This window comes from Solanum lycopersicum, chromosome 9 (assembly GCF_036512215.1).
Source record: "Solanum lycopersicum chromosome 9, SLM_r2.1".
NCBI classification, from domain to species: domain Eukaryota; kingdom Viridiplantae; phylum Streptophyta; class Magnoliopsida; order Solanales; family Solanaceae; genus Solanum; species Solanum lycopersicum.
In genome coordinates, this window is record NC_090808.1 from 65624808 (window position 1) to 65696896 (window position 72089).

The 72089-nt window shown below is 31.5% G+C and overlaps 7 protein-coding genes across 8 annotated transcripts in view; 3 read left to right on the forward strand and 4 right to left on the reverse strand.

Annotated features, from left to right (window-relative positions):
* Window positions 1–5182: 5182 nt before the first annotated feature.
* On the reverse strand, window positions 5183–9222 carry LOC101252119 (protein XRI1). The gene is made up of 9 exons (XM_010328384.4): window positions 8912–9222; window positions 7969–8021; window positions 7771–7881; window positions 6912–7051; window positions 6463–6526; window positions 6277–6379; window positions 6155–6186; window positions 5958–6041; window positions 5183–5820 (listed from the first exon to the last, which is right to left on the reverse strand). The coding sequence occupies exons 1-9, from the start codon at window positions 8929–8931 to the stop codon at window positions 5546–5548; spliced, it is 882 nt and encodes a 293-aa protein (XP_010326686.2). The 5' UTR covers window positions 8932–9222; the 3' UTR covers window positions 5183–5545.
* A 12408-nt stretch (window positions 9223–21630) lies between these two features.
* On the forward strand, window positions 21631–28456 carry LOC101253425 (protein tesmin/TSO1-like CXC 2). Of its 2 annotated transcripts, none has more exons than XM_004247627.5 (10): window positions 21631–22162; window positions 23581–23741; window positions 23815–24514; window positions 25071–25546; window positions 25632–25703; window positions 26880–27060; window positions 27155–27250; window positions 27337–27403; window positions 27612–27771; window positions 27875–28456. In XM_004247627.5, exons 1-10 carry the CDS (start codon window positions 21962–21964, stop codon window positions 28245–28247), a joined length of 2487 nt encoding a protein of 828 aa, XP_004247675.3. In that variant the 5' UTR covers window positions 21631–21961; the 3' UTR covers window positions 28248–28456. The 2 variants fall into 2 exon arrangements, with proteins under 2 accessions (XP_004247675.3, XP_010326688.2); XM_010328386.4 differs by having other exon boundaries at window positions 27627–27771.
* An 11069-nt stretch (window positions 28457–39525) lies between these two features.
* Window positions 39526–48349, forward strand: SD1 (kinase interacting protein SD1). Its single transcript, XM_004247540.5, has 5 exons — window positions 39526–39991; window positions 40578–40660; window positions 40800–40987; window positions 42187–46445; window positions 46868–48349. The coding sequence occupies exons 3-5, from the start codon at window positions 40888–40890 to the stop codon at window positions 48089–48091; spliced, it is 5583 nt and encodes a 1860-aa protein (XP_004247588.4). The 5' UTR covers window positions 39526–39991; window positions 40578–40660; window positions 40800–40887; the 3' UTR covers window positions 48092–48349.
* Window positions 48350–49054: 705 nt separating this feature from the next.
* Window positions 49055–51862, reverse strand: LOC101252719 (small ribosomal subunit protein eS1). The gene is made up of 7 exons (XM_004247541.5): window positions 51552–51862; window positions 51385–51432; window positions 50966–51071; window positions 50157–50294; window positions 49891–50076; window positions 49454–49654; window positions 49055–49332 (listed from the first exon to the last, which is right to left on the reverse strand). The coding sequence occupies exons 1-7, from the start codon at window positions 51560–51562 to the stop codon at window positions 49240–49242; spliced, it is 783 nt and encodes a 260-aa protein (XP_004247589.2). The 5' UTR covers window positions 51563–51862; the 3' UTR covers window positions 49055–49239.
* Window positions 51863–52622: 760 nt separating this feature from the next.
* On the reverse strand, window positions 52623–54149 carry LOC101253023 (leucine-rich repeat extensin-like protein 6). The gene has a single exon (XM_004247542.5). The coding sequence runs from the start codon at window positions 54048–54050 to the stop codon at window positions 52881–52883; it is 1170 nt and encodes a 389-aa protein (XP_004247590.2). The 5' UTR covers window positions 54051–54149; the 3' UTR covers window positions 52623–52880.
* Window positions 54150–64031: 9882 nt separating this feature from the next.
* Window positions 64032–70479, forward strand: LOC101253624 (uncharacterized). The gene is made up of 8 exons (XM_004247544.5): window positions 64032–64644; window positions 66763–66856; window positions 66938–66988; window positions 67066–67239; window positions 67538–67717; window positions 67878–67997; window positions 69081–69214; window positions 70014–70479. The coding sequence occupies exons 1-8, from the start codon at window positions 64505–64507 to the stop codon at window positions 70075–70077; spliced, it is 957 nt and encodes a 318-aa protein (XP_004247592.2). The 5' UTR covers window positions 64032–64504; the 3' UTR covers window positions 70078–70479.
* A 654-nt stretch (window positions 70480–71133) lies between these two features.
* LOC101253320 (sulfate transporter 3.1-like) overlaps window positions 71134–72089 on the reverse strand; it is a 5990-nt gene continuing 5034 nt past the window's right edge. The window contains exons 9-12 of the mRNA XM_004247543.5: window positions 72031–72089; window positions 71783–71868; window positions 71594–71670; window positions 71134–71496 (exon numbers count right to left, since the gene is read on the reverse strand). The exon at window positions 72031–72089 is cut by the window's right edge and continues 132 nt beyond it. Of these exons, the coding sequence (XP_004247591.2) occupies window positions 71305–71496; window positions 71594–71670; window positions 71783–71868; window positions 72031–72089 (414 nt within the window). The 3' untranslated portion in view covers window positions 71134–71304. The remainder of the gene's footprint in view (window positions 71497–71593; window positions 71671–71782; window positions 71869–72030) is intronic.

A 72089-nucleotide genomic window follows, 5' to 3' on the forward strand; every position in this document is an offset into this window, starting at 1 on the left:
TTTTGTTAATAGTTAAATATTATTTTATCCTTAGACCAGCAAACCTTAATTGTATAACATTTTACAAATATAATTTTAATCTCAGTATTACTTAAACTTTAATTATTGTTTAATTGTGTAATTGCAAGCACACTTCTAACTTGAATGTGTCAATTGCCTAGATTTGCTAAAAAATAATTGTTACTTTCACACTTTTTCTTTTAAAAGTGTCTAGTGTCTAAACTTGCAACAAAAATGAATGTTACTTTATGATTTTTACTTTCATGCCAAATGCTGGAAAATCATATGGTTTATCAAAATTTCCTTATCGTATATATTAATATATTTGAGTATTTTTTTATTGATTAAATTGAAAATTGAACAATTAAGTATCATAAATTGATTATTTAAAAATCGATAAGAAATATGTTATTGATCAAATTATCAATTGACGTATTTATAAATTGAAAATCAATAAATCAAATCAATAATACATGAAACCAAGCTGACCGCTGCACATCACTATCTTATTAATACATGTATCAGATAAATAAGCTTAAACATATTACCATTAGTATTGTAACTAGCAGTGTTCATAGAAAACTGAAAATTGAATTAAACTAAAAAAATCAAACATCCAATCGATATAAAAATGATAATATTTTATTAAATTTGAGATTATTTTTTAATTCTTAATTTTACAATTTACAAGAAAATAGCATTATATCAAGAGTAATTATTTATCTCTAATCAAACATGCACCCTTCTTCATGATATTAGGGTCAATAACATGTAATTTAGTAAATAGTGTTAGATTATAAATATTTACTCAGTACTACTTATGCAACTTTTCCAAACGATAAGAAATGACATCCATCTATCTATCGTTGCGTTCACTTTTGGACTTCAATTATTTCATAAATAACTTGTCATCTCGTATTGTACGCATAGTCAAATATTCGCGCATCTCAACTATTTTTAAGTCTACTTATACTTGCACGAACTGATAACTTAATCCATCAAAAGCTTAAGCAATTGGAAGAAGCTAACTAGTGTTTGTTGTCACCCAGAGTTTCACTATAATCCCTCTTTTTAATAAAAGGAAAAAATGAATAGTTCCAATAGGACGATCATATACAATTTGAATTTGTATAAAATGAGAAAGTGAAAAAGAAAAAAGAGACCTGGGCAGGGAAATATTTATATTGTATAATCATAAATGTATAGGACGATCATATACAATTTGAATTTGTATAAAATGAGAAAGTGAGAAAGAAAAAAGAGACTTGGGCAGGGAATATGCAATTAAATCGAATTGTATAAAACGAGAAAGAAAGAAATCATATACAATATGAATTTGTATAAAACGAGAAAGAGAGAAAGGCAAAAGAAACTGGGCAGGGGAGATAGGGAAACGAAAATATATGAATTTATACAATTCCCTCTCGCTTTATACAAATAAAAACACATTTCATACATTTATGTTTGTATAAAAAAATTGAGAGAGGCGAGCGAGGCTGCCACCAAACGAGAGTGGCGAGCGAGTTAGTAGTGGTTATGAACAATGTTATAGATTAATGATAATTTAAGACAATTGATAACTATGAATAAGTTTAATATCAATAATTAAAGATAAGGGTGAAAGACGAAAGAATCTCATCATGATAGTCTAAATTTTACCATATTCATTTATCACATCTAAAATTCTATCCGGCCTCTCGAATTCGATAGTTGATTAGAGTATCACTAAGATTGAGAAGATCAAGAAATAAACTAATTATAACTCATCGATCGTTATATGTAAGAACATGTTAATGCTTATTTTTAAGGAAGTAATAATGTCAGTCGACTATTTTTCCTTGAGATTCAATAAGCAATTATGAACAAGCTTTTCAATTACTTTCGAGAAGATATATTGATTCAAACTCACACAAGATTATGCAACAAAATTAATAAGATAATACTATTTTGATTAAATAAGATAATGAACAAAGTTGCAATTTAATTAAAACTCTCATAACGATAACGAGTTCAAACATAAGAAAATCAAAATTCTAACACATTCATCAATACAACATGTTTGTCAAATATCCTCTATGAATCTATTCCTTGGAGGAGAATAAATTTACTAAGAACAAAGGTAAAAAAGAAGAAAGAGCACGAAACTCTAAATCTCAACTCCCATTTTGAATTGAGTAGTGTACCATGTGTTCCTTCTTCTTTCCATTATAACCTAGCATTGTCTTCGCTCTTTTCTTGATAACTTCATTCTAGGTAGGGGTGACAAATGTATGGATCGGATCGGATTTGGGTGGTTTAAATATATATTAAGTTAAAATGGATTGGATTATAATCCACCGATGTAAAATATGGATAAAAATAAATTTAGTCAAATATAATTTAGATAAAATTATTGTAACCCACTTTAATCTCCTAAAGCCAAAAAATATTAAATGAAAGCTAAGTTAATAATACCTCAACTCTCTAGTCCCTTACCATTCCACTCCACCACTGTACCCCAACCACCGCCCACCCACCACCACCACTCCCCCACTCCCAAAAAAAATTTAAAGACTTAAAAAAATGTTACCACTTTACCACAACCTTTATTGGTAATACAATTGTATTATATTTATATTATTGATAGATTATATATACATTACAAACATACAAACATTTTAATTTAAAAGAATTTCGATTAACGATACATTTATGTAAAGAGCCCCATTAAAACATTGAGTTAATATGTAGCCAAAATAACACATCTAAATTCAATTAATTTTAACCTGCATAAATTTAGCTCAATCCGCACACTTAAAATCCCTAATAATAACAACCTACATGATTTCCAACTAAAAAATATTTTTTTCCAAACAAATATTTTCAAGTAAAGTTCGAACTTTACAGTAAAGTTAATCCAAGGATTTTCATTCCCATGAGTTACATAACAATTTACGCACAACACAATTAGGGGTGACTTAACGGGGAAACTAATCAAAATTTGAGCCCCTAAATTATTTTAATTAATAGTGATTTTTTTAATGGCAATATTGAAATTTATTGGAAAAAAACTATTTACTTTTTTATAGTATAGATATTTTAAAATTTTAAATCAAATTTCTTTAATTTTAAAGAGTAAATAAAATTTTATATAAAAACATCAAAAGATATATATTATAAACACATGGATACTTGGATAATAATTTATTATGAATATAAAACTTATAGTTTCAGGTAATAATATATTATCGTTAGTTATACTAATAAATAAATAACAAGTTAAGTATAAAAAAAAGATTAATATATGTGTTTTTAAAAATTTTACTTTAAACTTTTGAGGTAAATCTTTATCAACATATAATTAGAAATTTTAAATTATTTGGTGCAATAAAGTTTTCTAAATATATCACCACATTTTCTCAATTAAATTAATTCTGTCTTTCATCTGAAAATTGAAACACTCATAATATTTTTGATATTAGATCATGTTTTAGTTAATCAATTTAATTTTTGTAATATTACTTTGTGATAAAAATAAATGACTTTGAAACAATAACAAAATAAAATTTTCAATTGATTTTTTAAAAACTCAAAATGATAATCCAACAATCTAGGATTTTAATTCAAAACCCAATAAATCTAATTAATTCCTAATCTTGAAATTTGAGCTCTTATGTAATGGTTACAGGGTTACTATTGATCTTGTTGTGTTCTTTCTAGGAAACATGAAAAGAGACCAATGAATTTTCATATAAAATATGTGTAATAAGTCATTCAATTATTAGTGTAAAAAAAAATAGTTCATTGTAAAATGAAGACGAGATACATTATTTATGCATTGCAAGAATTGTGAAGTTTTGAGCATCTCAACAATTACATTTCTTACAAAAATTATAACCTTGTTCATCTATAAATAAGGGTGTAAAAAAATTAATTTAATCAAAAAATTGAATTAAAAAAAACACTTTTGATTTATTGGTAATAGATTAATGGTTTCACAAAACTTTTTATTGAAATATTGATTTGGTTTCTGATTTTATGATTTTTGTTAATGGTTAAACATTATTTTATCCTTATTCAGATATATAATTTTAATCTCAGTATTACTTAAACCTTAATTATTGTTTCATTGTGTAATTGCAAGCGCACTTCTAATTTGAATGTGTCAATTGCCTAGATTTACTAAAAACGATTGTTACTTTCACACTTTTTATTTTGAATGTGTCTATTGTCTAAACTTGCAAAAAAAAAATGAATGTTTCTTTTTATGATTATTAATTTTTATCGTACATATTAATATATATGAGTATTTTTTTATTGATTAAATCAAAAATCAAACAGTTAAGTATCATAAATCGATTAACCAAAAATCAATAAGAAGTATGTTATTGAATTCACAAATTAAAAATCGATAAATCGAACCAATAACAAAGCTGACCGCGGCGCATCGCTGTCTATTAATACATGTTTCAGATAAATAAGCTTAAACATATTACCATTAGTATTGTAACTAGCTGTGTTCATAGAAAACTGAAAATTGAATTAAACTAAAAAAATCAAACATCCAATCGATATAAAAATGATAATATTTTATTAAATTTGAGATTAATTTTTAATTTTTAATTTTACAATCCACCTATATCAAGAGTAATTATTGATCTCTAATCAAACATGCACCCTTCTTCATGATATTAGGGTCAAAAACATGTAATTTAGTAAATAGTGTTAGATTATAAATATTTACTCGGTACTACTTATGCAACTTTTCCAAACGATAAGAAATGACATCCATCTATCTATCGTTGCGTTCACTTTTGGACTTCAATTATTTCATAAATAACTTGTCATCTCGTATTGTACGCATAGTCAAACATTCGCGCATCTCAACTATTTTTAAGTCTACTTATACTTGCACGAACACTGATAACTTAATCCATCAAAAGCTTAAGCAATTGGAAGAAGCTAACTAGTGTTTGTTGTCACCCAGAGTTTCACTATAATCCCTCTTTTTAATAAAAGGAAAAAACGAATAGTTCCAATATGAAACTCACGAGAAAATGATAAAAGTGATAATTAGGTGTATTTTTACCCACTAATCATCACAAGAGTTGCACATTATCATCACTACTCAAAAGAACAAAATGGTTGCAATTTGGTGATAGATATCAAAATTATAGTAGCAATTTGCCGCTATAAAGTGAACTCCTGCAACATAAATGTTCATTGAATAGCTTATAAGATGCCAGAGTAACAAAAGGTTTTTCTAAAATTAATAAAATAGCAACAGTAATGAAAGGTTTTGTACAGTCAAATTATAAGAGGATCTCCGCGGATAAACTACAATACTACAACTAGTACGTTGACCGTACCATGTCTAAAGCACAGTATACGGCAACAAGAGGGGGCACTCAAGTATGCATAAGTGACATCACGGTATGAGCTACAAGGATGATGCCAACCGGAAAGCATGTATACTCTCCAAGGCCCCTCGGAAAAGCTGAGGATATCCGACTCCAAAAGAAATGGAGCAAAACCTCGAAACAAAAGAGACTAATTGCTCAAACAATTATCCCTTTGTCCTCATTATGGTTATGCTGCCTTTTCCTCCTTCTGTTGGAATTGTGGTCTTTCCAACAACAGGCTTACCAGAGAAAGCAGACTTTGGGTATGCAACCGAGGGGTCTTCAACATTCTGTGGTGTCTTCAATTTTGGGGTGCGTATCCTCTGGTTTATGTCTTTCAGAGTCACGTCTCCTTGGGCGCCACACGGTTTAACAAAAGAAAATGGATAGACAACAGAGGAAGCAGCTTTTGTAGGAGCCCGCATATATGATCTCCTACCTAGTGAGGGTGAAGAAGTGAAACAAGTTTAGCTCACATATGAGACAAGGCTCCACGAGTTCTCTACGGTGGTGTCTAATACTGAGGCAAAATTCTGTAATGAAACATCATCCATGACAAAACAGGAAGAAAAATACCTTTGAAAACAACATTTTTACGAGTCTGTACAGGGCGCTCTTGAACCACATTAGATTCACATTCACGTGGGGTGTTGCAAATCTCTGCACAGAGAAACAGAAAGTTGAGGAAGAGATGGAGAGGATAATGAGCACCTTGTGGCACAAATCGATAAGGGAAAAAAGCTACTAAATTCTAGCAAAGATGTGTCACTAACCTGAAACATCGAACTGAATATCAGAGGCAGCGCTGTTTCCAAAAAATATTGTCAGATTGAAGTGGTTTTCTTAATACTTTCCGAAAAAGATAGAAGTTTTTAGGCAAAAGCTTAAAACATACATATCCTCAAGGCTGACATGCATCTGAGAATCGTTTAAACAACTAGCAACCCATCCTTCAGATGACTGATCGAGCCCCTCATTACCAGATGAAGATATGTCCTCTGAAAAAAAAAACATTTTATGTGAGCTTATAGATGCAATTGGTAGATATCCGTTGAAGAGCAGATATGAACAGGGAACAAACCTGAAAATACTGAAACCCACTGTGACATTTCAGAGATGAATTCATCAACAGAAGTGTCAGTCTCCTAAAACATGGAACAAATACAAAGATCATTTAATTTTTAAAAAGGTGCAGGATTTGGAATGACAGAAGTCCAAAATCAATCAGCTTGTTCAAATTTACAACAAATTTTACAAGGACTTTAAATTGGAGGCATCTTAAGTAACAAACCAGACACTAATTAATTGAGCAATTAAAACAGTCGAGGATACTAGTTCTAAAATCTGTTGTTTCATAACATGAATTGATAGGACAATCCTACAGTGAGAAATAGAGACTCGAATATGCTCTGGGTGAACCCCAAAAGGGCTATAACCAGAATTGTTCTACGATATAACACGAGAGACCAAGACAAATAAGAATATATCAAGTGGCGCAACCCAAAGATGTGACAGTACATGGGAGCCTACCTGTGAATTTAGAAATGATGATGATAGTTCCTCGTTGCTAAGTGGTGCATCTGCTGCTTCTGTATCAAACTGAAGCATTCTGCGCCTTTTCACTTGTGAGGATGACTCATTGTATCTCTGTGTCTCCTTGTCATTGTTTTCTGTAAGTACTAAAGTGAGATACGGAAAATAATTATAACTGTAAATAAAAATATAGCAACAACGTCATAAAGCACCCAAATTCAAGTGGACATATAGGCACTTAAAGTATCCTCTGGCCAGAAATATTTATGTAAATGCCTTCATGAAAAGCGGATTAAAAATACTCGTCATTGTTATCTCTCAATTTTAGTTTTCAACGCCATAAATAGTGCACTAGACACTCTTGATTAAGGCATAAATAGGCAATAGTTTGCTTAAGAGTTGAGGCACAAGGGGCCTTGCCACCTATGTAACTCGTCCTCGGGTGCGGCACCAAAAGTGAAGAGTCCAAGCAACTTAGCTTGTTACTTCCTCCTGTGAAGGTAATCTTTTTAGCAAATACGACTTAACAGACCAACTCAAATAGAGGTTAGCCAAGAAGCCATCACATTATGCACTCCCAAAAATACATAAAACCAAGTCTAATACGGAACGAAGTACACGCAGGTGCATGTTCATCCCATAAGCAACATTGATTCAAGTAACACAAACATAATATAAACTGGTTTTTAGATAGGCAAATGCAGATTAATTGATATGATTCTAGAGTGAATATAAGTTTGGCCAAATCATAATCAAACAAGCATATTTCATGAAAGCGGAAGTAAAATGCTGAATAGAACTGCAAAAGAGAAGCTGTGAGTACTTTATGAGAGTTGAGGATGCAGTATCGTCTTACCGTAGCTGCTACCATGGTAAGTCAACTCTCCACAAGACTTAACTGGAGTTCTTTCATCGTCAAACATAAAGGAAATATCTTCACCTTTGCTCAACAAGCAATCAGATATATCTATTCACATGGCCAAACACATTTCTCATCAGTAAGTTGGACATGGTATTATTCTTTACAGATCAGAACGAGGTAAACAGATCTTACCAATATCGGGATCATCTCCAAGAGAGTAACTGTCACGCCATTTCCACATGTCACTGTGTACAGCGAAACACGGAATCTATTCAGTGCATTCATTTCTAGGAAATAACATAAACCAAAGTAGCCTCACAAAATGTCGGAAAATCCACGAGGGATTTGCCACATTGTACTCATTAATTAGCTAAACGGTTTAATGACAGCAAAGTAGAACCCATCATTCATCGGTATTCACAGAAATGCACAAACCATTGTCACCAAGAAATGGCCTTAACGAAATCCGGAAATGAACCAGTAAATAATTCGCAAAGAAAATAGAGCAAAAGCACTTTGAGCCTAGGAAACAACCTCTCTACGTACACCCCACCAAATCATAACTCACTCGTGGGATTATACTAGCTAAATTGGTGTTATTGTATCAAGCATAAGTAGCCCTACAACATCAGATCTAATGATCAGTATCACAATCTAAGCAAGTAAAACCAATTCTAGAAAGACAGTAACAGCAACAACATCACATAAACCTATAGAAACTACACACAAACAATTGGGCACAGAATCAACATGATGTTCTTCACTAGAAAGAACTTCTAGAACAAATATTAAGCACTCAAAATCAATGTCCTTTCACTCAAAACACTAAGAAGTGTATCTATACCATCCATATACAGTAACAAATCAGGAAAAAATAAACAGATTGCAAAAAACATATAAACTAAAATGAGACCACCACCACCACCCCCAAAACTGATTCATCACTCTCAGTTAGAGCAAGAAAAGCAAAACCCATCTCCCATTTGACCATTTCTGTCCTAAAACATCAAACCCCCACCAAACCCTACCAAAATGGGTATCCAAAAATCCTAATCAACCATCAAAAAGTCCATAAAACAACAAAAACAGTTCAAGAACAAACCAACCCATGAGAAAACAAGTAAAAAGGAATCACCTTTCAGGATTAAAATTCATTTTCTCAGATAAGGGGTATGTTAGTTTGAAGAGATACTGAATGTTTTCTGCAACCTAGAGAGAAAAAAAAAATCAAAAGGGGCAGCAGAAAATGGTTTGACTGGTCGAAATCTCTCTTTCTTTTTATACTTTAAGACCAAAAAGAATAGCCGTTAAATACAGATCATACTGTAATAATAAAATAAAGTTGTCTTCTTTCTTCTTCTTTATATACACTAAACCATGGAAACTAGCAATAAAAACACTAGCAGTTTTGGCAGAACATTAAAAAGAAAAAAAAGAAAATGCTTTGACTACGTGTAAAACAAACCGGATATTAGTGGGTGGTGCGTGGAGTGTACAGAGGTCGGGTCGGGTCAGGTTGGATCAGAAATGAGCATTAATGGGCCTGTGCCATAGACATAAACTCGCGCATTTGAAAGGGATAATCATATAGAATGACAAACTGATAATATAAAATAAATATAATAATTATCGTTTGATTTATTTGTGTTTCATAGTAAACTGTCTGTCAGTCCCTCTCTTCCTCATATTCTCGCTCGTCTCTCTCGCTCTGTACAATAAAATTGTATAAATTGTGTTTCTAATTGTATAAAGCGAAAGAAAATTGTATACACACATATAAATACATATATTTTCGTCGTATACACTTATAATTATACAATAAAAGTATTTCCCTGCCCAAGACTCTTCTGTATTTCTCTCTTTCTAGTTTTATACAAATTTAAATTGTATATAATTTCTCTCTTTCTCGTTTTATACAATTCGATTCAATTGTATATCCTCTTTCCAAGTCTCTTTTGCCTTTCTCTCGTTCTCATTTTATACAAATTCAAATTGTATATAATCGTTCTAAACAATTTTAATTATACATTACAAATATTTCCCTGCTCGTGTCTCTTTTGCCTTTCTCTCTTTCTCGTTTTATATAAATTCAAATTGTATATAATTTCTCTCTTTCTCGTTTTATACACTTCGTTTTATATAATTCGTTTCAATTGTATATGTATAGCGAATTATACATATATATATTTGCTATAGAGCGCAATTATGCAAACTTTATTATAATATATAAATATAAATTTTGTATTTACTATACGTGAAAGTTATCCTTTCAAATAGATTGATTATTTATATTTATCTATTTTACATTTGCAAAGCAAAGTACTTATGTATGATGAAACTTTTTTTTTTTGTTGGCTTCAAGATGAAATAGTTAATTTTCCTAGTCTGTGACAATGATGATGATTTTGCTAATTAATTTGTACTAATCAGTAGTCAAATGATGCAATGAAAATGTGAATCTTTTTAACACAAGTCACATTTTAATCCATTTCAGATCAATAATTCATCGTATATTAACTTAACTCATTTTAAGCTGTCTAAATTTATCTCTATCCTGTCCATTTAACAACGTTGAAGGATAGAAATTTCTAGGCACTTATCATTTTGATGATAAAAACCTAATAAGTATTAACTTGTTAAATTTATATTTTAAATTCACCTAATTTTTTTAATATAATATTAACTATCTATACTAATGCAGAATTTTATACTTTATGCTAAACATTTTATAAAACAATATACTAGGATGAGTGTGGCCTAAACTTCAAAAGAAACTAAAGGTAGGTATTTGTTGGTGGAATATTGAGTTTGATCTTCCCCACATTTGAAAATATCTCAACAAATAAACAAACTCCAATATTTTAAATGAAATATCAACCATAGATATCCCTGGTTTCAAATTTATATATCTATAACTCTATCAAAAATAGTCGTAAGAAGTGATAAGTATTTTTTTATCAATTAAAAGTCTTGAATTTGAATTTTTCTGAATACGAAGTCACCTATCTTTGTTGGAGAGCATTTATCCCTTCAAATGAGATTTTCAACGTAAATTTAAATTTAATCAAACTTCAATATAAATATTTGACTATCGAGGTGTTTATATTTTATAAAATAAAATAAAGAAGTAGGATCCATGGAAGTAAGTTGCCTAATATTTCCCCACACTTCAATTTTTATTTTTATATTTTGGTCTTTCTTTTTTAATTTAATTTTAAGAAATTTGTGTCATTAATTGTTTAGAAATATTTTGACTTTATCTCAACAGTCCCTTAATCTTAGGTGGACTTAAAGTGACTATATGGAACCTTAGTCAATGTATTTCTTCACCCCCACTCACCCACCCCCACAACCACACAATATTTTTAAATTTTATTTATCCAATTTAATCTAATGTGCTATTAACTATTCAACAACTATATAGTATAGCTTATGAATTAGCATTTTGTTTGGCAAAGCTAAAAACAACAATAGAGTGGCTCCTTACCTAACATAACCACAAATGGGCCTTACACTATTCAAGTTTCAAGCTAAATAAGCAACTTTAAATGCCATCTACTTCTTCATTCTTTTCTTATAATCATTACCCTATCACATTCACTTTCCCGATTAATTCAGATTCTCGCTGTAACATTAAAAAGAAAATATAATAGTCCTACACCAACGGGTAGATTGACATTTTGTCTCCTTTTACGGTTTTAGATAATATACATACATTTATTATGATATCAAAGTCAAATACATGAGTTAATTCTTGTTTTACGACAGTTTTGTATTATCTTCTACATGAACTTGTTATCGAGCGAATGAAGCATTAAGCATGCATGAAAGTTGAGTTAGGTTAAAAAATGTTCGATTAAAGATTTCTATAAATATACATTCAGTGCTCGAATCCTATACCGATATACCATAATTAAGGGTAAATGAGTCCTCCTCCACATCCCAATCACACCCCCTTCCTTGAAGGTAAATGTCATATTCAATAACATTTATTTTGTGATGTCTTCATTTCTACATCATAAATACAACTAACAAAAAAGACAATCAAATATTACTACAAGTAATATTTCCAACTATATGAAATAAATATTTTTTATTTCTCTTTCCTTCCTCCCTCTTCTGTCCCTTTCCTACTTTAGAAACCAAACACTAATCAAAGAATGGGTGAAATTATGATACTATCAGAATATCTTATGATTCCTTTATGGAAATATGAGATTTGGAGCAATGTGATCTCTTGTGAACAAATGAAAGTGCTATACTGCATTTATGAAATACTAATACTTTACACTTAAATAAATTGTAATATTGCATGTAAAGAACAATAAATAGTATATTTTACTACCTACTATAAGCACAAATCTGACAGAAATGGACAAACCCCCAAAACCTTTTGTAAAAGGAAAAAGAAGTTTGGTCCAGAGATGTGAGATCAATGAGGAACAAAAGGGCATTAAAGAATTCTAGCTAACCTTATCCTAGAGTATAGGGTTGGTTTAATGCATTAGTTTAGTTCGATTTGATTTTATGTATTACGTTAATTTAATTTAATAATGTTTGGTCTCTACATTTGATATATTAATATAATTAAAATAATAAGATTTTTTTAATAGGTTCTTGATTTATAATCTTTGATTTTTAACAAATCTCAATTTACAATTTAATCAATAAGAAAGTATTCATAAAATAAATATATAATTTCTTCAATAATCTAACTTTACCAATGCTTATAAAATAGAAATATTATTGATTAACATGAAAAGAAAAACTATATAATAGTAACACAGATTTAAAAAAGAAACTAGAATAATATTATGAATTGAAGATTAAAAAGCAAAGAAACTACCAATAAGGTATTGATATTAATATTTAATATTTATATAAAGGTAGAAAATAAATGATTACAACCTTAATGAATTGTTAATTTATTCAATAACTCAATTTAAAAAAAAAATTAAAATCAAAACAATAACCCAATAATATAACACAAGTACCATTGAAGTATCAAAGTCGTCTTACATTTGTTATTCAATTTTTGTTTACTTTTCCACGAAAGTCCCCTACCGTTTTGTCTCATATTTGCCTCTCCTTCTACCAGCTTCTCACCTTAAGCAGTGGCGGATTCATGATTTTCTTTCGAGAGGTAAATAAATTGATATTATAAAGAAAATAAATAAATGTTGTTGCGGGGATTCAAAATTTGGGACGTGTAACATAATAATCAAGGGTCTTATCATTGAGCCATTTAATTTTATTTGTTATTGAGGGAGTCCAAAATATATCCATCTATAGAAATACAGAAAATTTAACTTTTATATATCGTGTATTATTTTTTTGTCGAAGGTGTTCGGGTGAACACCCTGGACCTAACGTGTCTCCGCCCCTGACCTTAAGTATGATATTTGTCACGGTGGAGGCACGTAAACACAAATAAAATACATTCAGATACATGTATATTTGTTATTAAATGTACAAAAATAAGGGAGAGAGACGAGTAAGATGGGTGAGAAGTGAGCAAGATTTGTATGCATCACAGATACATCTGAACCCCCCTAGATACGCTCTAGATATATGTATCCTGGATAAATGAGAAAGTGGTGAGCGAGATGAGAAAGAGACGATTGAGATGGGAAGAGAGGCGAGCGAGATTTGTATGCATTTCAGATACATGTAAATCGCCCTAGATACGCTCAATATCCCGGATACATACATGAAAGAGTGGCGAGTGAGATGAGAGAAAAGCGAAGGAGGCGAGCGAGATTCACTATGTATCTAGAACAAATTTCACATATTATTTTTGACCCTATATATATTTATCTGAATGTATCTGAACATATTTGAACATACTAAAATTTGATAAAAATACGTGATATTGCAAACTAAAATATATCTAAGTAATTAACTCGTAAAAAGAAATTCTTTCTGTTACTAATTCAAAAGTCCACGAGAGTAACCTAGACAACCAAAATACTAGACAAATCTTTGACTTATATATATATAGTTTCATACTGAGATATCGAACCATAGAGTTTGTATATATCTTAAATATTATTTCTAAAATATCTTCGTTTTAAGAACAATAAATTAAAACAAGTTATTAAAAAAAATGAAAGTACAATGTGAATAAACGATTATAATTAATTAAGTAGATTCGTTTACAATCATGTATATAGTCAACAACAAACAAAAAGAAAAAAGTTTTAGTATAAAATCTTATTATTAGACAAATGAAAGAGTTTACATGCTAGACAAATTTATGTGGTGATAATATCATCTTCTATTTGGACATTATTATAAACTTTTCTCAAAATTAATTGTTTCTTAGCCCCACTTCACATTGAAGAACAAAAGCCAGACAAAAAAACCCATTTTCCAATCCTTGTCAATAGGACCAAAAAAAAAAAATGCAAATAAATTGTCCTTGCTTGTTTTGGAGTAAACCATACCCTAGAACCTTGCACTAAACTAATATTAATATTTTGTATTAATAGTTAACTTTACCCTTTTAATTTGTCTATATGCAACTTGTACTTGGATCAAATATTCAAATCTAATCCTAAAGTTTGGAGTCTTATTCAATTAGTCAACTATTAATTAATAAGATTTAATTAATTGGACCTTTACCAAAAAAGTCATTGAAATGAAGATACAGCTCAGTAATAAATTAATACAAAATTAGACCTCAACATATCATATACTATACTAATATACTGTATATACGATATTATATACTAATAGAAAGTACAACTACTTGTCTGATTTCATCCAACTTTACAAGATTCTACTACATACATGCATACAATGATAATTAATTGGTAAAAAAAAGTTTGCACACATTTTGAAAGTCGAAATCAAAATTTAAATTTAATGAATTCATAAGATTCTTAACTTTACTTATTGAGTTCTGATCTAATATTTCTTAATATTTGAGTAGTTTTTTTTTTTACGTAGAATATATATATATATTCTTTCTCCTATAAGGGTGCACCATAGAGGATTGAAAACCCTATAGTGTCCACACCACGAGGCATTGTTTACGATTGTTTGGAAATACAATCTAAAATGAACATATGGCATTACAATCAAGGAAGCGGATGAAAATTAAGATTCTAATGTTATATACATCTATCTAAGGCTTGAACATAAGAACATTAGTATCGATCTCGATGAATAATTAACGTGCATGTAAATTGATATGAATAACATCGTTACGATTAAATAAAAAGAGAATTGAGTCACATGGGGAGACTACGCATGATGTGGACACAATGATAACAAAGGAAGTTGGAGTTACTAGAGAATGTGTGAAAGTACAAATGTCAATAGAGTTGGTATAACAATTTTTACAGACTTACTTACAAGTGTGACTTTTACTTTGTTACCAAGACTTTTAAGCCACTTGGAAAAATCACGTGATCAACACATGACTTTTTAATATTATAAAAAGAGGACCACATTCAATATTATTAAAAGCGGAGGAGATAATATTGACAAATTGAAAAGATAAAGGTGAAAACATATGGTTCTTGTGTTTTTCTACGGAGAAAAAAAAATACTAGAGTGATTTTTTCTATGTCTAAGTTTTGGTAGATAGAATTATCTAATATATGTTGCTGGTGAGAGATGAAAATATATCTAATAAAATTAATTAAAATGCACGAAAATCGATCCAAACAACATTGATGTGAAATGTCCCTTTGAAGACATTCGACTATTTATTTTTAAAATAAAATAAAATTTATGTGAAGTTCCCAACAAAATGTACTGTGTTGATTTTATATGTATAAAATGTGGAACCAAACTTTGATGAAGCATATATATGCTTTCATCATGACTAATGGTTCAGAAAAAAATTGTAACAATAAATAATAAAGTACGTTTAGTTTTTTTTTACTGACAATTACGAAGAAAACTAGAAAGTTTTATATTGTACACTACTTAATTAATATATGATTGATATAAGGTACATTGTGATATTATTACACTACGACTGATTAACATGTTGCATAGGGTAAAAGTTGTAGTATGGGACCTTTTACTTGACAAACTACGTGGTAAAAACTAGTGTATGAACTTTGGGAGGACTTGATTGGTTTTGATCACTCGAGATCGATCCCCTTCAATGCCTTCTAAGTTGAATTTGTCACATAGTGCTTGTCTGATGCCTGGTGCGGTTTATAGTGATTTGTTGGCTATTAAACAATGAAAAGTATATTCAGTGCGCACAAAGTGTTCACTCTGAGGATAGAGACTTTGACAGAGATTATAGTAATTGCGGATCATCTTGGAAGTTTGAAGGAAAAAAAGAACTAGTGTCTTGTTGGAACTGTTAGGATCGAATTCACACACACACTTGATGAATTAGAACACAAGAACTTTCAAGAGAAAGAGAGAGAAAGATAGAAACCAATATTTCGTGATAACACCCCGTGAGTAAACTTCCACGGCGGTGGGGTATATATATTAATAAATCAGAGTATTTTGGTTACAGAGAATAAATAGTAAAGCCAAAAATTTAGATCGGGGCGCTGCCCCGAACCCCTCCTTCGGATGGGGGCTCCTGCCCACCATAACCCCCTAGCAACCTCACTGCGGAGATTAAACCGCGTAAACAGTTATATGTATTAATCAAGCTCCACAACCTAACAGGAACTAAGATACTAGATATTAATATATAAAGGATATACTATCGAAGTGGTTATCCTAAGGACAAAGATTATATCAGTATCGAATTATCTTGAAATTTTGAAGAGAAAAAAAAATTACTATTGCTTTGAAATGTTTGCAACGAAAAGACTAGATATTTTTACATGTCTGGTGATAATACATAGATGATATGCGGTCACATTTCTATATAACAATATTATTTGTTAGAATTTTTATTTTATTAGTATAACAAAATATTGTTATAAAGAACATAGAATATATATATATATATATATATATATATATATATATTATACATAAAAAGATTGATTTCCATATAAATTATGATTATTTAACAAATTATATGTTTTGTATTACCAATAGTTATTATTAATCATAGATCCTTGAATCGAATTTTATTATCATCCGTTATCAAAAAAAAAACGAATTATGTATGAGCTTTGAAAATATTTTTTTTTATTAAATGATACTTATGCAACACAAATTTAAGCTAATCGCGATTAAAAGAATATGAAAATAATAAAATAAAAACCAGGTCAAAAGTTCGACAGAAATTCAAATGCCTAACCATAAGACCAGAAAATCATTTGTTGTGTGGATTAATTCTTGAATAGACAATGATTGGTCATTTTTATGATCATATATATAAGTTGGTATATTTGTACCATTTGACAGGTAATAATTCATTTCATTATTAAGTTTTTAGCTAAACAAATTATATAGAACTGTCATTACTTGCATGTCACAAAAATATTTTTATTTATAATTTTTTATAGTGACAAAATCTAACTACCAACTCAAAGAATCCCTTATACCAAGAGTCAAAGTTAAAATTATTGAATTCGAATGATACATGCGATTTTTTATCTGCCCTTCAAACATCGACTACCGCTTATTTATATCACTATAAAAATATATATGTATATGTATATGTATATATTTCATTTAATAAAATACAAAAAAAAAAAAAAAAGTTTCCCTCCTAAAAAGCATTTTGAAGTATATATATATATATATGTAATGGACCTACATGACTATTTTTGGTTCAATGATTAAGCAAGTTGTTAGCTTAGAACAGGTGAACTTTTCTTATTTGAAAATAAAATGGGCGCCAAAGTTTTATTTTTATTTTATTAATTTATGTAGTTTTCAATGAAGTCACGAGAGTATTTATTTATGACGTTTATCATTTTAATGCATTTTTTCGTGACTTTATTAATTATCATTTGGTAACTTCTCTTTCAAGGTAAGAATAAGAATAGTTCCTTTTTTTTTTAATAACAAGAAAAAAAAAAGTTAGTGGACAATACTTTTCTTTTGTATTTTTCCAAAGGAGGGAAATTATGTGTTAAAATGAGCTTATATTTTTTTAATTTATCATATTTTAATGAGTTGGAAAAGATTTCTCAAGTAGATAAAATTTTCTATTTGATCATTGGGAATACGGGTAAATGTGATTTTAAAAAATGAAAATTTAAGTCATTTTTTGTTGAATTGTACTTTGACGTCAAATATAATGAAGATATACATTAATGTGAAATATTTCTTGTAAATTATTATAAAATTATTGAAGTTCTCCCAGGAAATTGAACTCTGAAGTGGAGTATCATTTACTCTGATCGATTTTTTTACTATCGATTTCGTTAGTCAATTCACTTTTATCCATGTAAAATATAGGCACAATTAAATTATGATCCATTTTATTTGATATCATTGTTACAAGTTACAACACCTTGATTGCTTTCAATTGCTTTATTTTGATCAATAATTTAGTATTAAAAAGTTATATACGTGATAAACATTAATTATGACTCTAAAGTCTCAAGGACAAATGTAAATTAGAGTTATTAAACAAAGTTAGCCAAAAGAAAAAAAAAACTTATGAACAAGTTAAATATAAAGTTAGAGTTAAAAAATGTTTTAAAATGTGAATTTGCTCAATACGTAAATTACTTTCAACAGCTATTTTTGAGAAGTGGGAACATCCTAAAATTGGAATACACTAAAATTACACTAAATTGATATAGGTAAGATCAGGAAATATTATTTTGTAGATATTTATTTATCGATAAATTAATATTTATTAATTTGAATAATATATTGAGATTTAATAAAGGTTAATCCTTATTACATCAATATCAATGTATCTTACTAATTATGTATCATATTTATATAATTTAGATAAGAAAAATAATCATTATACAAAAAGTACAATGTATGTCTATGATTCGTTGTAATTTTTTTAATTAAATAATTCATTCTAAATTAAGTTCAAGAATTCAATGATTTACTGTAAAAATAAATCTATTATACGCCAAGTTCATTATTTCTTAATAATCAAATATTATTTATTTTGTTTTTACTATAAGCATTTAATGTATGATAATGAGAAAAATAAACTATATAAGCAACATAAGAATTTTCTTGAAAACATATCCAAAAAATGACTTCTAAATTTAAAAAATGTTGTAAAACATTATGTGAGGACAAAATGCGATCCATTTCATTATACATAATGTTCATTCTTTCTTAATAATCAAATATTATTTATTATATTTTTACCAAAAAAAAAAAATCAATGTATGATGATAAGAGAAAATATAAAAAAATGGGATCTCATTAAAATGTGTCACAAAATCGACAATGACGAACCACGTATGTAAAGCACTATATTCATTTCATATGCGTTTAAAAAGATTTGCGGTTATAATAACATGAATTTTTTTTAATACAATAAAAAAATTAGAGATGAATTTCAACTATATTTTAATTTTAATAAAAAATAAAATGCAATAGAAATATGTTTAGTAAAATTTAAAAAAATATATATACATAAATCTTAATTTTACATATTGTCTATAAAATAAGAGTATTTTTTATTTACCTTAATAGTCATTTTGCATGTTATAATTAAGTGGAATATTTAGGACTTTGCATTGTTGAGACAAGACTTTATGAACCCAAAATAGTCATTTTTCTTTAGGGCGATTTATGGCATTGTAATAAGTGCAATAAAGAGTCATAAAAAAAAAAATAGGAAATTATGTATTTAATCAACTAATTGAAGCAATATTAAAAATTAAATTTTGCCGCCCTCTCACTATAATTACCGGATTAAATAATAATAAAACTAACAGCAAAAATAGCCCACAAAAGTGCATAACTGAAATTTAAAACTTCATCCCTTCCTAAAATTCTTAGGCATTAAAATAGAAACTGATTTATATATAAATATATATATTTATTTTTCTAACAATCTTTGACTCATTCCTGCAGGTTTTATGATATTAAAGCAAAGCAAAATCAAATGCTACTTTTTTTTAATTACAACTATTAATAATATAAAATATTTTTAAAAGATTATTATCAAAGAAAACAACAAGTTACCACATTTTTACATAATTAATAATGAGGTAAAAAAATAAATCATTATAATCTTGAGGTAATTAATATAAAATTTATAATTTTTAAGATTAAAATTGTAAATTGCGACAATTAAACTATCTACACGAGAACAACACGGATGTCTCATAGCTAACATTACATTAGGACTCTCTCGCGATTTTTTTTATATCAGATCACGATGATGATAATAATAATAATTATAATAATAATAATAAAATAATAATAATAATAATAATAATTACACTTCAATCTCTAATATGTTAAACTTGAACATATTAGTCCTCAATTATGACATACTTCATTTAAAGTACCAGCGAGGATAACATAGATGTTTCTAAGAAAAAGTGACATTAAAATATGTACAATAGAATTCTCAAGCGTTTCTTATTTTTCCTACCCCAAACAATAATAACGACAAATAATAATTATTACGCTTTAATTTCTAATTAATATTAAAATTGATCGTATAAATTCTCATTTATCATACACTTCAAATTCCAACTTAACTATACCACGATAACAACACTAGTGTTTTATAAGCAAATAACTAGCACTAAAAGACATACAATAAGATTTTTTGAGTGTGATTCTTGTTTCTTCTATCCCAATCACCAACAAAAAAAATTAAATAATAATAATAATAATAATAATTACGCTTTAATGTCTAATTATATATTAATATTAACTAAATGAATTCTCATTAATCGTATACTCCAAATTCCAATTAAACTACCCTCGGAATCACAATAATGTTTCATAAGCAAATAGCTAGCCTTCAAAGATATTCTTGTGGGATTCAAAATAATAATAACCACGTTTCCATTCTTAATTAATTTAAAATTGATTATATAAATACTAGTTTGTCGTATACGTCAAATTCCAACTATACCCCTCGAGAACCACACTAATGTTTCATAAGCAAATAGCTGACATTAAAAGATATTCTTGTGAGATTTATGTTTTTCCTACTCCATACAGTAATAACAAAAATAATAAAAATCACGCTTCAATCCTTAATTATATTAAATTTGACTATGAATACTAATTTGTCGTATACTCCAAATTTCAACTATACTCCTCAAGAATCACACTAATGTTTCGTAAAGCAAATAACTGTCATTCAAAGATATTCTCATGGAATTCATGTTTTTCCTACTCCAGAGAACAACAACAAAAATAATAATTACCACGCTTCAATCCTTAATCATAGAACTAAAACTGACTATATGAATACTAATTTATCGTATGCTCTAAATTTCAACTATATCCCTCGAGAACAACACTAATGTACCATAAGCAAACAACTGTCATTCAAAGATATTCTCATGGAATTCATGTTTTTCCTACTCCAGAGAACAACACCAAAAATAATAATTACCACCCACTTCAATCCTTAATCATAAAACTAAAATTCACTATAAGAATACTAATTTATCGTATACTCTAAATTTCAACTATACCCCTTTAGAACAACACTAATGTATCATAAGCAAATAATTGTCATTAGAGAATATACACTAATATTTTCACATGTTTTTTACTTTTTCCGCACGACAACAACAAATAAATAATAATAATTACTCTTCAACCTAAAACATATCAAAATTAACTATATAAATTCTCATTTATCGTATACTCCGATTAACCCCATCCTAGCCTTAGGAGGACCACAAGAGGGGAAAAAAAAAAAAGTGGGAGAGTCATAAGTATTTTTACAAAGTAATAAAAGTAAAGGGGAAGATTTGGTCAATAAATTTGTATTTGTACGTTACTTTTTGGTACTTTATTTTTTTTTTCCCTCTTCCTCTTTTATATTTGTTGTTTTTTTTGTACTCTGCTTATTGTTTTTCACCCAATTCATCCAATTACATAGCTGTGGTGGCATCTTCTCTGGTTGTGGGGTTTTTTCTTGGGGGTGGTGGGGGCAGATGTCACCATTCTTTTATCAGCACGAGAAAATCCCACCTTTCTTTATCACCATTCTTCCCGCTCCTTATTGAATTTCGTCTGTTTCTTTATCTGAGAGGGAAACTGTGTGTATCTCTGTGTGTTTTCGTGTGTGAGTGTGTATAGAGAGAGAAAAAATCAAAGGGTCCATAGAAAAGTCAGATAGATGTCTAAAAAAGAAGGGGGAAATGAGAAAGTGAGTTTAGAGAGTGAAAATGTAGAGGTAGAAGTAGAAGCAGAAGGTAGAAAGAGTGAGGTGAGTGTAAAAGGGGAAGAAGGGGGAGGAGGAGGAGGAGGAGTGGTGGTGGTGATGGATACTCCAGAGAGGAACAAGAGCCAGATCGCAACACCCATTTCCAAATTCGAGGTAAGTTTACTGATTTGATATCAGAAAGTGGTCAAAGTTTCAATCTTTTGGTGATTTTTTGAATTTTGTTTTGGGGGGAAAGTGGATTTTGGGCTAATTCATTTGAGGGTTTTGGTTGTTAGTTACTGATTTGGTTTATTCTTGATTTTTTTTGGAATTTATGGTGTAGTTGTGTTGTGGGTTTTGATTGTTGATGTCTGATTTGTTTTGTTCTGGGTTTTTTGAGAAATGGGGTTGTGTTAATCTTGCTAAATAGTTCGATTTCATGTTTTTTTTTGTCTTTCTTCTCCTTTTCTGTCAGTTGTTGAGAGACACTGCTTCTGTAAAGGTTCTATTTTTGAGGTTAGATCAAAATTTGTAGGCACCAAAGCTTGCTGAAAATAACTTTTTTTGAAAAATGGAGATGGGATTGAAGTAAATTGAATGAAATTTGGTTTCTGCTTCTGTTAATCCATTGGAAATTACACTTTTTGGAGAATTGGGTCTCTTTTTCCTCTTTATTTCTGTGTTTAGATGTGTTTTCTGGTGGTGGTTTTCAGTGTTATTGTAACATGATTGACCTTATCCTTGAATTCTTAGATTTGCTATCTTCCTGGTGTGTTGAATGCTTCAAGACTTGGTTATGTTGTCTCTTTTTTTCATTTTCTAAGTTTGCATGTTTCACTAGTTTTTTGATTTGGATGCTTGCTGTAGGTGTTAGTTCATGTGTAAAATAGAATTTCTTTCTTATCTTTTCTCTAATTTCTAACTGTTTTTATCCTTTATCGCACAGTTAGCCTTTCCACTTCTCTTGTTTGGGATTCTTCATCTGTGCCTTATAGTGTCATAGTTCTCCTTGCTTTGTATTTGGAAACATTGTGATGTTTTACCTTGGTTGTTCTGTCTTGATTCTATGCGGAATCAACCATTTGGCTGCTGTCTAATCCCCAATTGAAGTTTGTCCACATTTTCATCTTGCTTGGATTGGGTTTCCATGATTTCTATTGAGCTATGTTGGATTCATTTCTTCAAGAAGGTTAAAAATAAAATGAAATGTGCAGTCATGTCTTTGCTGGAAATTGACTATTTTGCTTGGATTGCTCTTATATCTCATTAGGTGCTCTAATTAATTTCCAGGTATTGTTGGATAGCTTGCATGTGCCTCTAGTTAACTAACAAAGCAAATAAGCTGCTTTAGTATATGATTTAGGAAAGAGCAAGAACGAACCAAGTTCATTTTCTTTTGTGCACATTATTAACTTGAGGTCTTTTTTGTTCCTTTTGCATTAGGATCAGATAAAGGTAAATAACATATTTTTTCTGAAAAGGCCTAGATTGCTGCATGGTTGAAATTCTGAAATCCACATGTTCATGAAATTATCACTATCATTTAGTTTCCTCTCTTGCAATCTGAAGGTCTGTTTTTTCCCTCTATGCAGGAGTCCCCTTTTTCTAATTTCCTTAACAATCTTTCCCCCATCAAACCAGTTAAGGCCGCACATTTTCCCCAGACACTCAATACCCTTAGTTTTGGATCTATACCGTCTGTGTTCACCTCACCCCATGTCAGCTCCGCAAGGGAATCCAGATTTCTAAGAAGGTAACGAATGTTCATTATCTCTCACTTGTTTTGTTGATTGTCTATCAGGCTTATTTTTTGTTGTTTTCTCCAGGCACCTGCTCTCGGATCCATCAAAACCAGAATTTGCTTCTGATAACAGTGGTAAAGTTGATAATGATGAAGGTATGTCAGATGCTGTAAATAGCTCAAATGAGCCCAAGGAAAGTTTAGGTTCTCAGAATTCTGTGGTTGAAGCATCCAATGAATGCTCAAAGCTTGCCGTAGAGCGAACTCTAAATTATGAGTGCAATGATAGTCCCAGTACTTTACCTACTGGGAGCTTTAGAGGTAAGAGTTTGTCAGAGTTTGCAGGCAGTTCTGTGACATATGTCCCTTTGGTACAAGGTATGTCTGGAAAAGGTTTGCTTAGATGTGAAGTTAATACGGAGGGGAAAAATGAACTTGATCCAAATAAAGAAGCTCCAGGATGTGATTGGGAGAATTTGATTTGTGATGCTACTGATCTACTGATCTTTGACTCACCTGGTGACCCTGAGGCTTTCACTAAAGCAGCAGGTCCTAATTTGAGGCACTTCGGATTTGCTTCAAATGAAATGCAGAACATGCAAGTTTTTGGTCAGGCTAGTACCAGCGAATGTGGTGTAGATGGAAGTGAAACAGAGAAACCGTCTACTCAACCTGCGGACGAAACCCAAGTCAATGAATATGCTGAGAACCAAAAAATGAAACCTGATTCTTCTCTAACAAATGACGGCATAGGTGTGGGGCAAAGTGAAAGAACTGATAATGAGGTGAGGAATTGCATTCTGCATACTAGTATTATGCAGCGCTTTTATTGTTTTTATTATATGAGGTAGCCACTACTTTTTTTGGCTGATCAGCTGTTGGAGTTCCAAGCATTTTCTCTGCTTTTCTTTTTCTTTAATTATCTCTTTTTCTATGTTACGGCTTGTGTTCAACTTTTTTGACTACAAGTTTGCTTGGGAGAACTATTTTGTATTTTGTAAGCTTGGAACTGATTTTATGAGTCTCTAGTTGTCTGGGTCCTTGACTTTGTCACAGCTTGAAAGCGTTTGACTGGTTCCCGATTACTATGAGATGCAACATATTTTAGCTTTTCACCAATTCAAGGAAATCTTGGTTATTGCAATCATTATTGATAGAATATGGGGAAAGTAGTCAAACATAGAGCATGATTGTTAGTGGTATATTAGCTAATCTTAAAGTTGTTTATTTGGCTGTTCTAGTTTTTATCAGTGCTATCTTTATTAGTTGTGAGCATATTTTGCATGGACTTTTTAGTTCTTCATTTTTGTGATCTTGACCTGTTACTGATTTTCTATTTAGATGGTCTCTACTCTATACCGTGGAATGAGAAGACGTTGTCTAGTTTTTGAGATGGTGGGATCTCGAAGAAAGCATGTAGATGAGGGTTCTGGTTCTTCTGCTGTGCAAGGCACTGATGGAAACCTTGCCTGCAACGAGAAGCAACTAGTACCTTATAAGGCGGTCAGTGAATCTTCACGATGCATTTTACCTGGAATTGGCTTGCATTTAAATGCCCTTGCAGCATCTTCGAAAGATGGTAAAGTTGTCAAGCATGAAACTAATGCTTCTGGGAAACAGCTTTTAATTACGCCTGGCTCAGCTGTCAGTCTTCATCCTTTAGTTGCTGGTCAAGAATCAATGAGTAAATCACTGCCTGAAACCTCTCAAGAAATTGTACCTTTTGAGAATAGTGTACCTCTTATGGAGGATGCTAGCCTGGCACCTGGTTATGTAAATAATGAAGAGCTTAGTCAGACTAGTCCAAAGAAAAAGAGGCATGTCCATCCTTCTCCCCTATGATCATGTTTGTTCTTCTAATCTTTTGTGCTACCATTATCTGATTACAAATTATTTTTGCAGACGTCGATTGGAGCCTGGAGAAGGTGAAGCATGCAAGCGCTGTAATTGTAAGAAATCAAAATGCTTAAAACTGTAAGTTATTCTTCTTCTTTTATGTGCTATCTTTAGTTTGTACTCAATTTTCATGCCGTGGGTTGCTTATCGAGTATTTAGATGAGGCGGCGGTTGTTTAATTTGCCTTTTTCTTTGTGGTTAACTATGGGGTTGTTTGGTTAGTGAAAATTGTAGAGATCTATAAGTACATAAGTTGTAATACAGTGAGTAATAATCCCCATATTTAGTTGGTGCATATGCATATTTTGTCGAGACGTTTGATTCAATGCCTCAAAGATTGGATATAAGGAGTAAAACATAAAACATTTCTTTGATTTTTAATTGGATAAACCTTGTGACAAATAATATTGCTGGTCTGTAAATCACCTGTTTATCAGATCAAAATGTATCGTTTATTTATGCAAAAATATTTAAACCTCTCAAAAACCCTACTCCATTTCTCACATTCAGAAAATATTTGACACCCTCCTGTCCCTCCATGACTTCATCTATCGAGCCTTCAGAGTCTTTCAAATCCTATGAGCTTAAATACACTCTCTCCGGGCACAAACTCGCTATCTCCAGCGTCAAATTCTCTCCGACAATGGCAAACTCGTAGCCACCTCCTCTATAGACTAGAAGTCATTATTAGGAGTGCATACACATTCCACATAAAATAGGAGTACATACATTTCACATAAGTTATGTGCGTAGTATTTATGCGAGAAATGAAAATGGCAATCCAATGTTGGCTTAGTTGCAGTTCTATGTCAAGATCATTTCTTTTGTAAAAGAGAAACCAAACAAACCTTATAAAGAAGACGAGAAATGTGCTTTTACCATGTTACAAACTTCTTGGGCATATCAATTTTCATTCAGTTCTGTGTTGATGGAGCCAATTATATCTGATGTAGCTCTTTGTTGGATGTTTTCCGTACATCTCTGAATTTGAGATGACGAGAAATGCTGAAAAACTTCTTGGACATGTGGTTACTACCCCAACTATCTGTTGTAAATCAAAAGAGAAAAATAATTTTGGATTGAGATATCACCTGTGTTTTGACATAGTTGAAGCGGAAATTGTGATCTATGTGATTTAGACCTTAATAGAAGATATAGACCCTCTATATCAGCCAAACATTCTTTATTATGTTACTGTAGTGAATGTGATTACTCCATCTACAAATTTAACATTCCTATTTTACTTCTATGCAGTTACTGTGAATGTTTTGCCGCTGGAGTCTACTGTGTGGAGCCATGTGCATGTCAAGACTGCTTCAACAAGCCTATTCATGAAGATACTGTCCTTGCAACTCGCAAACAGATTGAATCAAGAAACCCTCTTGCTTTTGCTCCTAAAGTGATAAGGAACGCCGACACTATTTCTGAAACAGGGGTAAGGAAGAAGTTCTTGGCTTTCATTGTCAGATATTTGTTATTTCGAACTTGCGGATAAGTCATATAAAACATGCAATTTAATTGCATTGCAGGATGATTCCAGCAAGACTCCTGCCTCAGCTCGTCACAAGAGAGGATGCAACTGCAAAAAATCCGGCTGTCTGAAGAAATATTGTGAATGCTATCAGGTCTTTCTTTTTTAATATTTACAAGTTGCATTGGTTATGCATTTGTTTATACATCAGCTGATAGGTAATTGCTTTTGTTCTTGAAGGGAGGGGTTGGATGCTCCATTAATTGCAGATGTGAAGGATGCAAGAATGCGTTCGGCAGAAAAGATGGTAAGTCTACTTGGCTACTTCTGATAATGGCTTGATTTTAAATTTAAACATTCCCTGCTACCCAAACCAAAAGAATGATTAAAGAAATTGCATACTCATGCCTAAGAAAAAAGAACGAGGGTTTGGCGTTAGTTCATATCATCTTTTTAGTTCCATTCAGTTGTTGTGATATATAAATGTAGTTTGAAAATCTACTATTATGATTCAGGTTCTGTTTTCATAGGCACAGATGGGGATGCTGAGGAAGAGGAAACAGATGCGTATGAAAAGAGTACTGTCGATAGAGCTTCTCACAAAAACCTATTACATAGTGATGTTGAGCTGAATCCAGATTCCACCGTCCCTGCTACACCTTTAGCGTTTAGAAGGTATGTCAATCATTGAACTTTTCAAGCGAAGTTCTTTCTTTATGCTTTTTCAAGTCATGTTATCATTCTAATAAGTTAGCTGACGAAAAACTTTGCTTTTTAGACCACCAATGCAGCTCCCTTTCTCGTTGAAGAACAAACCACCTCGATCATCATTTCTATCTATCGGATCCTCATCTGGTATATTTGCTGGCCAAGGTGTCGGAAGGGCAGACTTCTTTCAACCTCAACCTCAGCCTCAGCCTCAGCCCAAGTTTGAGAAACCATTTGAGTCAGTTAAAGAAGATGAAATGCCTGAGATACTCCAACAAGGAGGGACTAGCTCTCCAATCAGTGGCATTAAGACAGCTTCTCCCAACAGGAAGAGAGTTTCTCCTCCTCATTGTGACTTTGCGAATTCGCCTAGTCGTCGAAGCAGCCGCAAGTTGATACTGCAATCCATTCCTTCATTTCCTTCCCTCACTCCCAATCCTTGAGGATCATCATCATCCAACTCAGTAGGTGAATTTTGGAAGGAAATTTTTTAATATCTTTATTGTTGTAGTTATTAGTTTAGTTTAGTACACCTTCATGGACCTTTTGAGCCCCCTCCCCCCCCCCTCCCCCCTTATGCTTGTATTATAGCCTTGTTGTTTCTTAATAACATTGTTTTGTCCTTAATAATGAATTAAAAATTGTTAATGTACTTCTTGTGTCATATTCTTTAGTTAGTTTACTACTTGAGTTGAGGATCTTTCGGAAACAACCTCTTGAGGTAGATTTTCGTTCACTCTACCCTTAAAATACCAGTAAGTGATTTTGTGTGCAACATCTAATATGAGTTGGGCCTTCAAACAAGATGTTACAAAGGCCCAACAAATAGATGCCTTGCTTGTTCATGTTATATTCTCTTTATACAAGTACACACCTTTTTCTTTAACACATCTCCCCAATCATTTGTTTTCCTTGTGTAAATTCTATTCACATCTAAGTGTGGCGGGCATAATTATTGCTTTTGCAGTTCCCATCTTTTGACTCACTGTAATTCTCATCCTTTCGAATCTGGATTTATCTTATATTCACTGACAATACAATGAATCTATACATTCTCAATATATTTTAATATGTACATACACACCACCCTCTTCAATATAACGAATCGCGCCATATATTTGTTATCTTCACACAAGGTAAGAAGGGGGCTATGTGCTCACTACCCTCTTCAGACTTCGCATATGTTTGTTGTAATGTGTGGCCACATGATCACTTTTAATTTTATCTTTGTTTCTTGTCTGCTGTAGATAAAATTGTAAGAGAATAGTCATTTTTCAACTTTGTGTGTTCAGAAAGCACAACACAATTATTGTACCATTGCATTCACAAGTTCTTTTCAGACTCTTTAGGGCTAAGGGTGTGTAGGGTGGGGGGGGGGTGTGCCTATAGCTGGCCAATATTATATCACTATACAACAAAAACACAATTTGGATTCTCATCTTATTCAAATAGGTCCCATTTTCATTACTTTTTTCCCACTGTCCAAATTAATGTGTTTATACACATTTCTTTCAAAGAGGTTGGTAAGAAGATGTTAAAGTATTGTTGATTGTTGCTCTTGTATTAATTATTAACTTAGAAAAAATGACAAAAATGTTTTGGATCGGCTCAAAAATAATATCTAAAATATATTCTTGAGCAATTTTGATTTTCATTCAATATTTAAGAGCAACTCAGAAAAGTTCTACGAGAAACTACAACACATGAAGTTGCACTAGCCACCAACAACATACCATAATTTGCAAGAACTTCACATTAAAATAAATTGCATCATACTTTAGAAGAAATAGAATACAAATATACACCTCTAAATATGAACATTAGCTAATTATTCCTTCCTTTTAAAATCCAATTCCATTAAACCTAATTGTCCAAGTTTGTTGAATATTTATTGTGAACAAACATGTTCATTTTTGAAAACTTAAAAAGAACTACAAATTACTTAATTAAGAGTATCTTTTAGAATAAAACTTTAAACCTATCCTAAATATTAAGCATCATTTTCTTTTTTTGTTAATTTTCTCAAGTTAGATACATGAGATACACAATTTTTTCATACTATATATATAATGATATAATATACACTTCTCTCCCCCCCCTAAAAAAATAATAATAATATATATATATATATATATAGTATATAGTATATAGTATAGTATATATTGTCGGTAAACTCCAGCTAGAATATTTATTGGAAAAAAGGGGAAAAACTGGTGGGGAGCAACAATCAGATATTACTTTGAAGAAAAGAGGCACTTACATATGTTGATGTAACATTTAAAAAATAAACTAAAAATCGATATACAAAACATTTCGTATTAGTAGAATTTATAGAAAAGTTATTATAGGCGCGTGTAATGTACGTTAATCAAGTTTAAAATTGTGACCTATAGATAAAATGAAGATAACTTTATTGTTGCTTCAGCAGGACTCCTTTGACAACGGTTAGATATCACGTGTGAACCTTAGACTATTTATTAATAATAAAAGTAAAATATATGAAGCTATGTTTTTAGTTTAATTGATCAGTCAAATATACATAGAGAATAGTCGAATTAAATAGGTTTTTTCACTTTGCACATGCCATATTCATAGGTGCACAACCCATTTCTAATTACACAATCCAATACTTTAACCATCCTCATAAATTAAACATTTCTATGCAAATCATGTGTAATATTTTTTAATTAATAGTGTTTACCCTCAAAATTCTATAACACCGATAGCGTCTAAATAATTATTTTATTTTAAATGAATAATTAATTACTGATAAGAAAATGTCTATCAAGTTTTAAAAAGTTACTTGTATATATAAAGTAATGTTCAAGTTAATTATATATGTTTTACGGAGTGAAGTGTTGATGGGTTAAGAATTTACACATCTAAAATATGAGAGTACTAGTAAAAAAAAAAAGAAACTACTTAGGACAAGGTGAACGACCTTTGTGGCGGACATGACGAGGAAGACAAAATTGAGATTATTCAGGCATGTGAAGAGAAGATGCATAGATGTCAAGTGAGGAGGTGCGAGAGGTTGACCATCGTGAATATCAAGAGAGGTACGCAGACTGAGAAGTCTTAGAATGAGGTGATTAGACACAATATGATCTTAGATCAGTGGCTAATCTAAAATTTGTAGAACATGGTCAAGATAATTAAACAATGTTCAACCAAGTGCATCATTTATACCAATTTTACAAAATAAACCTAATTTTAAGGGAAATCACGAATTTACATGTCCCATAATTTAGTTTTAAATATGCTTTTGTCTTAGTTAGAAAAAATATGAAAGTCAAGATTATTAGAATAAAAAATTAGTATATTATCATATATTATTATTATTATTTGATTTTAGTGTTACTTGTTATTTTCTTTCCTTCAATTATCACACACTTTTTGTTGCTTCTTCTTCTTGTTTCTTTTCAATTGTTCTTAATATCAGTACTTCTTCACTAATCACTATTGTATTTGTTTTACTCGTTTATTTATTCTTTTATATTCTTTAGATCCATAGTAAATAACTCCGTAACTTTATGAAATTGGAGTAAAGATCTACATGTATACTAATCTCTCACGTTTCACTTATAACATTAATTATATTGAACATGCTAGTTGTTGTTGTTACTCATGTCAGTGGTAACTATATATTAAAGGGAAAAAGAACAAATATATTCCTGAACTAATATGAATGGTATGCAAATATCTTTTGTTATACTTTTGGGGCATTGATGCCTCTGCCGTTCAAAAATTAGAGCATATATATCCTTTGAACTAACGAACATACACGTGTCATAATCTTATCCATCGATCCAATATTTATTAAATATCGGATCGACGGATAAAATTGTGTTACGTGTCCCTATTAATCTTTCGTTAGAGTGATGGACATATAAGTTCTAGTTTTTGGACGGTAAGGACACCAATGTCCCAAAAATATGACGAAGAGTATCTATATATCGTTTACGATAATTCAAGGATATATCTGTCCTTTTTTCGTATGAAAATTATATCAAGCCTATAATTGATTGATGACTATTAAAATGTAAAGTTTGAAGATTTGAAATCTTAATTGAATAGTGCAATTGGACAATTACTATAATAATTGGTTTGCACAAGAAACAAAGTGGAAACATCTTCATCAATTATCGCAAATGGACGATAGATTTAATAGATACCCAATTCACGAACAAAATATAAAAATCACTTTCGTTAAGTCACTAGTTATGATTTACATCAAACTATCCATATTTCCTTGTTTTACGTTGTTTTCGAAATTTTTATTTCACAATGAAAAAAATTGGAAAATTATATAAAATTAATTAGTGTTATGAATCACAAATTCCATTATTCATAGTAACTTGAAATGATAACCTATTATAAATAGAATAATAACTATAAAATATTTCAGAGAGATCATAAGTTCATGTGTTTCTAATTTTAGTAAGTATAAAGTTGGAGTTTATACTTTGTAAAAATATTGCCCTTCTATGCATGTAGTGTTACGTTAGGCTACATTAGCATACCCATTTAACCTAGGGTGTTTTGTAATATACAAAGATATATTAACATACTTGATGTAATTTGAAGAAAATACGATGTATATAAATTTTACAATTTAATTGGATATAAAATTTAGAAAGAATTTTTATTAAAATTTATAAACTAAATAGTATATATTCACTACAATAAAAACAACTTTTAGCGGCATTAAATATTGACACTAATAAAAAGTGCTAACGTCTTTATCGACATTAGTTAAGTGTCATTAGAATCAATGTCGCTAAACTCGGCTAAAGGCTTTAGGGACACATAAAAAAAGTGACAATTGCCGCGAAAAATACATATTTAGCGGCAATTAAAAAGTAAATGCCGCTAATGATTATTTTTGTTGCGGTGATTCGTGACTTCTGAGGTTTCTTTACTATACAAACTTTACACGAAAAGTATGTTTTTTTTTAACTATATAAATTGAAAAACAAAGAGAATAGTACTGTATAATTTCATGTGGCACATAATTCTTTTCTAAGCTTTTAGCTGGGTTGTAGTGTTGGAATTGAGGAGTGGGGATTGTACAAACTTATAATATTTAAGCTTAATACATCGTTAATTTATTTTAATTTGTCTAAATATATAATTAAATATTTTAATTATTTTTTCATTAATAAATATTCAAATTATTGGGTAATATAAGCTTATTATAAGGGTAGATCCGCCTCTGATAGACTGATCCACTTGTTGTCACTATAAATGTATATTTCTAATTTTCTATTATTTAAGATACGTGTGTATTTTAAGTTTCACCAGTGCGCATGTACAAAAAATTTGTATAGAAGAATGTATATTCATTTTTTAATTACAAAAAAAGTATATAATATAATTTGTCAGAATAATAAACTCTGACTCATTAAATTGTAGAGTAATGAGAGTAGTCAATGAGGCATGTGAAAGTGGACCCAATTGGCTATAATATTTTGTTACATTTCACATGCACTAATATATGGTTTTTATTAAATAAAATTGGATTAAGGTTAGGAGGTGATTATTACCTGCATGTGTCATTAATCACATACTTATTAAGTAATTAGCATTTTAACAGAAATGAGATTTACTAATAACCAAGAAACTTTCTTGGTGTTTTGCCTCTTAATCACTATTTGGTATACTTATTCTATCATATTAGTTTGCAATTATCTTTCTTTCTTATTCATAATTAGTACTTAATTTGGTTAGAGATTTGATTGAATGAAAAATGAGTGTTATAAATTAATTCACTATAACGTGGATATTCATTTTATTAGGATAAATGTATAAGCAAATAAACATGCAATTAGATAATTCGTACGCATCAGATTGTATGAACAAACAACTTACATAATAACTTTCATTTATTTACGAATATATAAAAAGTCAATTGTGTTTATTTATTTTCTATATATTTACCTTATTATACTCTTTATTTTTATTATAACATAACAAAATATAATGTCCCGATCTAATATACAAAATCATGTGATCTAAAGTATACGACCCTACATGTCTTATCCAAAGAGAAAATAACTTACACTTTCATACAATAAAATGTGTATGTAATAAGTACCCATATAGTGACAATTAAAATGCATTTCAACTATTTTTTTAATGTTTCACATCACAATATCAATGTTTTATATATTAAAATTATTATTATTTATGTATTAAAACATATTTCGAAACTGACTAGATCAATTGTTTACTTTTCCTTCTTAACAATCATAATCTACTCAACTTCAAAAAAAATATATATATATTGATAATTGGACGTGAAGCTTAAAAAATAAAATAGAAATTAAATGTATCTTTGATCATTAATACTAATTTTAATGTAAGGCCGAATACACAAACTTGTCCCTATTAGTTTAATCTTCACACTCCATCTCAATTTTGTTTCATTTTAACCCTTCAACTTCATTGTTTATATATCATTTAAAAATTGACGCACTTCCTTTAATTTTTATAATAAAAAAGAAGAGATAAAATAAATATCCAATTTGTATCGGAGATGAATTATTTTTATGTGTATTGAAGTTTTGAGTTAAATTTAACAAACGGATGCTTAGGTAAAATCCCAATAACTAGGATCACATGGATAAAAACGCGTATTTTTTTATGTTTAGTAACATACATTGAATAGTTTACACTGAATATTTAATGTATGTGTTTTAATAATACACAGAAATAAAAGTTTAAAAATTGGAGGATTAAAATGAAATAAAGGAGTGGCAAAATGAAAATGGGGCTAAGTTATTAGTGGGGTTGTCTATGTATTTATTTGACCATAAATGATTGCTAATTGCTAGAACAATAAATATATACTTCATCATATATATATGCCTTTCTTAAGAAGGAAAAGGTAGGTAAGAAAAATAAGTCTGTCATTTTAGTAGGCGAGCTAGTTTGATTTGATACGAAATTTAAGAATAAAATAGATATTTTATAGTTAAATTGATACTTAATATAAAAATATGTCCTTTTTGTATTGATTAAAAAAATGTGTCATATAAATTGAAACAGAGAGAGTATTATTTTCTTGATTGGTATGGTGTTATGAGTCTATATTGTAATCCTGATGAAATGTGAATTGGTCTATTCGAAGGTGATATCTTTAATAAGATTTTTTTATATTCAGAAGATCGAAACTCAAACTCAAGATTAGTCCCCCTCAAGGTCTCTCTTCAGATCAAGAAAAAACTACCTTATTTACCCAACACGCAGCAGGATAGAATCGAATTTCAAATAATCTCAACCACTACGCCACATGCTTATACGCATATATATACCTCTTTTGCCAACTAATTATTTCATTGTTGAAAAGCTATTTATTATTGTTGGGAAAAGTAGGCTAAAGCTTTTAACATAATGTATAAGAAGAAAGGTCAATTCCATCAACATCACAAAAAGTCCCCACTACTTAACCCTTCTTCCAAATTGATAAGCCAAATTCAACTTTATACATCTTTTTTTTTTGACCCATGCTACAAATGGGATCTTAAATTCTTATTGTAAAATTTAATGAAAAGAACAAAAAATGCTTATGCTTATGCTTTCTTTTCAAATATATTAATTTTGTTAATACTTATAAGTTGTGTTAAAAAGGGGTGATGATAGAAGCCAAGGTAGTGCCATATCTCTTGGTCCACAATATTTGGAGAGTTTTTAATTAATTATTAATAGTCCAAAATGTGAACCTAGCTCCAATAATTTGTGTATGCCCCATTTTTTTTCTCAAGATTATGCACTAATACTGTTTATTTGACCATTTATATATATTTTTTCACTTTGCTATAAAGTTTGATTACAACTTTTTAGTCCATGCAATGCTATTTAAAAGTAAAAGCAAAAGTTTGGGCGGTTAGGGATCGAACTCTTATCAATAAAGTAAAAATTTAGATAGTTAATCTGTAATATTAAAATTTTTCTAAATACATAAATATTGAGTATCACGTTTTTCTCTATTACTTTATTTTCATATTTTTCTTGTAATGGTCTTGTATTAGGACAGGATAAATTATTTGTGAAATGATTTTTGTTATATGGTTTTTAGAACTATATAGTGAATAAATTTGCATTTTCATGATAATAATTAGTAAGAACAAGCCACAATTATTAAGCTATTATCACATTTTCTTCCAATGGAAATATATATATATTGTAGGTCATGAGGACTTACTATATTTAAAAAAGGTCACTAGATTAGGGCATTAGCCATAATAATTATATATATACTTAATTCAATTAATTGTTAATTAACTGCTCCATTTTATTTATTTTTTATTTCAAATGTAGCTAGGCCAAATAGTCAAAGACCACCCACTCCATCTAAATTAATTGACTCACAATACCTATTACTACTGCTGCTGCTACTACTACTACTATAATAATAATAATAATAATAATAATAATACAATTATAAATAATCTAATTTTATTTATAAAATATAATTCTTGTCATAATTTAATTCTAATCGTAATCCTAGTCATAATATTATTTTTTTCTCAATTTATTATTTACATATGATAATTAGTTGGGATAATGCCCAAGTACCCCTCAACCTATGCCCGAAATCTCAGAGATACACTTATACTATACTAAGGTCCTATTACCCCTGAACTTATTTTATTAATAATTTTTTTACCCCTTTTTAGCTTATGTGGCACTATTTTGTGGGTCCAACGATGGTTGATTTTTTTTTTCAAACTAGTGCCACGTAGGCTAAAAAGGGGTAAAAAATTACTTATAAAATAAGTTCAGGGGGTAATAGGACCTTAGTATAGTATAAGTGTATCTCTGAGATTTTGGGCATAGGTTAAGGGGGTATTTGGATATTTTCCCTAATTAGTTTGGACATAATTCTTTGTTGCTTTTTTCTAAGTTCTATTCTTTTTCCCCAAAAAAATGTGTTTGGTTTGAACATTATGTTTATTTTTCACTCCAATATTCAAACTAATCTTTTTTAAGATTATAGTGAAATACAAGTTCAAATATAACTTAAATTTTCAAACACTCTTTTTTAACTTAATTTCAAATACAATTTTTGTCTTAAGAAATCACACAATTCATGTCCAAACACCTATTTTAAGTGTGGTTTAGTATAAATAATATATAAGATGTAAATAAGTTTTACAATATAAAATATAGTCTTGACTTCTGACCATATCTACACCATAATATATCTAGTATTTCCGTTAGATATCTATTTTTTTAATATACATGTGAAACAAATGAAATTATAAATCGAAAGAAATATACATTAGCAAATATAATATGATAATATTAATGACATTGATTATCTTAATCATGATTATTTTAACTTGAGTTTGAAATTAGTGGAAAGAAGAGAAGTTAACATCATATCTACTTTTGCTTTAAGTATTTGATAAGCCAACGAAGCTTTCACGCATGTATATGCCTTTAAGCTAAACAAAAGAAAGAAAATATTATTAAAATTAAATCTGATTTTTTTTAAAAAAAAGAGAAAATTATAATAAATGGTAAAAATAATATAAAATCAATTAAATGTTACAAGAAATTATATTGAAGAAATTGTGGACCATAAATCAGATTTTCCTTAAAAAAAATAAAATTGTGTGGGGTGAGTGGTTTAGTCCTGCAAAAGCTTTAATTCTTCACTTTGCACTTTTTAGCAGCTTTTCAAATTTAAAAATTAATTAATTAATGAAATTAACAGGTTTGCTAAAACTATGCTTTTCAGTTTTTGTAGCTTTTTAAAAAGACATACATATAATACTATTATAAATATATAATTGCATATATATCAAAAGTTTAACGTTAGAAGATGAATTGATTTTAATTTAGATAAAATTATATGTTATAGGTAGTCAATCTATAAACTAGAATTTTTTATTCCATATCTAATTATCATTTTATCTTCAAAATAAAATAATCAAAATTTTACTTTAACATTGTTTTGTCATAGTTTACATGATGTGAATTAAATTATTTGACCTTATAAACGTATTTCAGTAAAAATTTCTATATATAAAGATAATTACACAAAAAACAAAAGTAAAACATTAAAAGAATAACTTACCTTAATTGAATAATTATATGTTATACATAGTTGATCTATAAAATCTACAACATAATTTGATGCGATTAGAATTTTTTCGTCTAAATCTAATAAATATTTTCTTAAATTTTACTTTAATGTTATTCTATCGAAACTTGATAAAATCTGCAATATAATTTGATGCGACAAGAATTTCTTCGTCCAAATCTAATTAATATTTTTTTAAATTTGACTTCAACGTTATTCTGTCGAAACATGATAAATTTTACAACATAATTTGATGCGACTAGAATTTCTTTGTCCACATTTAACTAATATTTTTTAAAATTTTACTTCAACGTTATTCTATCGAAACTTGATAAAATTTGTACATATAATTTGATGCGACTAAAATTTCTTCGGCCAAACCTAATTAATATTTATCTTAAATTTTACTTAACATTATTCTATCGAAACTTGATAAAATCTGCAACATATTTGCCGTGACTAGAATTTCTTTGTCCATATCTAATTAATATTTTTAAATTTTTTACTCCAAAAGTTATTCTATCGAAACATGATAAAACCTGCAACATAATTTGATGCAACTAGAATTTTTTTGTCGACATCTAATTATTATATTTTTTTAAAATTTTACTTCATCATTATTCTATCGAAACTTGATAAAATCTGCGACATAATTTGATGCGACTAGAATTTCTTCATCCACATCTATTTAATAATTTCTTAAATTTTACTTCAACGTTTATTTTAACGAAACTTGATAAAATCTGCAACATATTTGTCACGACTAGAATTTCTTTGTCCACATCTAATTAATATTTTTAAATTTTTTACTCCAAATGTTATTCTATCGAAACATGATAAAATCTTCAACATAATTTGATGGAACTAAAATTTTTTTGTCGACATCTAATTATTAATATTTTTTAAAAATTTTACTTCATCATTATTCTATCAAAACTTGATAAAATCTGCAACATAATTTGATGCAACTAGAAATTTCTTCATCCACATCTATTTAGTATTTTCTTAAATTTTACTTCAACGATATTCTATCGAAACTTGATAAAATCTGCAACATATCTGCCGCGACTAGAATTGCTTTGTCCACATTTAATTAATATTTTTAAATTTTTTCTCCAAACATTATTCTATCAAAACATAATAAAATCTGCAACATAATTTGATGCGACTAAAAATTTTTTAATCCACATTTAATTAATAATATTTTAAAAAAAATTTACTTCATAATTATTCTATCGAAACTCGCAACAATTTCCATCCATCAATCTTCTTAACATAATTGGTTGTAGACTCGTATTTTGGCGAATTCTTTGTACTTACAATGACTCAAACAAATGTCAAAATTGTCCCAAGTTGATTCACCTAAACAAAGAATAATTTTCATTTTAGTAAATCTTTTATTCTTTGTTTAAAATTGAAAATTAAAAAGAAATATATGGAGTATCATTTATAAAAATGCAAAGAATAAAGAGAAGATTTGGTTTGCTTCTCATAATCCCATAAAGAATTTAAACTTCAAGTAAATTAATAATTAAAAAAAAATATTTAAAAATTGAAATTAGACCCAAGAAAAAACATTTTTTTAGATCCCAAGCAAGGGATATATTAGTCCAAAAAAAAATATTATTAAGCAAACCCCATTCTTGATCATGAGTATACAAGAGTTGTATTACCCTATAAAGTGCCGACAAAATCTCAACAAATAGTTTTTTTCAATTTTTTTTTCAAGAAATCAAATTGATTAGTATCATTACTTCCTTTTTTGTTTGCACATTTACTCCATTTTACAACGTCAACTTTTTTACCCCACCCCCCACCCCCACCTATACATACATACATTATACAGTGTATGTATAGTTGAACCTATATTGAAAGGTGCAATCTTGAAGGGGTTTTTCATATTTTGTCTATTTTTTTTTACAGATTGTCACATTGACACTGTACCAACTAGAGGATAAAGAGAGAGAGAGGAAGTGAATGAGAAAGGGAGAGCAAGAAAGGAAATGGGGTAAGAGGGAATGAAGCAGCTAGTTGGTTCTTGAAAATCATAGCTGCTAATCAGACTTCTGTTAATTCAGATTTCTGTTATCTTGGGTAACTTTCTGATTTTGGTTTTTTTTGTTGTAAAGATCCAATCATTTTTGCTTGTTTCTTGATGTGGAACTGTTTTCTGTGTTTGAGGTTTTGTGTGTCAATGTCACTTGTTGTATCAGTTTTTGGGTTGTAGATTTTGTTGTTCTGGTGGGGTTCTTGTTTGATTCTTAAAAAAAGATTGCTTTTTTGTTGTTTTCATTTTGCTCATTTGCTTAGAATCCTTAGTTTTCATGTTGGAGTTTTGTAAATCTTGATAATCAGGGGAAAAAAAGGAGTCTTTGTTAATTAAGAGTTAATGAAAATTTCTTCATTCTGATTTTGCTACTTTACAAGTCTATTTATGAAGCCTTGATCAGAATTAGAAGTTGCTTAGAAGTTCCCCTCTTTCTTGTATGGACTTGATGAATCTTGTCAATTGGTGAATTTTTGGAAAATTCTGTTTAATTATGATGTGCATATCAGTTGAATCTCTATGAGATATACAAATGGATAATATTTCCATGTTTTTGAGATATTGATACTTTATAATTAACATTTTGTAATTTATGAGGCTTGATTCTCAATCAGTTGTGTTTTTGCTGTTCAGGTTGTCTTCTGTACACTGGCATTGGAACTTTTGAGTTGAATAGTAACTGTAGCTGCAGCTGTGGTTTGTGTCTGGCAGAGCAGGTATTTTGCATTGATGTATTAGCTTCAATCCTCATTTCTCATAGTTATGATCTCTAGGCCTTGATCCTGTACCCCAAAATTGTTTTTTATTTTTTTTGCTTCTTGTTGATATTTTGTTTTTTTCTATCTTTTGCTTCAGGGACTTGGTAGTTGAGCACTTTAAAGTGTAAAATTTCCAGTATTTTGCAAGAATAAATCCAGTTGTTTTTTTGTTCTTTGCTGGAGTCATGGCAACCTTGCCACATTCCAACTCCAGGCGCAAGTACTCGTGGTGGTGGGATAGTCATATCCCTAAGAACTCAAAATGGCTTCAAGAGAATCTTACTGGTGAGTATCTGCAGACTTGGTTCCCTTTGTCTTTGTTCTCCTTGTCATTGCTTTATTTATTTTTTTACATTTTTATCAGGACAACGAGATCTCTAGTGTTTTTAATTGTGTCTTCTATGTTGTGTTTTTTTACTTTATTTATTTTTTTACATTTTTATCAGGACAACGAGATCTCTAGTGTTTTTAATTGTGTCTTCTATGTTGTGTTTTTTTACCAAATCATAAATAGGGATTTCTAAATACAGGATGATTGCACTCGAATTGAACTATGATTGTCGGACCTGATACCATCCGTTTCTTGCATTTCATAAAAGCATCAAAGAAACAAATACATTTGCCACCTAGTGTTTGTTATTGTATTGTGTTGAAAGGTTTCATACACGCTCAAGCGTGTCCCTTTTATTCTCAAAACATTGCTTCATGCACGATCAGATCATACTCCTTTTTCAAATGATTTGCCCCGTGTCTCCCTGTATGCTTATTCCGTAAGATTTTGTATTTACAATGTTGCCATTGTGGGGCATATGTATATAATGTGCCTGGGAATTTGGTTTCCTGCAATTTTTTGGGGTATTCAAGTTGGGAGGTTTTTGAATTGTAGCGATCGTAAAGTTATCTCTGTGTGACCTATAGGTATGGGTTTGAGCCCCTTGGTGTGCGGATCTTCCCCCAACCTGCATGAAAGTGGGATGCTTCTCACACTGGGCTGCCCTTTTTTTTTTTCAAAATGGGAGGTTCTTCACCTGAGTATTTAATGTGTGTATCATTGTTCTATTGGCCTTCTCTACTTTAGGTTACATTTGCACAAAATGGTTGGAGTGCCTACATAACTTATCTTTCTTCCCAAAAGCAAGACTACCATTCCAAAGCTTTTACATTGAGTCTATGTTCTAACTAGTCTTTACGTAATGTCCCCCTTCTGACTTCTGAGGTAGATCTTCTCTGAAGGTGTTTTGGGCTTTCCTCAGACTTTTCACAAACTTAACTTGCATCTTTATGTTTTTAAAATTTCCACAGGGGACCGCAAGCCCTACTTAGTTTACTGAGAAAGGCAAAGGCTTTTGAAACTAAATAGGGACTTCGCCTTATTGATTTAATGTCTCCTGCTTGTTTGACTGGACAAGTTTGTATGAACTCTTTGTAATGGATGGTCTCATCCAAAATAAGGAATTAACCTGTTTTATCTATTATTTTTGCAGAAATGGATTCTAAAGTGAAGGCAATGATCAAGCTCATTGAAGAAGATGCCGATTCATTTGCAAGAAGGGCTGAAATGTACTACAAGAAAAGGCCTGAGCTAATGAAATTAGTTGAGGAGTTCTACAGGGCATACCGGGCGTTAGCTGAAAGATATGACCATGTATCAGGCGAACTTAAGCAGGCTCAGAAAACCATGTCAGAGGCATTTCCCGACCAAGTACCCTTTCTTCTTGAAGATTCACCAGTGAAATCCTCCGCACATGCAGGAGAGCCACATAGTCCAGAAGTATCGCGTGGAGCTCATGATTTTCCTGATACAGGTGACTTGCATCAGCACGCAGTGGGGTTGTTGCTGTCAAGAATGCATGCTGTACAGAGGAGTGGTGATGATAAGGGAGCAAGTGAGTGGGGTCTAAAACAATTGTATGAGATGCTTGGGGCTGGAGAAGAAATGCTAAAGAACTCGAAGTTCCTCGAGGGAACGTTAAAGAAAGGATTGAGCGGCAATACAGAAGAAAAAGAACAAAGTTTGCATTCTCAAGTTTCTGAATTATCAATTGAGAATGAAAACCTCAAGGCCAAAGTTCTTGCTGAGTCAGAGCGTGCAGGTCAAGCTGAAGGCGAAGTTCAAATGTTGAAAAAAGCACTAGCTGGTGTCGAGGTGGAAAAAGAAAATACATTCCTGCAATATCAGCAATGCCTGGAAAAGTTGTCTGCTGTAGAGAGGGATCTCAGTGCTGCACACGTGGACTCGCTTAAGTTCAATGAACGAGCCAGTGAAGCGGGAAATGAAGCTCAGAAGTTGAAGGAATCACTTATCAAACTGGAGGCTGAAAGAGATGCTGCTCTGAGCAAGCACAAGGAGTATTTGGAACGGATATCCAGTTTGGAGGATAAGGCTTCTCAAGCACATGAAGACACGAAAGGAGTAAATGAGCGAGCAATTAAGGCGGAAAGTGAAGTTCAGCATCTGAGGAATGAGATCTGTAAATTAGAGTCTGAAAAAGACTGTTGTTTTCATCAGTACAAACAATGCCTGGAACAGATATCTGAACTTGAGAAAAAACTCTTGCTTTCTCAAGAAGAATCTAGACTTCTTAGTGAGAAAGCTGATAGAGCTGAAAGTGAGATAAAGAAACTGAGAGATCTTGTTATGGAGCTAACTGAGAAGAAAGAAGTCTCAGTCCTTGAGTATAAAAACTGTCTGGAGAAAATATCCAAACTTGAGAATGAATTATCTCGTGCACAAGAGGATGTAAAACGCCTTAATGGTGAGCTTTCAGTCGGTGCTACTAAGCTTAGAAATGCTGAAGAGAAGTGTTTTCTGCTGGAGACATCAAATCAGTCATTGCACTCTGAGGCAGATAACTTGGCAAAGCAGATAACTATGAAAGATCAAGAGCTTTCTCAGAAGCAAAGGGAGCTGGAGAAACTTCAAAGTGATTTGCAAAATGAGCACTTGAGGCATGCACAAATTGAAGCCTCACTTTTGGCTTTGCAAAACTTGCACTCTCAATCTCAAGAGGAGCAGAAAGAGCTGGCATTGGAGCTCAAAAATGGTCTTCAACTTCTGAAGGACATGGAAACAAGCAAACATAGTTTGGAAGATGAACTTCGGAGAATGAAGGATGAAAATCAAAGCCTGAGTGAACTGAAATTGTCCTCAACCTTTTCTCAGGAGAATCTGGAAAATGAAATCCTTAGCCTGAGGAAGATGAAAACGAGACTCGAAGAGGAGGTTGCTGAACAAGTGGAACTTAATAACAAACTTCAGAAAGACATATCATGTTTGAAGGAGGAAATCAAGGACCTAAACAGGAGCTACCAAGCTTTGGTGGAGCAAGTGAAGAGTGCAGGTTTAAACCCTGAGTGTATCGAGTCTTCGATGAAGAACTTGCAGGAAGAAAGCTCAGAGCTGAGAATAATCTCTGAGAAGGACAGAAAGGAGAAAGAAGTCCTTCACAAAAAGCTGGAGGACATGGATGAACTTCTGAGAAAGAAGGCTGTTTTGGAGAGTTCCCTCTCAGACGTGAATGGCGAGTTGCAGGGATCGCAGGAAAAGGTGAGGGCACTTCAAGAGTCCTGCCAAATTCTCAATGGAGAAAAATTGACCCTTGTTGCTGAGAAAGGTTCTTTGCTATCTCAGTTGCAAATTATAACTGATAGCATGCAGAAACTCCTAGAGAAAAATGCGGTTCTTGAGAACTCTCTTTTTGGTGCAAAAATTGAACTTGAAGGTCTGAGGGAAAAATCCAAGGGATTAGAAGAGATCTGTCAATTGCTGAAGAATGAGAAGTCCAATCTTCTTGCTGAAAGAGGTAGCCTAGAGCTTCAGTTGGAAAATGTTGAACGGAGACTAGAATATCTGGAATCAAGATTTTCAGGATTGGAAGAAAAATATTCTTGCCTGGAAAAGGACAAAAAAGCAACTAGCTTAGAAGTTGAAGAACTGAGAGTTGCAGTTGGAATGGAGAAACAAGAAAGGGCAAAACTTACTCATCAGAGTGAGACCCGGTTTCTGAGTATGGAGAACCATATCCATCTCCTAAAAGAAGAAAGTAAGTGGCGGAAGAAAGAATTTGAAGAGGAGCTTGACAGAGCTGTGAAAGCCCAGTGTGAAATTTTCATCCTGCAGAAATTCATCCAAGACATGGAAGAAAAGAACTACACTTTATTGGTGGACTGTCAGAAACATGTTGAGGCATCAAAATTGGCTGACAGGCTGATTACAGAGTTAGAGAATGAGAGCCTTGAGCAACAGGTAGAAGCAGAAGTTTTGCTAGATGAAATCGAAAGGTTGAGACTGGGGATATATCGAGTTTTCAAGGCTCTTGACAATGAATCTGATTTTGTATGTGAAGATAGGGTGGAAAATGAGCAAACATTTCTTCATCATATTTTGGGGAATATCGAGGATCTAAAATGTTCGCTCAGAGAATGTGAGGATGATAAGCAGCAGGTATTTATTGAAAACTCTGTTCTCGTAACTTTACTTACACAGCTGAAATCAGAGGCCTTTGAACTTGATTCAGTGAAGAAATCTGTAGAGAAGGAGTTCAATATCATGGCAGAGAAGCTTGTCACAGTGCAGAAAGACAATCATGAACTTCTGGAGATGAATAAGAAACTGGGACTGGAAGTGAGCAAAGGCAGTCAACTAACCGCTGTACTTGATGCAGAGGTTGGGAGTCTCTGTGTCAAGCATGATCAGTTGCAGACAGTTTATGTTGGATTAAAAAAGAAATACTCCCAAGTTCTTGAGGAGAATAGAACTTTGTTGCAAAAGATCACAGAGATCAGGGAGGAGAAATTGATGGTAAGGCAGGAAAATGATACACTCTTACTCGATACACTTGCTCTTAGCAATCTCTCTACAGTTTGGAGTAGTTTTGGTAGCGAGAAATCTGCTGAGCTGAAGTCAATATCTGAAGATATGCACAGTCTTCATGGTATTATCAGTGACTTTGACAAGGAAATGGGCATATTGAAGGAGAAGCTGGAAATGAAGGAAACTGAAAACTTACTCCTGAAGGAATCAGTTCAAAGGCTGGAAGAGGACCTCTATGAAGCAAGGGAATCAAACAATCATTTGAAGTTGGAACTTTCCACTGGAAAAGAAATAATTGATAAGCAGGAAGCAGGACTCTTGGAAGCCAAGCAGAAGCTTATAGCATCTGAGAATTTGAACTCGGAATTGTGTACGACTCTGGATGTGCTAAAAACTGACCGTCAAGAATCCATACTGACAAATGAAATTCTAGAAAAGAAGATGCTTGAAATATCAAGTACAAATACCACTCAAAACCAAGAAATTGAAGTCCTTCGGGAAGTGAATATGAACTTGGTAGCTGAAATGGGTAAGTTGCATGAAGAAATTGAAGAGCAACGAATGCGAGAAGAATATCTGAGTTCGGAGCTTCAAGAGAAGAACTGTGAGTTTGAACTATGGGAGGCAGAGGCAGCAACCTTTTATTTTGATCTCCAGATCTCCTCCGTTCGTGAAGTGCTACTGGAAAACAAAATGAATGAGTTGAATGAGGTGTGTGAAAGACTCGAGGATAAAAATGCTTCCAAGGGTTTGGAGATTCAGCGAATGAAAGGAAAAATGATCTCGATGGAAGGTGAAATTGGAGAACTGAAGTCACAGTTACACTCATATGCTCCTGTAATTGCTTCTCTGAGGGATGACATTGTTTCACTTGAGCATAATGCTCTGCTCCTCATGAAATTTAATCTAGCTCGATCTCAGGAAGCAAAGGTAATGTACTTTATCATACTTTATCATATATAAGCAGTGTTGGGTTTTTTCTTTTTCTCTATGTTTAGGTTTGATTGGATTCTGGTCTTTCTGTACATGCCCAATGCCTTGCAACATCATTAAGTGATTTGATTGCTCAAAAGTTTCTTCCATATTTGCTGAGAGTCATAACATGCAATAGATTGCCTACGGTTATCAAGTTGAACAAACATTACTTTAACATTCGTATTATCATTTCGGAGTTGACTTGTGGTGTACTTGAAAACTTAATTGAAGTGCTCCAGAACATATCTAACGGGAAGCATCAGCATTCCCAAGTGTTATTCTCATTTACTTTTTCTGTTCCTGAGCTTCAAAGCTTAGAATGTCGCAGTTATCTCCAACGTTTTGCTGAAATTTGTTCTTTCTGTTTGTATTTGCAGTGTGTTGAAATTGAGGTTCAGTCCGGTCAAATTAGCTCCAACAAGCTGACAGATGGTCATTCTATCATGCCAAAAGGCGTTCTTGATTTGCAAGAGCTGAGGACTAGGGTTAAAGCAGTTAAGAAAGTAGTGGAAGGCATGAACAGGCCTGTTTTGCATCAGCCTTTACACATAAAGCCTGGTCGAGATAGTACTGCAAGTGAAATTGAGTCGATAAAATCTCGGCCCAGTTTGGATCGAGAAAAACATGAGGTTGCAGGAAGGAGGAGTCACCAAAAGGAGCATGAAGATGACCGTAATCGACGGAAGGCAAAACCCAAGTCCTTTGAAGCCAAAAATGGGACACTGATGAAAGATATACCACTTGATCATGTTTCTGATAGCTCACCAGAAAGAATTAAAAGAGCTCATTCTGCGGCAGAGAGAGTAGATGATCAGATGCTTGAGCTGTGGGAAACTGCAGAAGGCGGCAGCCTCAGTCGTAGCGTGAATGATTTGAAGAAACGGGCAAATCATCCAACAATGGGGGTCCCTATCATGCACAACCAATTTAGGAACTTGGAGTGGAGGGGCAAACATCCACCTACAGAATCAGAAGTGGAGAAGGAGTTGGGTGTGGACAAATTGGAGTTATCAATGAACTCATCTGAGGCAAATCAAGAAATGAACAAGAAGATTCTCAAGCGACTTGCTTCCGATGCAGAGAAATTGATGAGTCTCCAATTGACTGTTGATAGTCTGAGAAGAAATTTGGAGGCAAACAAAAAGGCCAAAAAACCCAAAAATTTTGATTTTGAAACAGTTAAGGAGCAGCTACAAGAAGTCGAGGAAACAGTCGTACATCTGGTGAATTTGAATAGCCAATTGATGAAGAATACAGAGGAAAGTACATCCTATTCTCCAAGCAGTGGTTCAGCAGACTCGATAGAGGTGATGAGTACCCGTCAGAAGCGAGTGTCAGAACAGGCAAGAAAAGGGTCTGAGAAGATAGGACGGTTGCAGCTAGAGGTTCAGAAAATTCAGTACATTTTGCTGAAACTGGATGACGAAAAGAAAAGCAAAGTTAGGAGCAAATTTTCCAGGAGCAGCACGGGGATCATACTGAAGAACTTCATCCATATCGGGAGGAGGAACAGCGAGAAGAAAAAGAAGAGTCCTATGTGTTGCTTTAGACCTTCAAGTAGCAGCAGCAGCAATAATGGCAGCATCAGATATCGCGTCTAATGGTTCTAACTTTTCTTGAAAAAACTGATTCTTGTTTAGTTTTAGGGGGAAGTGTTAAAGAGTTAGGTTGGATCTTATTCCAAATAAGCTTTGTTCTCATGGCTATTATTTCAGTTTTTTAGACTTTTAACTGCCTAAAGAATTTTAGCAATGCTGTTGTGTTTTGTAATTTTAATCTTTCTGAAAGTGTTATCAGTTTGATGGTGTATCTAATATTAGGTGTTGCATGGAGCCACTATGCTTCAGCTTGTGCATATACATTCCTGGAAGCCTCTTATCTTAGCTACTTTCTTTCTCTTTTTTGCAAATTTGTGCGCATTTGTCTTCATAAGCTGATTGGGAAACTGATAAAATAGAAGGGAGATGTATAGTGACCTTTGAGGTGGACAAAATGAAAAAACGAGGCTGAGATAATTTTGACATGTGAAGAGGAGCATGAATGCTCCGGTGAAGAGGTACGTATATACACTTTCTTTTATATCGAACACACCTTAAGGATAATCCAAGATCGGGAACAAGTTATTCCAATATCATAATCTAGTCTAGGTATTCGGTTCACTAAATTAATTAATTGAAAATAAAGAAATACAGTATATTTTAGAATGTGTAATTAGTTCAAAGAAAGAAGATAAATTCATTTTAAGTTTTTAACCTATCTTTTCTACAAAAAGTTACCCGGAATTAATAATCAGATTAAACTTTTTTATCACATAGAATCAGTCAGATATAGAAAAAATACAAAAATAAAGATTGTTCCAATCTTTTAATAAACTCTAAGTGGCGTTTTTACTTGACATTTATAAATTTAAAATTGTATTTGCTTAAAATATTTGAAGTATTGTTCATACTCTAATGTACTAATATAAAACAAATTTGAAATTGGAATTTTCATATCACACATTAATTATCAAATAAATTATAATTTTTCCAAATAAAGTGAATACTGGAAACAAAATAGAGAGGTAATCTGTAAAGCATCAACCATTTTACTGGGAAATATCATATAATGTAATAGTATAAAATTTCCTTCTGAATCTGTTCCTACTCTCAAGAAACAAAATAAGTAAAATACACTAACTCATTTAGTTAAAAACAATTTAAGCCACAAGCAAGTTCATAAAACAGATTATGAAAATCTTTTAACATATTTAAGCACCAACTACTTCAGTTGGCTCAGTTGCAATGTCCTCAGCGGGTCTATCCACCTTCACACCGACATCTTCTGAGTAATCACCGTGAACCTACCACAACCAAGAAACAGTAATCTCCACATTAATATACTGGAAAATGAAGAGTTCGGTAATACTGAAAGTGACGAGAAATGGAAGTTCATATTAGTTGAGATGGGAGCAACAAAACTACCTCCATCAACCTCCCAAGGTCAAATTTAGGAGCCTTCAAGATCTTGACCTTGCGAATGAATACATTCTGCAAAGGGTAGATGCTTGAAGTTGCCTTCTCAATCTCTCTACCGATTGATTCAGGAATGAACTTCAGGACCAAGTCTTTCAAATCACACGATTGTGCCTGGTTAACCATGATCTCACGCATCTTGCGACGAATCTAAAAACAATTATTTGAAAAGTGTAGAGATCAATGGTTTTAGCATAATACAGGATGGGGAAGTGTAAGCACCAGTACTCATTCCTACATTATTTATATTGCTTACTTACTTGTGCCCATCAAAACGAATACTTGAGAAAATTTAAACAAAAGCATTTCCATTTATCTCATAACTAATATTGCTATATCACAATTAGAACAGAACTTGTTAAGATTTAACAAGCATTTGCATTTACCTGGCGAATCTGGCTTGACTGCGCGTAGCAGGTTCTTTTTTGTTGGTTTGGACGCTTTTTGGTAAAGCCAATGCAGAACATTCTCAAGGTGTAGCTATCAGTTGTCTTAACGTCAACATGAGCCTCAATCAATGATTGCCATTTCTTTACCAGTGACCTCAATTTATCTGTGGTGAAATCCATACCCTGACCATTTTAACCCAAAAAAGTTGGTAGGAGGATTATGAAAAGAATAGGTAGAAAAAAAGTCGAGCTCATTGTCATACGTGAAAGTTTGTCAAGACATTTCTTCCTTGGACGTCTTCAGCTCTCAGACGAATCTTCCTGAAGGAGTGATCTTCGTCATTCTGAAGATCAGCCAATGACACTTCGAACACACGATGCTTCAGGCCTTCTGAAGCAATCTGTAATGAAGGACTAACATTATGATACGTTGAATTGTGTTTTTATATGGTTCACAATTCACATCAACTATTATAGCTAAAAAAAGGGTGAATCCCTTAAATTTGTGAATCAAGAAGCTACTAATACTATGCCCATAATCTAGCCTAATTTGACTTAAAACTCAGATGACGTTGAACTCAATTGTTCCTTCTGTATTCTGGGAGACGGCACTATTTTTGCTACGTAAAAGTTCACTTTCATATAATATAGTTAGCATTTTCAGTAGCAGAGACCTTCCCCATACGTCAAGCTTCATCTAGGTTTCTCAATCCAATTGAATGACTTAAGTCAACACTCTTAACCATGTTTAAGAAAAGGTTAACTGAAGATTCTAAAATCACAAAACTCGCAAATTTCTCAGCTACACGATATATGTTAATTCCACTATATTTAGCACAAAGACACATCAGATCAGACTTCATCTGTTTCTAAGCCACTAAACGCCATCAATTGATCATAAACAACAACCAGTCAATGAAAAAAACTATCAAAGAGGGCTTCAATTACTCACCAATATTCAAAACCACATAAGCGAACCACTAAAATACCTATGTATCTCTAACATTCCAAAATATATATTATATAGCAAATGTATGATACTCTTAAAATTAAGACAGAAGCAAATAATTACCTTTGTACCCTGTGTACGGGTAACAAGGGTCTTCCCTACATTGCGGACACCAAATACTGATGGAGCCTTGATATCATACCAATCCTTTTTAGCATATGGATCAGCTCTGTACCCACCAAAAAGAATCAAATTAACAAAATACAACAGCATCATCATCATACAGAGTGTAATTCACAACCGGGGTACAGGGAGAGTAAGAATATAGAGTGGCTGTTTCCGATAAACCTCGGCACATATATTCGAAAAATGAAATATGGAAATGCAACCAAATAATACGATGACTGAAGCAATGAAAACAATAGGTAATACTATACTAAAATAGCAATACTGATAAGGGGACTATACAAAATAAACATTTAAAACATAATTAACAAAAAAGATTCAAACTTTGGTATAACACTAAGGAAAAAAGAACTTACGCCTTCTTCTTCCCTCCTTTTTTGCCTTTGGAAATTCGCTTGTTCTTACTGTAATACAACAAAATTGCAAAAAAGAAAAAGGTTAGAGATGAAAAAATTGTACATTGAAGCATAAATGTTGAAAAACAGTGATTTTTTGAGTTGTAGAGAGAGAAAGAGAGTACTACCCGACGGCCATGGTCGAGCTTCTGAGCTATGGTAAGAGAGAGAAACACAGAACTATAGTGAGCTCGACGACGGCTTCAATGGTGAACCCTAACAATTTAACCCTAATGAGATCTTATTGGGCTTTTTATTAACTAATGGGCTCAGTCTTTTTTACAAAAATTGGTTTTAGCCTGCGGGCTCAATTGACTTTTCTTGGTTTACGGTTCGATTTAGTGAGTCCTTTATTTTGTGATGATTTATTGACGTTATTTTTATATTTTGTCTTTGTGGATCGAGGAGGAAAGGAGATTGACGAAAAGTGGAGTGTCACATGAAAGAAGCAAGGAGGTCCAACCTCTTTCAAATATATAACATAAACTACGATGATGTAGTTGAACTCTTATATCGATTTTTGAATGAATTATTCTTTTCAAGAAAGTAAATCTTTGCATGCTAGGAGAGGATAACAAGTTCTACATTATGTCTCGATGGAACGGAAAGGCAAGGTAAGCAGGAACTTGTCAAGATATTTTATTTAGATATTTGAACCAAGTCATTTTTCAATTGAACAACTCAACTCTTAATAAATTGTTCAATTAAATATTTTTCGTTCAAATTATATCTTTTTCAAAAATCGTGTGTGTTCTCATTCGTCTATCTATTAGATGAAGGGCTATGTGCATATTTTCAAAAATAGTATGTGGTTTCAAATTATATTTTGAAAATAATAATACATACACATCTTAGTTTACCACAATTTTTCTAAAATCTCTATCATTTTGAAAAATTATAAAAATCCTCTTGGATATCCATATTCTCTCTCGGATACATCTCTTATTAAGTAATATATATTTACAATTCGTGAGTTATATATATATGAGATTCTTTAAAGGATTTCTGATGTTGGTAAAATAATAGTACAAATTAACTCTTAATAATAATTTATGTAATTTTTATTATTTTTTGCTGCTTGAATTAGCCAATGAGGTGTTTAAGGCTGAAGAATCATACTTAATAATTTATATAAAAGATTAACGAGTACATCACAATGTCACATGGTACGTATTATTTGCATAAATAAAAGGGGGAAATTAAATAAAATACAAAGTCTAATTAAATCTCTTAGTCGTACAACATAATCAAAGTCAATGTATATATCCAAATCCAATGATAGAAAAATGAGAAAATAAAAAAACAATAACCAAAAAAAAAAAAAAAAGTCTAACTTTCTTACATCTATAGTTTATTCAACGAACAAATTTTTTATTCCTTTTTTGCCCTTTCAATACAAAACCTATCCAATCACATAAAACCAAACAAAAGTCAAATAAACACAACTCCTCAACCACTTACGGATAATGATAATAATGTGCTTTTGGTGGCGGCGGCGGCGGCGGCGGTGGCGGTGGTGGTGGAGGAGGTGGCGGTGGTGGTGGTGGTGATCTACAACCAAATGAACTACAATTCACCGGACCTCGCGAATAAAATGCCTTACATTCATTTTCTGAACGTTGTGATGGTCGATATGGTATACAATTTTTCTTATCATTTATATCCTTCAACTTGAGACAAATCTTTGGTTCGCCACAAAAATAATTATAAGAATAAGTAAAATTCTCCAACTTTGGTAATGAACAAATACTCATCGGAATCTTGCCGGAAAACTTGTTATGTGCCACGTTAAGATGTTCCAATTTCTTCATTTCACCAATTGATTCCGGTAACTCACCAACAAGCTTGTTAAAACTCACATCAAGAACCCTAACATTTTTCAATAACCCTAATTCTTGAGGCAAACATCCACTTAAACTCGAATTCGAGAGAATAATTTCATTCAATGTTTTCGACATTTTTGCTATACTTGATGGTATACACCCCGTTACGTTAATATTAGCCATAACCAAAGCGGAGACGGGTGATTTACCTAAGTTTTTAGGCCATGAGAATTGAAATTTATTGTTGTTTATGAATAATGCATCGAGTGTTCGATCCCAAAGCTTCGTAGGGATTTTTCCTTCGAATTGGTTGTATCTAACATCAAGAAATTTCAAAGAAGGAAGAGATAACACAACGGAAGGGAACTCACCACAAAAAAGATTGTTACTCACGTCAAGTTCGAATAAAATTCGAAGTTTAGAAAAAGATTTCGGGATTGAGCCTTGAAATCTATTGGAATTTATATGAAAGACGGCTAAATCTGTCAATAAACCAAGTTTTTCATGTAAGTATCCAGAGATATTTGCATGGTTTAGGTCAATACCAGCAACAGTTGTGATATTAGGGTTATCTGGAGCTGGAGCACAATAAACCCCGGTATAGTTACAAACATTGTAATCATACCAATCTTTTGTGAAGTTTCTTGGATCGGAAGTCATGACATGTTTCCAAGCTTGTAAAGCTATGTAAGCATCGAAAAGTCTAGGGTTTGGTTCATATTTGATTGAAGCTTGAAATGAGGGTTTTGAGAAGAAGAAAATGATGAACAAGAAGCCAAAAAGTGCTAAGTTGATGAGTTTCATGATTTTGTGATGTGTTTTAGGAGTTTAGGGTTTAAGATAAAGTTTAATGTTGGAATATGTTTAGATAGATGCCATAAAGGGTTGATATTTAAATGGCTATTGGTGGAGGCTAAGTGTATGGTAGAGAAAGTATATTTTATTTAATTAATGAAATTAAATAGTGATTAGGAACTAGACAACTACAATTAGTATATTCAAAATTGACCATATCTTACTTAATGCTGATTCTTTTTTAATGAAAATAATTTGCTAGTTGGTGATTATAATTAATATAATCCTAGGAGTTTTCTTAAGGGAAGTACTACTAATAAGAGTTTTCTTTGCCTTAATGTCTATATCCTTAATTTAAACATTATAAGATATGGAAATTTGGTATATTATACACTATAGACAAAAAATGATGATGTTAGTACAAATTGTTAGAAAGTTTAATGGACATTAGCTTGTGATCTCACCAAAAACACGGTTTTTAGTAATTTAATTTAGGGGCTTAGTATTAAATTAGCTAAAAGTTATTGGATTATTTCGTAAACACACATCATGTTTTTCAATGTCCTTGAGTCATGGAAAGGCAAATGTTGGATTTACAGTTTCACTTTTATAACCGTGTTGTTTGTCTGATTTTCTTAAAGCTTAATATATTTAATATTGATTTAAGTTTAATTATGAACATGTGTTAAAAAATGTATATGAATCGAGTTTAATAAAAATATTTTATCATATATTGATCAAATCCTCAATTGAAACAAATCGTACATACGTAATTTAATTTAAGTATCTAAGGAAAAAATTTATAATTCGAAAAATTATCAATCTAATTAAGCCGATTTTTTATTTTTATATACCATAAAATATCTTTATAAAAGAAATATATAACATGACATAATAAAATCAAATTCAAAGAAAACTTAGACCCAATCACAATAAAATATTAATTATATATGATAGTAATTATTATAAAGAGGTTGACTATAATAGGAAAAAGGAGGCTACATTAGTTTTCAGAAAAATGAAAGGAGGAAACTAATTTAGGTTTATTATTATTTTATTTTATTTAAAAAAAAGAAAGAAATTTTATCAGAATGAGTTATGATTTTTAAAACACAAGTAGCTAGGAGGGACTGGCAGTGTCTAATTAAATTAAACTGATTATGATAGAGGGAGGTTTATTTCTTGGAAACCCAAATCATAAGAATAATTAAGTAAGAATTAAGAAATATGTTAGTTAGAAATTTGGAAACAATGAACACACAACAAATAATGATACTTATATTAGTTAGTACATTGTTATCTAAACACATCATATATATATATATATATATATATATATATATATATATATATGTTTTAATTTGGTATTGCATGTCTTTCATGCATTGACTCAGTAGCTTATGATGGGAAAGTTCATTAATAGTCGAATATTCACAATATCGTAGAAATTATTTTATAAGGTGTATAAAAATAATATTGAATATGATATATTAGTAATATAAGGTGTATAAAAATAATATTGAATATGATATATTAGTAATATCAGATTAATTATATAGATATTATTTTTACTAATTATTTGGTTATGTTTATATTAAATTAATAGGGCAATTAAAATAGAAATCAATACTATGTAGTGTTAATATCATGATTTTCTATGTATAAAGATTAATATAGGATGTATATACATAGATTAAAACTAATTGTTTTGCACTATTCCTTGTTGTTCTTTTTTTTTCTTATATATTTTAATTAGTTTTTGGATAAGTTAAAAGCTTACATGGAATCATCTTTGAAATTTTGTGATAGCAAGGAAACTAAATTAACTACTCATTTTCTTGTTGAAGTGGTAAAACTGTAGTTAGTTGCTAATTGAAAGTTTTAAGGTTTATTATTAATCAAAATTAACTAAGTCCTGGTTGCCCTAGCTGCTACTTATTATTTTTATGCTATTTGATATTCTACCTTTCCATTTTTTCCGCTTCATCGATGACTCAAATTTATAACCTTAAAGTTGAAATTGGAAGAATCTTCGGCTAATTATTGAACACAAGATGTGTGAAAATAGGCTAAGCCAATCCAAACACTTATAAGATGGAGAGTTATAATTTTTTTAATCTAATCGGATCGCAACACAAGAAATTTTTGTCAATGATCTCCTTTTAAGATAATTATTTAGTAAATAATCATTTTTTTAATTTCTCTTACGATATCAAAATTTGATATGAGTCGTAATGTTAGACAATAATATAATATTTTATCAATAAAGTTGAGAAAACATTATATTTGAATCTATCAAACATTATTTAGCACTACTTAGTAGTTAAAATTAGGTCATTGTGAACTTTCAAATTTTTTTCTCTCTCTTTCACATTTACTTTACTGTAAAAAACTTAATTTATTTCTTTTTCTTCTCTCATCCTCTAATTTTATTATTTTCAAATAATACTTTTTTTGGTTGGTTTGAGTTTTTTGGTCATCATAAGCAGGTGAAACCTAGCTGGCAAGAAGGAGAGTTTACCACAATGAACTATTCAACCACTGAATTATTATTATTATTATGAATATCAAATTGCACTTTGATGTGAAATGTGTGTTATTTATTAATCCAACTTGCTTGTGAAACTTAAAAATAAATATATTTTTTGGATATATTCTAAAGTCAATAATACTTTGGTTGGAATTTAGCAAAAAAGGAAACTATATATTTGCCTAAAAATGTAATATGCATGCTTAGAGTTGAGGGAAAAAGTCATTAGTAGAAATAAATAATCATATATTAACGTATTTTTTTAAATAAAAAAATGATGTTAAGTGGAAATACGTACATTATTTTCACTTGTTATTATATGAATTAGAACGTAAGGTGATTAATTATAAAATGACAAAATATAAAGTTCTAATAATTTTTCAAAATAGTAACTTTTTCTTGAATTTGACCAATTCTTAAAGTTGAACACTTTTGAAGTCAACTACCAAATCTGAAAGACCAAATTAAATTGGAAGCAAAAAAAAAAAACGAGATTTTAATTAAAATTTCATAAGAAAACGTGACAATTAATATGGAACATTGGTAGTAATTATTGCTATAAATTTATACTATATGTTAACTTGTTTTAGATGCACCTATATGATGAGGTATACTTTTATCTCCAATTCTTAGTGTAGTTTATTCAGGGTTAATGAATTTCGATCATCTAATGTCAATAATATTTTTTCATTTAAAGCTCAATATTTTATTCAATTAGTTGTAGGTTAGGATATCCATTTCACGATTTTTCTCTTTTTCCTTTTTCTCTCCATCCTGTGTGTACCTGTTTGATATTTACTTTAGAAACTCACTAATTTAAATTTGTATCAAGAAGATCCTCTACTAGTTATAAAATGTTCCGATCAAAGATAATTTTAATATATTTGTCAGCTCACTACGGTCTAATTAATCTAATGGTGTATCTTCCTTCACCTTTCTCCAATTTACATATCTATAAAAATATATTTTTTTTAAAAAATAAGGGTAGGCAAAAAAAAAAAATTAGACTTAATCAAAATAATAAAGTTAGGTGTATAAGTTGATTACGTTTAAGAGTGGTTGAAGAAGGAGAAAAATGGCTATATTTGACATACCACTATCCATATTACATATATAAGATCCTTTCATTGTCTCTTTTGGCTTGGCATATATATATGTCTAAGAATATTTAATTTGACTTTTATTTAGTCAATATATTATCGATATAATACATCAATAATAATAAACTAAAAAAATGAAGAGTTCTTTTTAGAAACCCTAGTATAATTATAACCTGACACTGTTATAACATTTTCCTCGATTACTATCTAAGTGTGCATTGAATAAATCTTTTACTGTATAATAGTCTACAGATCACATAAAATGGTGTAAACCGCACTATATAAGCACTACGCATAGGGTAGATTCATAATGCATGGAACGAATATGTTATTTTCTTGAAATTTGAAACCTAAGGTTTATATTCATAATATTTTAGGTCAATTTGAAGCTTAATTTTCAAAACTAATGTCTCTTCTAGAAGAAGAAACAACAACAGTACTGGAGAAATTTTACATGACATGATGGTCTTTGTTTTATTAATTATTAGTAATCAAGTTGTGATATATATTAGTGGGGAAAAAATAGTATTAAATAAGAACTCTTTTTTTAAAAAAAATATTTTTCTTGTTATGTCGGAGAATAAGCTTTGATATAATTATATCAATAATATAGGCAAGTTGTGAAGCTTTAGAATAAGGTTGTTCAACCAACAATTAATATGCATTATATACTACAAAACAATGATTTGGGCTTTAGTTCCTACATGATCAAATAAATCTTTATTTATGTTAACACTCCAACTTCCAATATATAGTTTTGGGGGAACATTTGTTAGATTGTTTAGCCAACCACACAAACCTAATTATGTAGTTAACAAAAAATTGTATGATTATTTATTTTTTATTTTTTTTATCTGGTGTCCAATACTCATATTATAATATGTCCTTTGACTCTTTGTCATTTGTTAATGACTAAAAACGTTTCGTATTATAACATGCATCGATGCATAATTCAGACAAATCTAAGGATCTCTATCATCTACCCGACTACTTATGTGCTATTGTTACTTATAATATCTGATAGTTTTTATACGATCATGGAGTTAATACTCCATTGTTGCAGATTTCTGCAACACTAAGGAAATGGCAGTAAGGAACATGAAGAAGAAGAAGAAGAAGCTGATAGATTTTCATATATTTCAAGTATACAATAATGACTCCTATTTATAGGAATCATGTCACTTCTATTTGATCACACTTTTGGAGTGGAAGTTAGTTACAACTAACTACAAGTTGCCTAACTACTTCCATGACTCCTAACTAACTAATACTAACAAACTCAACTACTTATTGGACTTATGTAATTCCAATACTCCCCCTCAAGTTGGAATCTCTATAGACATTAAAGACTCCAAGCTTGTCGATCAATTCAAGATGATGAGATTTGGTTAGAAGATCTGCTAATTGCTCCTTTGTGTTGATATATTCTGTATGTATCATACCACTTTTGATTTTTTTCCCTCACAAAATGACAATCAATCTCAATGTGCTTGGTTCTTTCATGAAAAATAGGATTAGCTCCAATTTGAATTGCAGCCTTACTATCACAGTGCAATTTTACAGGAACTATCACATTCACATTAAGTTCTTTCAATACTCCAAGTAACCAAGATATTTCTGATACTGCAGCTGCCATGCTTCTATACTCAGCTTCTGCTGAACTTCTGCTGACTGTATGTTGCTTCTTGGATTTCCAAGAAATGAGTGAATTCCCTAGCTTGATTACATACCCTGTCACTGACCTTCTTGTGTTTGGACATGCTGCCCAGTCTGAGTCACAGAATGCCTCCATTTTATTGCTGTCTTCACTGCTAAGCAGTATTCCTTGTCCTGGACATCCTTTAATATATCTAACCAATCTCAATGCAGCTTCCCAGTGAGACACCTTAGGTTTTTGCATGAACTGTGATAAAACTTGTACAACAAAACATATATCAGGTCTAGTAGTTGTTAAGTATAACAACCTACCAATTAATCTCTGATATGCAGTAATATTTGCATATAAAGGATCATCTGTCTTTGCAGTGGCTTCATCATATTCAACAGTAGTTAATTTGACACCTGATTCTAAAGGTGTGCTTGCTGGTTTTGAACCTCCAAGACCACAGTCAGAAATCAACTCCAGTGCATACTTTCTTTGGCTAAGAACAAACCATTTCTTGATGTTAGTACTTCAATACCAAGAAAATACTTTAGATCACCAAGATCTTTCATTTTGAAGTTACTATGCAATGTAGCCTTTAGATCCTCAATTAGAACACTGCTATTTCCAGTTATAAGAAGATCATCTACATAGATCAACACTGCTGCAATATCATCTCCAACCATCTTTGTGAAAAGAGAATGATCATAAGAACTTTGAGAATAACCAGCAGTAACTAGAGCCTCAGTTAGCTTAAGGTTCCATTGCCTAGAAGCTTGTTTCAAGCCATATAAAGACTTCAACAATTTACAGACTTTGTTCTCCCCCTGCCTCTGAAATCCTTGAGGCAAGTCCATGTATACTTCTTCATTGAGATCACCTTGAAGGAAAGCATTATGAACATCCATTTGAAAAAGAGACCAACCATGGGATGCTGCAACACTAATCACAGTTCTCACTATGACCATCTTAGGTACTGGAGAAAATGTTTCATGATAGTCCAACCCTTCTTTTTGATTATAGCCTTTGGCAACTAACCTTGCCTTGTACCTTTCCACCTCACCATTGGCCTTAAGTTTAACTTTATAAACCCATTTTGAACCAATAGGGTGTTTACCAGATGACAAATCTACTATTGCCCAGGTATTGTTTTGCTCTAAAGCCGCTACTTCAGACTGCATTGCATCCACCCATTGTTGGTGTTTGGAGGCTTCCTTAAAGCTGGTGGGTTCCACTATAACTGAGAACCCCTTGATAAAATTTTGATAAGACGGTGTCAAGAGATCATATGACAAATTATTAGCAATAGGATATGAACAAGTCATATTAGACTTAGTTGAAATTATGTAATCTTTATGCCAAAGAGGAGGCCTAGAATGTCTAGCAGTTCTTCTAGCAGGTGTAAGATCACCATCACTTGTGATTTCACTATGTTGTGGCTCCAACAGATTACTCTCTAAAGAAGCATCAACTTCTGATTGTATAAGATTGATCTCCTCAACATGATCTTCAATAGAATCTACAGAATTTGAAGGTATATTATCATCTGCATGATCAAACATGTCCATTTGTATGGGAGCAGATGATACTTCTTCTGTGATAACATCTTTGAAAGGAAATGAATCTTCCATGAATGTAATTTCCCTGCTCACTGATATGACATGAGTCTCCAAATCCATGACTTTATATCCTTTTTGTGTATCTGAGTACCCAATGAAGACTGATCTTGTTGCTCTTGGAGCAAATTTATCTCTTCTTGGCAAAACTGATACAAAACATAAACATCCAAACACCCTCAAATGTTCTAGATTAGGTGCTCATTTATAAAGAAGTTCATATGGTGACTTCCTTGTAATACAGTTGTAGGCATTCTGTTTATCAGATAAGCTGCAGTTTTAACACAATTTCCCCAAAATCTGATAGGAATTTCACTGTGAAACTTTAGTGCTCTGGCTACATTTAATATGTGTCTATGCTTTCTTTCAACAACACTATTTTGTTGAGGTGTATAAGCACATGAACTCTGATGAACTATTCCAAGAGAAGAAAACAAAACACTGCATGGAACGAATATGTTATTTTCTTGAAATTTGAAACCTAAGGTTTATATTCATAATATTTTAGGTCAATTTGAAGCTTAATTTTCAAAACTAATGTCTCTTCTAGAAGAAGAAACAACAACAGTACTGGAGAAATTTTACATGACATGATGGTCTTTGTTTTATTAATTATTAGTAATCAAGTTGTGATATATATTAGTGGGGGGAAAAATAGTATTAAATAAGAACTCAATTTAAAAAAATATTTTTCTTGTTATGTCAGAGAATAAGCTTTGATATAATTATATCAATAATATAGGGCAAGTTGTGAAGCTTTAGAATAAGGTTGTTCAACCAATTAATATGCATTATATACTACAAAACAATGATTTGGGCTTTAGTTCCTACATGATCAAATAAATCTTTATTTATGTTAACACTCCAACTTCCAATATATAGTTTTGGGGGAACATTTGTTAGATTGTTTAGCCAACCACACAAACCTAATTATGTAGTTAACAAAAAATTGTATGATTATTTATTTTTTATTTTTTTAATCTGATGTCCAATACTCATATAGAATATGTCTTTTGACTCTCTGTCATTTGTTAATGACTAAGAACGCTCCGTATTATAACATGCATCGACGCTTAATTCAAACAAATCTAAGGATCCCTATCATCTATCTGACAACTTATGTGCTATTGTTACTTATAATATCTCTTTTCTTACTGAATTTCGAGCTAGTATTAGTTTTCCTAAAGACCACTTAATAAGAGATTTCGACTTTTAGGAAAAATTTATATAATTAATAATAATTCTACGTTATTTTTTTTAACTAGAGCCACATTAAATAACAGGTAGGACAATTTATAAAGCTAAAACTATTTCAAACGAGAAGCATATAATTTAGATATAATAGCTTTTTATGTAAATTAACTTCGATTTTTGAATAATTTATAACACGCTTACTTTCATTAGAACATAAGATTTCCCTTTTATGTGGAGTTAGAAAATTTCATGTGATTATACACATTTTTATCTTTTTTCTAGTTAAATTTAACATTATTTAAAGGGATAATGTCCAAGTACCCTCTCAACCTATGCCCGAAATCTCAGAAACACACTTATACTATACTAAAGTCCTATTACCCTGAACTTATTTTATTAATAATTTTTTACCCCTTTGCGGCCTATGTGGCACTATCTTGTGGGCCCAACGATAGTTGACTTTTTTTCCAAACCAGTGCCACGTAGGCTAAAAAGGGGTAGAAAATTACTTACAAAATAAGTTCAGGGGTAATAGGACCTTAGTATAGTATAAGTGTGTCTCTGGAATTTCGGGCATAGATTGAGGGGTACTTGTGCATTATCCCTTATTTAAATGAAGTATGACCTACAATAATTAATTTTACTAACATAAGAAAACTCATCAATAAGATAATCTCGACCTATGCCTTTTAAAGTCAAACCCAATGATATTTTCCACTTGTGTTCTTCCTAAGCTTTCAAGTAATCTTGAAGGGTATCTTCTCGATCCATTTTTTTCATCGCTTTTTAATTAAATTCGTAAATGATATAAGCTGATTAGAAATAACTAGTTAATTCAAATTTACAATAAAATTGACAATTAAAAATGTTGAAAGTCCATGTAAGCAAGATTGACTGGTAATAATTAAAATAATATTGTCATTCAAATAAAAAATCTAGGATTGGCATTTAAATTTAACAATTGAAAATTTAAATAAAAAATAAAAGATAAATATTTTTGTTAGAAATTATCAATATTTTCTCCCGAATCTCTCTACTTTCTTTTTTTCATCTAAGATTTCTTTAGTTTTTCATCAATTTCATGTTGCAATGTCAATTTCTTTTTAAGATCATCATCGAATATTTGAAGATAAAGATTAAAAAATATCAGTATTAACGATTAAAATTTGATTTCAATTTATTTTTGTTATGTTTAGTTATAATTAGTCCCAATGGATGTATCAAGTTTTGTTAGAAATATCTTAAAAGGATTTTGAATATATTTCTAGATGATTAATGGAGGATTTGACATACAGTACGGACTAAAAACTCGAATTTGAAGACAACTCCATCTCAAATGCACACATGATAGTGGAATCCATGTATCCCAATGAATATCATTATATATATAATTGTATATCCGTTTATCTCATATATATCATGTATACTAATATAAATTCATGAAATTTTATGTGTGATATATACTCATACACACAATATACATATGATATACACATCTTATAATTGTTACCAAGATTTTTTTTGTATTATTTACAAAATATACAACATGATATATATGTGTGTCAAACACATTTAGATATAATTTTTATTTTTAAAAAAGTTCAAATCATTTCTAATCTTTTATTTATGGCATTTTCCAAATGTTTTCAAACAATTTCAACTATACTCACTCATAGATGTTAAATCCAAACACAAGGACAAGGAGCCGAGGATGCAACAATGGATAAGAAGAAAGAAGGAAAATTAGGAATTTTTTAGACAAATTCTAGATTGTTTTATTTATTTCAAGTTTTAAAGTAGGAAAATTAGGAATTTTTTTTTACTAAAGGTATAGTTTTTGAGTAATAATTTGTTAAACTTTATGGATAACTCTTATATTGTATCTACTCTAGTGCTTCTACCAGTACAATCTTTTTTTTTTTTTTATGACATACATATTAAGTTCATTTAATATTTTCTCTATTGCTATTTATATGTTATCATTTTGGATTTCACGTGGATTAAGAAACTAAGTAAATTTATTATTTTATCCTTATTTAACTTTTGAAACTCAAGTTTTCAATCAATAAATATAAATTAATTTTATTTGATAAATTAATTTAATCAGTGAACATAAATCATTTGCTTAGCTTTTCTAAGTTGATGAAATATATAATTTCAAGACGTACAAACATTATGAATCAATATTTATAAAAATGAATGACATATAAAAAGGAACGGCAATTGTTGAGTGGGGCCCAAAATTGGAAATGTGGCAAAATTAAGGGAGCAAAATTTAGAACAAACATGTTGAAGTAGAACAGAGCAACAAAGATCTGAGAAAACCCTAGTAAACCCAAAAAACCTCCATAGCCAAGAAGCAAATTGCTGTGATAGAGAAGATGGGAGAATCAGATGCAAAAGCAGAGACATCACTGAAAGATCAGGGAAATGAATTCTTCAAAGCTGGGAATTATCTCAAAGCGGCAGCTTTGTACACTCAAGCCATCAAGAAAGACCCATCAAACGCCACTCTTTACAGGTATGTATTCACTTCCTAGATGCATTTTTTTCTGTCAAAGATGTAATCTTGGCTTGTGGGGTTTGTTCATTTTGTGCTGAAAAGTTTGTCATATCACTTGTATGTAATTGTTGGCTACTCAAAATTGATGTTATAGTATTTAGTATGCATTTCATCTTGCCTGTGACTTTGTGGTTGGTTCTATTTCAATTGTGTCTATCCTGCTTTTGGATTTTGTGGTTGGCTACTCATTCTTTTCTCCTTTTGTAATATGATCTGTCCTTTTATAATATGATTTGTCGTTTCCAATGCCGTTAATTACTTTTAGTTTTTCTTTTTAAAGGAAAGTTTCCCCTCTGCCTATGCAGTTAGCTCGATTCTAGGTATAGCTCTTAATGGACACGTAACCATAGGCTGGACTAGTCTTTTTATCTCAGGCTGGTAATCCTTACCAAATAAGCAATTGCAATTGCTAAAAGCAACCTATTTCATTCCCTTTTTGGCGTACTTCGTCTTCTCCTTTTCTTCTGTCTATCCATGACGAGATTGTTGGGGTGCCATTGCCTGTATTTGTTTTTATCTACTAATATGTCTATGTTGATTGATCGTTTTTCTACAATAGAATTGTTAATGGACTCCTAAGTTATGTTCAAAATGCAGCTAATTAACTTCAAGAAGTTAGGGGACTATCTAATTATTTGAAAAATAAATGAAAATTATTGGTCTAAACAGAGTTACTGTCAAAGTAAATCTTACATTTGGCAGAAAAGGAATTTTACGTGTAAAGAAATGTATGGAATTTGTGGTTAGTTATGTGTTGGCTTTTGTTCAATTGAGAACCTAGTAAACCGGAGAATCTTAGCAGCTCAGTTGGTACTGAACTTTCACCTTATTGGTGAGGGTTCGATGCCCCACCTTGTAATCTCCTCCCCCATTTCCCTTTCTATTAAAAACAAAAGAAGAGAGAACCTAGAAACCACTACACGTAGAAATGACTTAGTTGTTAACCATATTAGTATATTTTTCTTACTATTAAGATGTTTCAGATTTTAGAGAACACATTTAAATTGTGAGGCATTCGTCGTCACTTTCCTAGTGCCTTTAAAAGCGAAAAGCGACAAGATCTATGGGGCTTGAAGCAAAAAATGATAACTAAAAGCGCAAACTTCTAGAAATGAAGCGGACAATTTTTGGAAGACAATAAGTATCAACTATATATGAATAATTAACCTAACTAATTAGTATCCAATATTCAGTAATACAGATATTGATCCATTTCTCAAGAATTGAGATTTAAAGAACCAACTGCTTCTTGTTGGGATCACTTTGTGTCATTGTTTGACATGTACTCTTCTTATAAGTGCATTTGCTTTGCCCTTGAAGGGATAGCTTCTCGCTTAGCTTAACAATGGCTATTAATAACATTGATTCTCCCCTCCTTGAAGTCTTCTATTCCATGTTGCTTGGACTCTTCAAAAATGCCGACGGGTGCATGTCAGATCCTCCAAAAATAGTGTATTTTTGAAGGATCTGACACAGGTGCCGCAACATTTTTAGAGAGTCTGAGCAACTTAGCTTTTATTAGAAAGTTTTGAGGTCTATTTCACACTTGCCAGCTAATTATTATAGATGTGCAATATATAAATTGATTGTATCTATTTTCTTTTTCATAGAAAATATTATTCATTGATTCTTAATACTCGCGAAAATATACTGTTATAGATGTGCAATATGTGGATTGATTGTATCTATTTTCTTTTTCATAGAAGATATTACTCATTGATTCTTGTTTCATAAAAAATTAATTGATTGTACGCCATTTTTGGTGGACAAGATTCTAGGCTAGGACCTCCAATCAGGGCAATAGTACAACTATTTGTTTGTATTCTACATTCATTAATTTGATAAATATTAAAGTTTGCAGTATACTTTTCATTAATGCTTCCTTTACGACAATTTTAGGATCCTCCTTCTGTTGATAATTGCTTATAAAGAACCAGAAAAGTAATACACACACATATCCAAATACATAAGTGGCCCCTTAAAGTAGTCCTAATTTTCTTATTCTATCGTTATATCTAGCTTGTGAAACTGACTATTGTTCCTTGTATACTTTTCTCTTTCTTCAACTATGTACAGCAATCGCGCTGCAGCATTTTTGCATCTGGTTAAACTTAGCAAAGCACTTGCTGATGCCGAGATGACGATCAATCTGAAACCAGAGTGGGAAAAGGTATGCTCCAGAATATGCGTGTACTTCTTGTTATCAGAGCAAAGATTTTCTGCTTGTAAAATTACTCAATTGTACATGTAGGGTTATTTCAGGAAAGGATGCATACTAGAGGCTATGGAACGATACGAGGATGTATGTATAAATGTTTCCTCTTATTTATTGGATAACTTTCTTATGTTCTGGTTTTAATATATGTTATTGTGATGTAGGCCTTGGCTGCTTTCCGGATTGCATCAAAATACAACCCTCAAAGTTCGGAAGTATCCAAGAAGATAAAGACACTTACGCAGTTGGCTAAAGATAAGAAGCGCACTGAAGAACTGGAGAACATGAGAACCAATATTGACATGGCAAAACATTTTTATGCGTTGAAATCTGAACTGGTCAGTGTCTTCTGAATATATTTCGAGAGACATATCTGTATTGAAATGTTAATGTATTTGGTCGTCCCTGGAGCTTTAATTTTTTTTTCTCTATGATTGTGGGTTGAATTTTTAATATGGTTTTGGTCAGTAGTACTTTTTATTCATGCAAACTGTGAAATATAACATATCTCCTCATGTAGGTAAGATACTTGTTGCATCACCAGCTGTGTGATATAGCCCTAAATCTAATTTCTGGAAAATGTCTTTCCAGGAAGTTCCCGCATGAGATGTACTAAGCTTGATCCTCCTTTTGCAGTCTGAAAAATATGGAGCTGAAGATGGCTGGAAAGAGTTTTTCTCATTCCATGTTGAAACAGTAGAGGGTGCAGTTAAGTCATGGCATGAAACTTCAAAAGTGGATCCTAGAGTTTATTTCCTTCTGAACAAGGAGAAGACAGACACGGAAAAGTACGCTCCAGCTGTTAATATAGATAAGGTGTTACAACTACTTCCAAAAATTCTCCTCATGCATTTTCCCATGGATTTCAGCCTTCTTCCTATATGTCTGAATTGAATTTGTGAGTTATAGGTACATTGTCAACTGCAGTTGGATATAACATATACTATCTAATTGTGTACTTTTATTCATGTGCTAGGCTTTTGAGTCACCCCATACGCACAGCAATTGTTTTGCATTTCTTCGACAGTATGCTGAAGATTCTTTCGCTCAAGCTGCGTGTTTAGTGACACCAAAAAGTATCATATCTTATCCACAGGTAAATTCAATCACTGAATACTCTTCCAGAAGAGCCCCCCCCCCCCCCCCCCCAAAAAAAAAAAAAAAACACACACACACACACACAAATAGAAAAAGATTAAAGTTTTTGCTTTCTTTCAACTCACTTTCTTCAATTTGTGATAAAAACACGAAAGTCGCATACAGATTTTGAGATTCTGCAATCAAGAGTCAATATTGTTTCTAAGAACACAGATAACCTCTTTAAGCAGTTTTTCATATGGATTCACACACTTTTAGCTGTATACAAATTAGTCTAGACACCATAATTATTAAAACAAGAGGTTATTAGCTTAATCTTATTCCAAATTAACCAATATTTGATCTCTGTGTATCTATAAGAAGCATAATAGGCTGTTAGAACTTAGAAGTCTTATCATGTGAAGATAATAATCTGTTAGTGACTATATTTGTGTCAACTGAAGGGGAACCTTGGAGCAATAGTAAAGTTGTCTTCGTGTGACCTAGTCACGGGTTTGAGCCGGGGAAGCAGCCATTAAGGCTTGCATCGGGGAAGGTGTATACATCATATCCCTTGGGGTTCGGCCCTTTCTTGGACCCTGCCGACGCGGGATGGTTCGTGCTCCGGGCTGCCTTTTACTGTAATTGTGTCATCTGATTTGTCTATGCTCTATGAATACTGGAGTTGGTTCTATACTCCCATTCTACAACTTAATCTGATTAAAATGCCCTGACCTTTGTAGGTTTGCATTTTAATTCAATTAGCATCGATACTTGTAGATTTGCATTTAATTTGTGCTTTGTTCTATTAGCATCGTAGTAAGTCACGATCAAAGCAAAGAAAAAGATGCCAAAAATGATTCACTTTAGCTTTTAGCTCACTTAGCTTGGTTCAGACAAACACAAGCCAAAGGAAGTTGAAATCAAGGATGAACTTGACTTGTATCTTTGGTAGAGTGGTAATGGTGATCTTGACCATTGATGGTTTAGTATCATGTTAGTGTCTGGTGTGAATCAAAGACAGCATTGTTTTTATATATGCAGTTTTTGCAATTGATCTATTCTTTGACGATTTTTGACCCTCACTGATGTGATCTGTCAGGTTTGGAAAGGTCAAGGATCAAGAAAGTGGAAGCATGGTCAAAATGATGGAATTTTCGTCCAATTTGAATCTCCTCTAGTGCGGAAGTTGTGGTTTATCCCTAGCTCCACTGAGAAAGGCAAAACATTATGCAGGTCTGCTCCCTTTGTCTTAGCAATAACACAGCTTACACAGAAAGTGATTTTTTTTGGATGTCACAGGCATGCATTTGTGTATGCACCTTATCTATTTTAATAAAATGCATTACAAATGCAATTATTTGCTTTAATGGATAAAATACATAGCATATTTGAACGTGTGACTTCGATATACGTCTCAAGCATACCAGCTTTTATCAAATGCAAAAGGATAATAGCTTATGATTTTTATGGTCATGTACATCAAGTATGGGCTAATCTCTTGACACGTAAGAAATTAGATAAAACAAATGCACAATTCAACTGAATGTGCATTTCTTGATTTCCTTTCACCTGTTGCCTGCAAACATCTGTTTAACTTGGGGAACCATCCTTTGAACTTTTCCATATTTCTTTCGCCACTTGGTGGCTGAGGATTTCAACTTTATACATGAGTTGAGGAAGTTAATGCTTTTGAAGACATTTAATCTTTTGCTTCGTGTGCAAGAAGCACATTATCAATTAGGACTTGTTAAATATAGTATCCAGGTTTAAAACAAACTGTGGAAAATATGTACAAGTGGCAGCATCTTCTTTCCATGAAGAAATTAACAGATAATATCATTTTGAGTAATTAGATCTTTTAGCATAATTGTGCTTGGCAAACAATTAGAGCTGATTGTATGTTATTTAAGTACACATACTTAATTTTCTAAAGGAATGTACGCAAGTATGGCAATTCAATTCGAGGCATCATTTCCTTCTTCCTGTACTTGGTGATGACCCTGGATTAACCAACCCCATCTTTAATTTTCAGGGATCCAGTGCCTTTGGATATTAGTGCACATGAAATCCTCCCGCGTGTATTCAAGCAAGAATAGTTGAGATAGATGCAGTTCCATATCTTGGGTTAGCTCTTTGTGGGATTGTGTTGGGGAGAAAATGGGCCTGTTAACTACGAGGAAAAGCACGAACGGTACATCACATATTTTTATTGGATTAGCGCAACATGTAGGATGCTGTCAAACTCCCACAGTTCTCTCATATTGGTGAGGTAGGTTACGTTAGCTGTCAAGATATCAAAATCCTTTGAAGTTTTCCTATAGTAAATTAGAATTTCCGGGTGTCCCGTAACCCTCTGTATTTTCATTTTACTTTCACTCTGTTGTTGGCTGTTTTGATCTGGCAGTGAGTTTTCTTAGAAGTCATTTTTTCAATCGTTTTCGGATTGGAACTCTTGTAAATTTGCGCGGCTAGAAGCAATGTTGCTGTTTTTACCTTGACTTCTCTCTACCTGAAAGTGTATTGGAGTTTGTTTTGCAATTTTCATCACTGTTATCCACTCCCTTTTTAACTTGCCCTTTGTTGGATGTATTTTTGGCATCTCATATCTTAGTATATATATATTTGGTTCAACTTTTGTGTATACTTCTATTCCCTAGTAGAAAAGTTTTCTTTAGTTTACTCCAAGTGCTTTACACCCCTGGAGCAACGATAAACTTATCTCCTCGTAACCTATAGGTTATGTGTTCAAATCATGCAATCAAACGCCAATGGTTGCGTCAGGGAAGACTGCTTATGTTACACCCCTTTTGTGGTGTGATCATTTCCCAAACCCTATGACGGGATGTTTTGTCTGCTAGTGTTTGTGCACAACCCTTGACTATACTACTTCATAGTTCGTTCGGTGGAAAATTTGATTGATCAAAATTTTTTCGAAAAATATCTTTTTCCTACAAATTAATAGCGTCGATCCCACCCTTCAACACACCTGAGCTCGCCGCTGCCATCACATCCTTATCCTTTATCCTCACCTCTTACTGTATCATCAGATTATATACAAACGCTTTTAGGATAATATCTTTTTTTACGAACAAAATAAAATATTTTTGTTGGAAACATCTTCGCAAGAGAAGTACTATAGTAGAGCACTGAGATAATAAAGTAACTTCCAATAACTTAAAACACATGAAATCTTACAAAATTGCATTTTAGGGTAAATAAACAAGCTACTTATATGTTTCACTTAGTGAAACTGTAAAAGTAAAATTACTTAATACTAATACACTTGGATTATTTTAATGACCATCATTAATCTGATTAATCATTTATACACTATCATCTGGAGTTACTGAAGAATCAATTCTCTTTGATTGGAACTTGCAATTATGAAGAATATAATTGCATGCATTTACTGCTTCACCAATTGTTAAATAAATCCATTCTTTCCCAATCTTGTCTATGTAATTGGATTTGTCCAACTTCTTCATCACTTCCCCACCAGGATTTGCCAATAAAACCTAAACCAGTAACGGAGTCAGAATTATTACTACGAAAATTAAAAAAATAGACAATATAATTTTTCGATCGAAAGAAATGTATATTTCTAGTTTGTACCTTAAGGCATCGTCTATCTGCATTTCTTTTCACTTCCTCAAGCATACTAATTCCACTTGTATCAATGTTTCCAACAGCTACATTAATAGAATTAATGTCACCACAAGATTTTGATTAAAAAAAAATCAAATTAACATTTAATAATAACAATCTTTTTTAATCTTCAATTAACACTAATTAATTAATTACCACTCATATCCAATATGACAAATTGTAGCTCAATTTCTGTTGATGTCCTTTGCTTTTCCTCTTCTTCATCTATCCATCTTGATATCCTAAAGATATTAATTCCAACAACCCATAGTTAAGTAACTAGCACGTTATAATACAGAATAAAATTCATCAGTAAAACTTTGAAACTCCACGATAATAACTATTTTTTTTTTAAGAAATAAAGTAAAAGTGATCAGTGAACGTTATTTCTCCGTTATCGTTACCTTTCCCTTAAATAACTTGCATTAGCAAAATAAATTGGGGAATCAATGTGTATGATGAG

What these genes read in the sequence shown, in the direction of transcription:
- LOC101252119 (XM_010328384.4), bottom strand. Translation starts at nt 8,931, where the DNA reads ATGAATTTTAATCCTGAAAG. An exon ending in ATGAATTTTAATCCTGAAAG is followed by an intron (nt 8,022 to 8,911) that starts GTGATTCCTTTT and finishes CGCTGTACACAG; the next exon opens with TGACATGTGGAAATGGCGTG. An exon ending in CATCATTTCTAAATTCACAG is followed by an intron (nt 6,527 to 6,911) that starts GTAGGCTCCCAT and finishes TCCATGTTTTAG; the next exon opens with GAGACTGACACTTCTGTTGA.
- LOC101253425 (XM_004247627.5), top strand. Translation starts at nt 21,962, where the DNA reads ATGTCTAAAAAAGAAGGGGGAAATGAGAAAGTGAGTTTAGAGAGTGAA. An exon ending in GAATCCAGATTTCTAAGAAG is followed by an intron (nt 23,742 to 23,814) that starts GTAACGAATGTT and finishes TGTTTTCTCCAG; the next exon opens with GCACCTGCTCTCGGATCCAT. An exon ending in ACACTATTTCTGAAACAGGG is followed by an intron (nt 27,061 to 27,154) that starts GTAAGGAAGAAG and finishes ATTGCATTGCAG; the next exon opens with GATGATTCCAGCAAGACTCC.
- SD1 (XM_004247540.5), top strand. Translation starts at nt 40,888, where the DNA reads ATGGCAACCTTGCCACATTCCAACTCCAGGCGCAAGTACTCGTGGTGG. An exon ending in GCTTCAAGAGAATCTTACTG is followed by an intron (nt 40,988 to 42,186) that starts GTGAGTATCTGC and finishes TTATTTTTGCAG; the next exon opens with AAATGGATTCTAAAGTGAAG. An exon ending in CTCGATCTCAGGAAGCAAAG is followed by an intron (nt 46,446 to 46,867) that starts GTAATGTACTTT and finishes TTGTATTTGCAG; the next exon opens with TGTGTTGAAATTGAGGTTCA.
- LOC101252719 (XM_004247541.5), bottom strand. An exon ending in CCCGTACACAGGGTACAAAG is followed by an intron (nt 50,295 to 50,965) that starts GTAATTATTTGC and finishes CCTTCATTACAG; the next exon opens with ATTGCTTCAGAAGGCCTGAA. An exon ending in AGTCAAGCCAGATTCGCCAG is followed by an intron (nt 49,655 to 49,890) that starts GTAAATGCAAAT and finishes AATTGTTTTTAG; the next exon opens with ATTCGTCGCAAGATGCGTGA.
- LOC101253023 (XM_004247542.5), bottom strand. Translation starts at nt 54,050, where the DNA reads ATGAAACTCATCAACTTAGCACTTTTTGGCTTCTTGTTCATCATTTTC.
- LOC101253624 (XM_004247544.5), top strand. Translation starts at nt 64,505, where the DNA reads ATGGGAGAATCAGATGCAAAAGCAGAGACATCACTGAAAGATCAGGGA. An exon ending in TGAAACCAGAGTGGGAAAAG is followed by an intron (nt 66,857 to 66,937) that starts GTATGCTCCAGA and finishes TTGTACATGTAG; the next exon opens with GGTTATTTCAGGAAAGGATG. An exon ending in CAGCTGTTAATATAGATAAG is followed by an intron (nt 67,718 to 67,877) that starts GTGTTACAACTA and finishes TTCATGTGCTAG; the next exon opens with GCTTTTGAGTCACCCCATAC.